This window comes from Dermacentor silvarum, chromosome 5 (assembly GCF_013339745.2).
Source record: "Dermacentor silvarum isolate Dsil-2018 chromosome 5, BIME_Dsil_1.4, whole genome shotgun sequence".
Taxonomy (NCBI): Eukaryota; Metazoa; Arthropoda; class Arachnida; order Ixodida; family Ixodidae; genus Dermacentor; species Dermacentor silvarum.
Genome location: NC_051158.1, coordinates 26,729,950 through 26,780,914, shown reverse-complemented (window position 1 = coordinate 26,780,914; position 50,965 = coordinate 26,729,950). Strand labels below are relative to the sequence as shown.

The 50,965-nt window shown below is 48.5% G+C and overlaps 2 protein-coding genes across 2 annotated transcripts; one reads left to right on the top strand and one right to left on the bottom strand.

Annotated features, from left to right (window-relative positions):
• Positions 1-10,491: 10,491 nt before the first annotated feature.
• On the bottom strand, positions 10,492-31,004 carry LOC119453134 (FAD-dependent oxidoreductase domain-containing protein 2). The gene is made up of 11 exons (XM_037715137.2): positions 30,918-31,004; positions 26,309-26,405; positions 25,247-25,442; positions 23,136-23,302; positions 21,794-22,206; positions 20,244-20,462; positions 18,939-19,105; positions 16,759-16,924; positions 13,164-13,414; positions 12,056-12,191; positions 10,492-11,178 (listed from the first exon to the last, which is right to left on the bottom strand). Exons 2-11 carry the CDS (start codon positions 26,333-26,335, stop codon positions 10,992-10,994), a joined length of 1,929 nt encoding a protein of 642 aa, XP_037571065.1. The 5' UTR covers positions 26,336-26,405; positions 30,918-31,004; the 3' UTR covers positions 10,492-10,991.
• Positions 31,005-41,689: 10,685 nt separating this feature from the next.
• Positions 41,690-45,528, top strand: LOC119453132 (BAG family molecular chaperone regulator 3). Its single transcript, XM_037715135.2, has 2 exons — positions 41,690-41,932; positions 43,642-45,528. Exons 1-2 carry the CDS (start codon positions 41,765-41,767, stop codon positions 45,253-45,255), a joined length of 1,782 nt encoding a protein of 593 aa, XP_037571063.1. The 5' UTR covers positions 41,690-41,764; the 3' UTR covers positions 45,256-45,528.
• Positions 45,529-50,965: the final 5,437 nt, after the last annotated feature.

The following is a 50,965-nucleotide window of genomic DNA, read 5'->3' as shown; positions in this document are numbered from 1 at the left end:
AGACGCGTTAAGCGCGCTGCATACAGAAAGGGAATCTGTGACGATAACAACTTTTGTGACATATTTAGCGGTAACTTTCGCAACGCAAGAACTATTGCCAGAAGTTCGGCCTGAAAAACTGATGTGTAATCTGACCAGGGGCGGATCCAGGTTTTTTCTTAGGAGAGGTCAGCTTCTGTCAATGATGATGATGATGATGATAGTAGCTATTCTTATTTACCGAAATTCACCGTTTCTGCTCACGATAAACCCGCGTTTTATACGGCTAGAGCAACACCTGTAGCCCGCCGTGGTGGCTCAGACAGCGTTGCGCTGCTGAGCACGAGATCGCGGTATAGTGCCTAGAATATAGTATATTCTAGACACTATAATATCGGGATTCGCGGCGGCCGCATTTCGACGGAGGCGAAATGCAAAAACGCCCACGTGCTTGTGTTGTAGTGCACGTTAAAGAACCCCAGGTGGTTAAAATTAATCCGGAGCCTTCCACTACGGCGTGCCTCATAATCAGAACTGGTTTTGGCACGGAAAACCCCAGAAAGAGGAAGAAGACCTGTAGCGAAACCAGATATCGGTTTCTCCGAGCTTATAGGAAAAGGACGTTACCCAATACAACCATGTACTTGGCGGCTGTGCCTGATAATACCGGGTGTTCCAAACTAAGCTTTATGCTTTTCTTAAAATTAGGCACACACGAAAACCACCTGTGCAAATAAGTTATGTGGCCAGGGGGCATAAAGTGAGATGATAATTGTCGCTGTGAGCAGCCCAATTAACTAAAATTGAACAATTATTTTTTGTCGACTGCAGTAAGTGGGTATGTTTGTGTTGAAAACTTAGAAGCAGTCGTGTTTATTACTGCAGTCAATAAAAATTTAATTATTCAATTTTAGTCAATTCGGCTGCTGACAGCGATATAATTGTGATCTCACTTTGTGCCCCCCTGGCCACATGACTTATTTGCGCAGGTGGTCTTCACGTGCCTCCCAGTGCCTAAATTTAAGAAAACCATAAAGCTTAATTTTGAACACCTGATATATCTAGCCTGTATTGTTTCTTGAAATAAAATTTGGGATGATCTGTTGCAGATTCGTTATAAATGCGTAAGCACGGGTCCGTCTTTGGAGTTCTGTTGAAACACCTTGTTTTCTTTAAGGAGATTCTATGTGTTCGGCTGAGACACCTTCGTTTGCTTTGGAGCTCCAACGCGGCAACCACTACGCTGGTTGTTTACGATATGCGAATCACCGCGTAAGAAGACTCACGACGCCACCTACAAGAAGAACGATGTGGCGTAGTAGCCGAGAGCGCGAGCCAGCGTCTTCATGTTTTGTTTCCCACGCGACGCCATCCTTTTGCACAATGCGCGCATCTGCTCCCGTTTCTCTAACCACGCGACGCCATCCTTGGCCCGCGCGCTGGCGTTGGCCGCTGACGTCACGCTCCCCCACTTCGCAGCCGCTGCTCGAGGCTTCGCCCCGCTCTCCGAGAACGGCCACTCAGATAAACGGATCCGGCGGCTTTGAGCCTCCTATGCTTAATGTACGACAATAAAACTGCGAAGTTACAATGAAAAAGTTGTAGCGTACGAACGGTACTGTGCTCGTGCTGGATATTGTCAACGTGTAACTGTGATGACAATGAGTGTTACAGTTAAAAATAGTTGCCCATGCGTAGTTCTTAGTTTAGCTGTTAGTTGTTATTATTTATACAGGGTTTGTCCGAAAAGTAATGTCAGTGAGTCGATTAAAAAGAAACTATTGATCAGATCGGTACAACACAATAAAATGTTTCAAAATAGGCTCCTCCTGCGTCGTTACATTGCTTCTAGCGAGATTTCCAACCATCGAAGGCGTCACTGACGGTAGGCCTCCTTAGGAATGTGCTTTATATTTATAGCCTTGGTGCAAGCCTCTTCGACTTTGCCAACTGTCGCGAAATGTTGTCCTTTCATGGGAATTTTCAAGCGCAGAAAGAAGAAGAAGCCTGGGAGAGCCACGTCAGGACTGTAGAGGCGGCTGGGGAACCAGTTGGCATCTTTCAATCGGCCAGGAAGCGGGTCACGAGGAAGGCGGTGCCGGCTGCATGGTGCGTTGTCATGGTGAAGTTTCCAATCGCCCCTGATATCAGGACCGGGTGCGATGAATCCTTCGTTTGAGTCGCTTGAGCACTTTCGCGTAGAATTTGGCGTTCACGGTTGTGCCATGGGGTACAAACTCATGGTGGACAAGGCCACTGATGTCAAAGAACACAATCAGCATGGTCTTGACCTTTGACTTGCTAATTCTGGCCTTCTTGGGGCAAGGGGACGCCGAGCTGTGCCACTTGGCACTTAGCCTTTTTGTTTCGGGGTCGTATTCAAACACCCAAGTCTTGTCACCTGTGATGACATTGTGCAAAACGTGGGGGTCACTTTCGCACAAGTTCCAAACCTCCTGGCACGTTTCAACTCGGTTCGATTGTTGGTCGTCCATTAACATGTTGCGCAAGATCTTCGCGCACACTTTTCGCATCTGAAAATTATTCGTCAAAATCTTGTGAACGGTACTTTTTGGAATGTTTACTGTCTGTGCCACTAAACGGACACTCAAACGAGGGTCTGAGTACAAAAGATATCTCGCGCGCGTCACATTTTCGTCGGTGATGGTCGTTGATGGCGGTACAGCGCGGGCTTCATCGCTGACCTCTTCACAACCTTCTAAAAAGACCTTGTGCCCCCGGTAAACTTGACGTTGTGACAAACAATTATCACCAAAAGCTGTCTTTATAATAGGAAAAGTTTCCTCTGCAGACTTGCCGAGTTTCACACAAAACTCGATGGTGGTCCTTTGTTCCAACGAGCGCTGCATTACAGCTTGCACGGTAAATGAAAATGAGTTGACGAAAAAATGCCAGGCCTGCGCGGCACACGCAGCACAGACACAGCGTAAGCTAGAGGAGCGTTTCGACAGTACTACCCAGTAATTTGAGTGAATGCGTCAGGAACGCGCTTGGGACGCCGTCGCGCGTGCAAGCCGATGCGTTCCATCACCGATGGCTAGCGCCGTTCGGCCCAGCCAAGCGGCGGACAATGCAACTACGGCTGTCACATTCGCTCCCACTGCAACGCGCCCGACGCGGCCTGCTTGGGACTCCGTCGCGCGTGCAAGCCAACGCGTTCCATCGCCGGCGGCATCATCGCGACCCGAAACGGCTATTGGAATGAGCCCATAACAGCTTACGCTGTAAAACCGTGTCCTTACTCTCCAGATGGTCGCAGACGACTGAGCGACCGCGCGTGCGTATAGCTAACTTCCCCCTACACCTGGTCTTAGCGCGCTGCGACGTATAGTCGCTTCACTATATAATCACTGACATTACTTTTCGGACAAACCCTGTATATGAACACTTCAGCAAGTGATCTCTTTCACCAAGCAGGTTGGTCGCGGAACCGATGACAGCCAATGAGGCAACCGATGACACCCCAAGGGGCAACTAAGTTGATCAGGCGCGAAGGCACTCGCGCGGACATCGGCGTGCTTGGCAAAAGGGACGTCCCCTCGTTCATTCGATGCCACCGACGGGACGAGTAAGGCACCGCCGGCGCCAGGAGGTCGAGGTGTTCATGAGAAAAAATAACTACGGCAACTTCGCAACACCACACCCCAACGGAATACAACTAAGCTTGTGAGCGAGCTAGCTTTACTTCCACATGGCTGATATCACTGGTACTCGCGAAAAATACTTTTCAAGAATGCTGGTGGCCATATTTTTTTTTTTTTTTGCGACAGGGCCGTCCCCCTGTCAGCGAGGGGGCGATGCGGAAATCTGAGGGGGGGGGGGTCAGGACATTCGGACATCCCCCCTGGATCCGCGCCTGCTTGTCGTACTGGCGCCCCAGGAAGCGTCAACTTCCAGAATTCGTTCGGGATCAGCGCGGACAACTTTATAGGGTTGACGGTGTGCTACCTGCAGTCCACTGTGATCACTTTCAACGATGAAGTGCTTGTGCAGAAAAAAAGGGGGCATTTCCATCCGTTCTTGTCTGGCGCCTGCGCTTATAGTGGCTTCCAGTTGGCAATTCTGGACAGGCGCCTTGAAGCTGAACTGTCCGGTTCCAACGTTTGTGTTGTTTTCCGGTGCGTAGACGACTTTTTAATAGTGTTGAGTAAGACAGCTGTGTGACCTCACTTCCCAGGTCCTGACCATTGTCGCCGTGTTTCACCCAAGTGCGGTCCGATTTTACCCTCTCAAACAATGAGAAGCTCAAGGAGGAGTTCGTCAAATGTGCGGAATCGGTCGTGTATATAGTATATATATATAACGATTTCTTGTGGTAAGACTTATATAGGCCAAAGCGGGAGGTGTGTAAATGATCGCCTCCGTGAACACCGTAGAAATGCGAGGGACAAGGGCGGAGGGTTTCTTGATCTGCACTGTATATAGGAAGTGTGAATCTAGGGATGATACTAGTGCCGTTTCCAGTTCTGGCCAAAGCGTAAACTCCAGTGTAAAAAAAAAAAAAAAAAAAAAAAAACCGAGCTGCGTGCCAACCTATCAAGATTGCACCATCGTCACGAGAAGCAGCTGCCAACTGACGCGTGAAACGATCGAGGCAAAGATAATTGATAGCTGAAGGGATAAATGTGTGTCCAAGCCGTCGATTGCTTTAACTTCGAAGGAATTACGATATTTATTGCGTCGTCACTGATTGTTTTGCTAGCTGCGCTCGCGTGATCTTCGGCCACAAAATGCCTTTATATGTTTATACTGGGGGAGGTGCTTGTTCTATATATTGTCATGTTGCAAAGACAACGTTGTTAGTCAGCGCATGTGTTGTCGACCTTTCTTATAGTCCTCGTCTTATGCGCTGTTTCCCCTTCCAAATGGAACAGCAACAATCCCACCGCCGATCCCTTATGACAGATAGGTGACCATTGGCAATCTGAACACAGCAATCTGCCTTCAGCGCTGCCTTGCCCAGGTTGTGCCAAGTTAGTTTTCAGCAGTCACATATGCAGCTGTCACCATATATGCACCGCTGACGGTTTATTATAATGCTGTGTCGGTCGTGGTCTGTTGCAGTTCTTAGACGTAATAAATGACAAGGCAAATATATAGTGCACGGGATGCTGACACACACGACCCTGTTCCCCGCGAGATCGAACTATAGGTGGCAGCACTGTAGCCGCGTTAGTGTGAATAGGTATTTATGGATACGTGGTCGACGGCGCCCATTGAAACGTACGTGGCGGCGTAGCCCTGTGAACGATTTGGCCCGGTTTTCTGGTGATGAAACGCGTTGACTGCAGTGATCTTATCTTAACTGACCTTCAATGTCACATTTTTTGCGCAAAATGCGCACAACGTTTCTATTTACTTGAAAAGAAGCGCAGACTGTCATTCAACGGGGAACTTGCACTCAGCCGCGCAGCCTTCTGCTCCTGCACTTTCTCGGAGCTTCCTTTGGGTATGTTTCGCTTTCGTTCCGCCTACTTTATTAATATTGTTGAGCTAGTTTTTAAAACCGCATTCTCTGCCAATCATGCACTGGTTTAACAAAGTATGTGTTCCTGTACAGCGAAGGTATAAAGTAGCAGGTTAATGCGCACTCTACGTCGCCACTTGATGCGCACTCTACACCTCCTTTTTATTTTATTCGCTGGGAAATAGAAACAGTGAGTTCAAATAGGCAAGCCAGGCCACTGTGAGCGACAGTATGTTAGTAGGATCATCAGGTTGCTTCAGACGAGATTTTATTTTATCGCCCTTGCATGCACGGTTACGCGCGCACGACAGTGGTGTGGCAAAGTTGTAATTATTTCAGGAGCGAAAATCATTAGGCACTTTTATTTCAGCTAATAGTCACCACTGTCTTGCATCAAGCTAACAACGCTACATTGAAGAGCGGAATGAAATTATAATAGCCGCCTTTCAACTCAGTGTTATGATGTTCTTTGTCAAGAGACTGCCGTGTCACAAGTGATGTTCGTATAATACCCTATTTTAGCTTTTCTTTTGTAGCAGAGAATCAAAGTTCAAAAGCGCACGATTTATTTGTGCGGCAAAAGTAATTAACCGTAGGGTCGTCAAAGCCATATACTAAAGGAACATCTGCGGTCGCGTAACCACTAAGCGCGAGTCGTCCAATTATCGCAATTATCACAATGCAGTTATCGTGATATAAATTGTATGACGCAACATGATATTAGTGCACGCTTACGACTCTTTTTTTTATTTTTTTACTGCCGAGTGATGTTCACACCACCCCGTTCATGTTTCGTGGTATACCACAGAGAGTGCGGAGGGATCAACACATCGTGACAAGTCACTAAAGCGCGGTATTCACGTCTCACTGTTTCCACTCCACTTATTTAAAACCAGATAAAGCGCTTTTTTTGTGATGTTCTCGAAAGACGATGCGATAAAAAAAAATTACGTGATTGGGTCGAGCGGGGGGTGTGACAATCGCACATCGCGTATTCGGCACGGGCGTTCACTGATCTTATACTACAGCGTAAATCACTAATCTTACACTACAGCGTAAAAACGACAGCGCAACGCTAAATTCTTTTTGTACACCGGCAAAAAAATGTAGACCAGCATTTATGACGGTGCCGAAGCCGCGGGAGAAATGGCCTTTTAAAGATATTCACGCCGTTCACACACATGTTAACACGTAGTGCCTAGCAGACGACGCGGGGCGCAATCCCCACTATCCGTGGTTCAGCCACTGCCCGCCAGGCGGCGACTCTGCTCGATTTGGCGGACAATACGGTCTCTATAGACCTTTTCACAAACCGACGTTTGAGCAGCGCCATTGGCCGACACGAGCGACGTCTAGCGTCGCCGCCATTTTGGACTGTGCGCCTTGCGAGAGCAGGCCGGCCGCACTTCGGTTGTGTGATCTTCGCCGCGCGTTACTTCGATTGTTTTCTTCCGCTTCGCTTGTCTTGTGCCGCTTGACTTGTTACATGTTTCACGTGCTCGCGTGATCGCTCAGTGTAGTGTGCCATGGCAACAGCAAGCCCAGCCAGTGGATGTAGTGTTTCTTCGTCGGTAGCGGCGGCAGCCGCGTCTGCTTCGTCGAGACCTGGCGTGCTAATCAGCGGTATATTTCATTGTTATTGCTGGGCACATGTGACCGTATCGTCGATTGAATCTGATAACCATTACGTTTCGCGATTGAGGGTTGCCTCATTTAGCGAAAGCAGGCGCGTACGTAGCTGTCGGGCAATGCTTAGAACCAGGCGCCGGCGGCCCGATGACGCGTGTCAGTGGTTGGTAGATATGCGGTGGTTACTCCATACGCTTCCGACGCAACTGAACAGCTCAATCATGCAAAATTTATTGGATCTGGTGCGGTGCAGGGTGCTTATAACCAAATGTCAAAGCATAAAGCGTGGCGATCGAGCAGCGCGGTACCTGCAGCGAACCGACGCGCGACAGTGATCACAGATGCCAGCGCAACTGATACAGCCCAGGTGCTAGATTTTTATTTTTAGTATTTAGTAGTTATTTATTTATACATACTGTCAATCCCAATAGGGATTATAACATGACTTGTTATAAAGATATATTTGTTTACCTATTTTTTACGTTTGTTTACCTGGAATGGCTTTTCATTCGAATGTCTGAATTTGGAACAAGCTTCGCTCACAGGTGAACCTTAATGTAGATCGTGCGCGAAGTTTGTATTGAAGATAGCGCGTACGGCAAGAATTGCTCGTGTGCGCTATCTCTGAAGCGAAATAAGCCAATAATATTGCAGCGTTAGGGCCATCTCTGCTCTTTTACTTGTTTCCCTTACACCGTCTCACTGTGCTATGTTCATAATACAGTAATGTCGAGTCTTAACAATTGTCGAATAAATACATATGCATATGACTGTAAACCACTACTGACCGTGAGTGAAAAGCGCTTAGTGGTCAGCGAAGCAGTCTCTGCACGCACGTAAGTATTTCACTTGATCGACTGTGCGAATTAATTTTTTAGTTATTGTTATTCTTGCAAGCATGATGCTATTGTCCGCGTACCCATGCGAATACCGTTTTTTTTTTTTTTACGTTCTTACTTGCCCGGGCTCATTTAGCGCGTTTCTACGCCACGCACAGTTAGCGCATTACGGTTCCCGAACTCTAGCACTGGCGCTAGGCCACGCTGATGAGGTTGACACGTTCGTTTTTGCATTCTATTGCTGCCCAAGCACATAGACAACGCTCAAAGATGGGTGAGCTCGATGCAGCATCACACTGTTGAAGTTAATTACCTTTATGGGCAGGGCCGCGTAGTGTGCGTGTGAACGCAGAGACAATGTTTTGGTGGACACAGGGTCTGCATACATCTTCCATGGGACACGATTTTTCCAGATCGTTGCGAAGTGTATTTACCGACTAGTTCTCTCGCAGAGTGCTCCAGTTTGTCTTATACCGGTGTCACACGGCCACTTTTGATAGCGATCGAGACCGATCTGGATCGGAATGTTCGACCGCGATTGGCTCCCTTCCGCAGATTGAGCAAAGAAGCCAATCGCGACCAAGAAATTCGACCCATATCGGGCTCGATCACGATCAAAAGTGCGCCGTGTGACCCCCGTATTAGGCACTGGAATGAAGTCGTGTTTGAAAGAATAACAAATGTAGCCTCTGCCACTACATACGAGAAAATATTGCATCGAAGAGCTGACAATTCTCGCAACCTGTTCGGAAATGTGCCGAAAAGAGTTTACCAAAATGCGTTATTTTACTGATGTGTGCATTGGTTCACATTAGACTGAAATGCCAAGTCCTCAGGTGATGCAGGAAACCGGCGAAGCGTGAACATACCACATCGCGGCAGTGGTCTCGCGGAGTGCTGTGTTGTGGACACACTTAGTCACCCAAAATCGTTATTTTCCGCTGGTTGTTTGTGTACTCATAAACTGCACAGTGCTGGCCTGTAGCCTTTTGATGAGTATATATGCCATTATTTACGAGCGTAAGTCATTCGGGACAAAAATAAACGGAAACATCGAAGGAAAGCTACCACTCCGCAATGCAAGCGCAAGGTTAGCTCACAGTCCAGACCGAACAGGCAACACTGACACATACTCTCCACGCCAGACCGTCGGAAGCGCCCTCGTGAAAACGTCTATACGGTACAGGTGTTGCAAAGCGTAGGAGCCCGGAATGTGACATACAAGAACATATCGAAGAGGTTCTACTGGACTTCATATTGCTGTGTACTGTGCATATTGCTGAGTCATAGCCTCCTATATACTTATAGGAGGCCATGGCTGAGCTGTTTAGAGCATGCCAACTTAGTTCGGTTGTCTGTACTCCCAGCTGAAGCAAGTACAGTCGAGCACCTGTACAACGAAAGCCTCTACAATAAAATGACCTGTATAACGAAGGAATAATTCTCTCCCGGTTCTTTTGCCAGGTGTGCGGTGCGCGAACAAATAATTTTGGAGGCCCCAAGCACTTTGTTATAAAGGCGTTCAGCTTTATTGTGCTCGTCACAGGCTAGTGACGAACTCTTTCATGTGCCACACTATGCGTGAACTGTTGCTAAGTGCACTTACGCAATGGCCTAATCAGCAGAAAGCTACAGCCGGCAAACCTAGGTTCAATCTTCGGCCCCACAGCTTCTGCTTGGGAGCTGAGTGTAATTGCTTTTGCTTTATGATGGATGGATGGATGGTTTGTTTTAGATTGTGTTGGCGCTTCATTGGATTCCGTCAACTTACGCATGATTCACACTGGCTTTCATGGGTCTGCAGGTTCCTTCTCCAGAACCACTCACAGTGAGATGAACAAACGTATTTCACACTTGAATGTGCGAGTGAGATAGGACAATGGTACAGCTTCGTTTTGAGCAGTTGTTGTGTCTTCACGCGGCTTCTTCGTTGTTAAGATTCGATCGATGCACTGCAGTAGCACAGCGGCCACGGCATTCGGCTCCTGGACGCTGGATCGTAGGTTCGGTTCGTTGCCTCTACAGCCAAGTTCCAAAGAGGGTGGCCGTGGGAGACAGAAATACTCGTGTACCATGCTTTGGGTGAACGTTGTTGAACACCAGGTGGTCCAACCTAATATGAACCCTTCACTGTGGCTTCTCTAAAAGCCCTTGTATTACGTTAAACCACGAGCTTCGACGCAAAGCCAACAGCAATGAAATTTTGGACCGAATAAAAATCCTATAGATTAAGATAATGTATAAATGGAGAGATACCTCCGTGCGAAATTTGGCGTTTGAAATACGAGCGCAAGCGTCACGAAAAGCTTGCAAGAAATAGCCGTTTTTGATACCGAAAACTGAAAAAAAAAAAAAAAAGGCGCAGCCGTTAACCCTCACCGGAAGTGACGCATGACCTCCAAGGTAAGATACGACTACCAGCCCTGTGATTTTGCCGAGATTGCTTCAGTCGTATATGCTACTCTTTTATAACAAATTTATCCAAAGTAAAATTGCATTGCAGTTGGCCTTAGAAGCTCTGATCTGAAGCCGACAAAGACACAAAACCTGTAGCGATGCCGGCGAAATAATGCACACAAATACGGCATTACAACACTGATTTATACAGAAAAGCAACTTGTTCACATGGAATATGCACTGATTTACATCATGCGTATCTCTGGTGGGCGCGTGAATGAGGAACTTAAATAATAGGATAACCCTCTCCCCTCTTTACATATTTCGGCCAATGCCGAGCGATGTATACCCGACAAACATGGGCGTGGGAATGTGAAACATGCTTGCTGGGTCCAAGGTTAGGGAAATGGAATTGCGGGTAAAACATTCATACGCATACAGAGCTGGGGTGGCATTCTGTAAGTGTCCATCCAGTGGACATGTCTATTTCGTCTGGTGCTGAAGTTCCGGTTGGCTGGGCTGGGGTGAAAGGATCCAGACGCCGCCAGCCAATCAGCACTTCAGCAGCAGACTAAATAGACGTATCCACTGGATGGACACTTACAGAATTCTCCCCTGCTCTGGGCTTCCTACTGTGGTCCTGCAGCAGCCTGGTCGACCTAGTTCTGTGCAAAGGTGTCGCCATGCTCGGGGTGCAGGAAGTGGCTGGTCTCGAACTCGGGCCGCTGCACGCAACTGAGTGGCAGGGGTGACGTCACATCCGCCGCTGCCCCCTCCAGTAGCTTGGCGAAGCACTCTGTGCTTCGGTAGCGACGCAGATCTACGCCCAGGCACGACTCCAGGAACCTGCGCGAGGATTTCGCAGCATGTGCATTTCTGCGCGTGCGTGTCTGTCAGGTTATGGAAGCGTCCCCTCATTGTATAGTGGAGGGGTTACTGCTGCTACGGCGGCTGCATTTCGATGGGGGAGAAATGCGAGAACACCCGTGCACTTAGATTTAGGTGCACGTTAAAGAACCCCAGGTGGTCCAGATTATTCCGGAGTCCCCCACTACGGCGCGCCTCATAATCAGATCGTGGTTTTGGCACGTAAAATCCCATAATTTAATTGGGTCACTCCTGCTGGTTAACCCTTCTCTAATATAGTAAGTTAGGCCTGGGTTTCACAATTGCAAAAGAAAGTATGTGAGAGCGAGGGATTCCCGGCACACACCCCCCTCCCCTCCATACATTTCCCGGGAAACAAAATCGAAACTGGCTCGCATAAAATCGCTTATAGAATGATACTTTGTGCGTGCTGAAATTTGTCAGCACTTATTATATCTTCTGGAGGTCTGGGTTGTTCATTTACGGCAGGAAATGAAGAGCGGGAAATTTAATGGCAACTAAACTGCTCGTGGTTCTTTAGCAACATTATATCAGTTCAGCCTGGTAAAGTATATTCCTTGGGAACTCCACTTATACTCATTCGAGACAAAGAATTATTGTTTAAGCTTTCTTCTACCTTTTCAATTTCCATGTCATCTCCTAGAATTTACGTGAATGCGTCAGCCAATGACTCATTTCCGGGACGTCATGGCAGAGGTGAACTTCGATATTGGCGCAACTTCGGGAACTATGTTTTGGAATGCGGATGCATAGCGAGTAATGCGGTTTTGTGGGCGCAGCTCGCACCGAATGCTTGAGTTGACATCGCGCAAAGGCGTAAACTGCATAGACGTACTTTCGTAGTGGCTCGACGTGCAGGTGCGGTGACGTCCAGCGCGTCAGGAAGTCTTCGAGCATGTGGTGAATCCTGTCGGGTACCGGAGCGCTAGGGTTGCCATGGCGGTTCTCGATCTCTTCTATACGTTCACCCGCTGCACATCGAAAGCAAAACACAGTTTGAACGGACACTATAAAAAAAACTTGTTAAGCTCCACGGGTAGACTACACTATAAAAACATTTACGCCCTAAGGGTGTTGGCTTGTCCCATGGGTGACATACGTACCGTTAGGACTTTAAAATGCTTATAGTGCACTCTGGACGTGCGATGAGAAAAGGCGTAGTTGAAAACTAATAATTATGGCAGCCTAGGGAGCACAGAAATATCTACAAGAGAATTTGGCAGTCATAGCTTAGAAAGTTCATTTCATGCACTTTTCGTGTCATTCCACGCAGCTATCATCTTAATTTACTTAATTGCCGCAAAAATTTGGCAAGCAAGATACTTTCATTGGTCCCCAGCAACGATTCGATCTTAGCCCTTAAATGTGAGGGTACCTGTTCGCAATGGGGCGATCAAACACCATTTATACACCCATAAAAGGGGCACCTAAAGGAAGCCCAGGTGGTCAAAAGTAATCCGGAGTCTCCCACTACGGCGCGCTACATATAGGTGGGCCTATATTTGTCAAAGGCAAAGATACAGTTGGACCTCGTTATAACGAAGACGTATCTGGCACGAAAATACATTCGTTATATCGTTGTATCCGATATTCGTTATAAGCATATATTCGCTACACAATAATACTGGCGATAAATTTTTATTTTTACTTCGTTATATCCGTGTTCGTTATATCGAGGTTTGACTGTAGATCTACCTATCGGAACACGGCCCAGTATTTCTGAAGCACTTTATCCTTGTTTATGTAGCTTCTATACCGCAGAATGTATGTACATAGGTTGGCAGGTATGCATACGACAGCACTGTCACGTGCGTCACCTTTCCGTACGTCCCGTTGTTTAAGCGCTCTTCCGAAGATGCTGGATGACGTTCACAGGCTATAAAACTCATTCTCGTCTCATTATACTCCGCGTGTGCCTGAAAACGCGTCATCGCGTGGCTCACCGGGTGCTTGGGCGAGGCGGTTGTAGTAGTAGATGACCGGGTGCAGGAAGTTTGACAGGTGCGCCTTCTCCACGTCGTCGGTCGAACGCTGAGAGTGGAAGGTGTCCAGCCGGGGTCCCGAGAAGTCCGGGTGATAGCGAAGCGCCACCACGATCACCTCCTTCCCATCCACATTGCGACCCGTCTTCTCTTCGAACTGCGGCAGCAGCGTCAACGGGAACTCCTGAAGGTACTCGAACTCCAGCTTGTTCCTGGACACGGTCAGAGAGGAGGCCGGATCGACTATAGTTTGCGGGAGTTGACTAGACTCGCGGACAAACGTTCTGTGGCTATGAAGAGTACGGAGCCGTGGGTGCTGCAACATGTGTTACCGCGCCAAGTAGTTCGGCAGCGTTTGACAGTAGTGCTTTTGGTTGCTCGGAACGTACGCTGAATCGACGCTGCTTGCCACGTGCGACGGTGTCTTTGTTTGCCCTGAGGCGGAAGGGAAAAGCCGCAAAATAAGTAACTTTTGCGCTCACTGGTGTGTTCTGTCTTATTTAACTATTGCTGCTAATAAGGTGTTTATGTTCTCTCTTCCCCAGCCTAAACCAACGTGGATTAAGACGCGGCACTCGATCTTTTCAGAAGCGCATCTCACTTGTGCGCGCTTTGCCTCCGTAGCTTTTCCTTCATAGCCACAGAAAGCTGCCCGCGAGTGTAGTGGGCTTTGGTCCAGTGCAAAACTTCGAGGATGAGAGAGAAACTTTAAAAGCTCTATAAGGCGCCCTGAAACACTTTTCTAACTGATCATAGAATAGTCTCACTAATAAAGTACGTCGTACCACGAATCTAGTGTCACAAAAAAAAATGCCACAGTTTCGCCCGATTGGCGAAGCATCAATGGCGATAGCAAATTAGTAGAGAGCTATTCGGAGTAGGGATAGTAGTTCTATCGGCTGCATAAACTTGGACACATTCGCTTACTAACTAAATTAACAAGCGTGGTGTGAGCGCGCACAAGCAAACATGAATATATCACACTCAATGACCGCAGACAACCACTGTCAAAACGCTGGCAGCAAGCGCAGCCGCCGCAGCGAGCGAAGGTTTGTGCGGTCTATCGTTTCAACGGAAGCTGAGCGGCGAAAATGCACAGCGCATACAAAGGTCAGATACGTGTGGAGATCGCTTTTAAGATACGGTGCGGGCGACCGCCGCAGCCGGGCAAAGTACAAGCACAGTTGTTGGCAGAGTAGAAGCTGCCCCCCTCCCTCCCCCGCTGCCTTCCCGCAGTGGTCTAGCCAGGGATGTGGGGAGGGGGAAGGGACCACGTGACAGGTGCCCCCTCTGGAAATAGGTGAGGCGTAAACTCGTAAAGGCTCATGGGAAACGTCGTCTGCTCGGCGCTTCCGGCTCAACCGCTGACGGTTCCGGCGCGCAATTTTCCGTTCGCGGGGCCGGTCGCGTTTGCTCTCTGTGCACTTTCATCATAAAGTATCGCCCACGCTGCAAATATCTAGAGCCCGTGACGTACGCATCGATGACTGACCATTATATCTGAGCTTAGGCAGTCATTTAAAATATTTTTTTTCTAGCCGAATTGACAGAACACGTGAATTAGGTATGCGTGCTGTCACAGTCGCGGGTTTATCTTGAATGACGAATCACACTTCCTTGTTCTTAAGTGAATTATGTTCGGATCAACAATGGGAGTGATCTTGTAACATTTCAATGGTGAATATCAGATTTGGGCTAGAGCCCGTCGTATACACTAACGTGTTTGCCTTTGATCGTAGTCCTTGATAAATCGCGTTGAGCAAGCGCGCACAGCTAAGAAACTTGGCTTTACTTTAAAAAAAAAAAAAGATACCCACACACGTGTAGCTTTTCGAACTTTTATGCCACTGATAACGTAGATGCTTGGACCAGTTGGTATGACACACAAGGAATTTTATATCATTTTACAGCGAACCTTTATAGGTTTTGCGACGTTTATCATGCATGTGTTGTTTTCTACGATAACTTGCTGTCCACGTTACTGATAATATTTCATGGAACATGTTTAATAACCAAACGTTAACGACGCGATCAGCATGGTTTAACGATATTTTAACGTAGTATCTCTTTCTGCAACTTCACCAAAACATTCGTTATAAAAGTGTACAGAAATTTATCACACATTTTAACGCGATCCAAGCTGCAGTATAACCCTTGTGTTTGGGACACTTTGTGATAGTTGTGTAAGATATGAAACGCAAGGTATGCTAGAAGCGTTTGTCGACTGCAGTTGACTTCCGCGCACGCTTGAGTCTGTCTTAATATGCTTTCGACGTCTCTTTATAAGTAATATTGCAGCTTTGTGATCGTTAGGCTAATGTTTCTCGTCTTGTGCACCTTTCACAAAACATACGAGCAAAATTACGGTCTACGCTTTTTAAATCATTCCACTACACCTTGCTCATCTTGCATGCATCTAGCACTAAATTAAGGTCGCTATACTATGCAAGTTATTCGCTTAAATGTTGTTCCAAGACATTCGTGCCAAGAAAAAGCTATTGATTGGAACCGCCTGCCCGCCTCTAACGCCTCCACTACTAAACCATGCATGTTTGATCAAATCAGCCTATTGAAACTTAGATGTAACAAGTAAAAAAAAATCAGATCCCTATTACACTACCGTGCAGATGGAATCCAGTGAAGCTGTGGTGGGTTCTGTCGTTGGCACGAACAGAATTCACTTTAGAACAAAAAAGTGCGATTCGTCATTCAAGATAAACCCGCGACTGTGACAGCACGCATACCTAATTCACGTGTTCGGTCAATTCGGGTAGAAAAAAATATTTTAAATGACTGCCTATGCTCAGATATAATGGTCAGTCATCGATGCGTACGTCACGGGCTCTAGATATTTGCAGCGTGGGTGATACTTTGTGATGAAAGTGCACAGAGAGCAAGCGCGACCGGCCCCGCGAACGGAGAATCGTGTGCCGGAACCGTCAGCGGTTGAACCGGAAGCGCTGAGCAGACGACGTTTCCCGTGAGCCTTTACGAGTTTACGCCTCACCTATTTTTGCGTATACAAGATGTCCGGCATTAAACGACGCGCGACAACACTCCATTGGCCCTTTCCCTCAGTCAAGTGCGTGCTCTTTAGCTGTCTTTTTGTTGTTGTTATTTCGACGTAAATCAATCTAAAATTAATACTCTTCTTTCAGCCCACCGACAGTTGCGATTCCTATGTACGGGTCCTTTATACAAAATTAAGATCTCAAGGCTTAGGTGTCACGGGAAGTTTACATAAGCCGAACTTGTAGAGCGGTTTCGTGTTTCGCGAAAGAGGCTAGATATACCCGTTACAGAAAACTGGGTTGAACTCGCCGAGAATGTTTCGCATTATAATAACATCTCTTGGTGGCATCGTCCACTACGTCATTCCCAAAGGAGACGTTCAGAATATCCATCTGTCCTCCTGGACTTCGGAGCCCGAGACCTTAATTTGTCCCAGGTTGCCTCCCTGCAGTACGGAGCAAAGAAGATCTATAGCTAACGCTGGTATACTGACAGTGGATCTGCGATCTGTATTGCGGAAAGTCTATTCGCGCGTCGTGTATACCGATCGATGATGACGACGTCGCCGAGGAAATGGTGCATCTGGTAGATGCCCGATGCCTCGTTGACCCGCGTCAAGATGGCGTCCACCAGCTGCGCCAGGGGTCGTCGCTCGCTGGGCCAGGGCACGCCGTGGTTCTTCCATTCCAGCAGCTGGTGGAGGGCGCGCGCTGCGCATATAGATTCGCGGTGACGTCATCTCTCTGCGATGCTGTACGCAACTACAGATCGTAGAGATAAGCTCGAAGAAAGTAAGACGATTAGTAGGAGAGTAGTGACGGAAGAAACCTGTCAGGGCATGAATCAGATTGACAAATATCACTGTGATGGCAAGGGTGGCCTGTGTGACCACCCGGTAGAAAGGGCCAACCTTTAAGAGGGCACTAAAGATAAACACTAAACTAGGTTTAGACTGATAAACTATTATTTCAAAACTCTATTTGCTTTAATTTCAAGGTAATAGGCTGATTATTAGAAGTGACAATGAAGACGAAATTTTAATTTTTTTTTAAATTTCGCGCTGAAACCCCAGCGCCTGCATGTCAGTGTGACGGCACAGATTTCAAGGCATTTTTTGTGTGTTTGGACCGTTGTCACCCAGTAAAATTTCATCGTACTTGCCAATTAAGTTCACTCTTTCGGCTCTTTTAGAATACAGTGTGCTCCATCTTTACTGTTAAAAAGTGAACTATGCCCGAGCGGCACATGACGTCACGGCGAGCTGGATGCAGGAACTTTGAGGCGACGTCATCGCCCATCCTTCATTCTTGCGTCTTTTCTAACTTTTACCAAGCCTACTATGAATGCAAGAATTACCTTTTTAGGTATTGTAGGAAGGTTATTTATGAATGGAGTTTATGAATGAGAATGGATTTTTTTTCTCTTTAGTGTTTCTTATTAGCCTTCCTAACACTTCACACGTTGATGAGTCTATCGTCAATGACACCCTAAGAATGCAGTGACCGGTACACAGCTGTACAATTCAAAAAAATAATAATAATAATTTGTAGATCTGCCAGCCTACATTTCCTCGCTCATTCGCTCATTTCCGTGACGTCATAGTACGGACGAACTTTCACTTCGGCGTCTACGTTTTGGAGCATCACCGATATGTGCAGGGGGCAGCTTCAAATAGGTTTTATGGGCGCAGCTTGTACTCATTGCTTAGGTTGCCACCGCGGAAGGCTCAAGCCTGCTTGGGTTTAAACTGCCTGCAATTCACGCCAGATGTCACCTCTGTTCAACTTGTGACTTAAAGCGGATGGAAGCATTTACCGGTCAGCAGTTGAGATAAGCAAGAGAAGTTTAGGGTACTGGTGGAAAAGGAAGCAGGGAAGATATTGATAGGTCCGGATCCGGTACAGACATCGATAACTATACAAGGTAGATATAGACGTTTTAAGGAAGAGAGAAAAGATTAGGGACACATGGACACAATTTTAGACTTATAGATGCTTAACAGATTACTTGATTAGTTCAACTAAGCTATGTGACTGTTTGTCACCACCCCGTTCCGAAAGGGATGCCGATAAATCATCATCATTAGCGGTATCGTCGCAACGTATAGGTAACTTTACGAGATAAGGCAGAGCGCTTAATTACGATATTGTAACACGTAAGTAGATCATACAGGATAGGCGAGTATTTGCCGCCACTACGGCACAAAGGGGATGCCGTTAGAAACCACTAGTGACAACATATATGGCAGTGCACAGCGGATTGAAGCCACTGACCTCTACTAAGATCAATGATTGAAGCAACTGGTCTGTGCTATTAGCGATTGAAACGATACTCGGAGCGCGTGGCTGCCGTCACTTTTGGCGCCAGCGGTAGGCGCTGGGGACACGGAGCTGTCGCATTTTCACTATGACGTCATAATGCCCCTTAGCGATCACTCAGCACTCACCAGGCGGCGCAAAAAAAAAAAAAAGACCAGCGGCCGCCATGCGGTTTGAGTGTCGCGTTTCATTTGTCGAGCACTGTGCATGTGTCAAAGTTCCAGTTCGCCGCCGCTGCCTCGCGACGGCTGCTTTTAGAGATTTAAGGTTTCGCTAATAAGCCAACGTCGCGATGACAAAATGCGAGGTGAGGCTCTTTAGCTGTCTAAAAGACACTCGTATGCAGCTCAAAATGCTCGCACAGGATCTGAAAGTTTAGTTCTTGATTTGTTTCTCGGAACCGTACATGTGTATCTGAAGCCGTGGATGAATCCCCCGGCGGTCTCCCTGAAGTCCAGGGAGTGCGCCGTGGAGCCGACGAAGTACAGGTCCGGTACGTTGGCGGACTCGTAGTCGCGGTTGATGAGAGGGAACTTGGCCTTCCGTCCCGTAGCGCGCTCAGGCTTCGTGCACCTGCGCACGCAAGTAAGTCGTGTGAGGCGCTTTTCGGGCTTCGAGCTTACAAAAATTGCGAGGCTGTTCCCAAACAGCACCGGCACCCTTGAATCTACCAACATGAATCCCTATACCAACATCAACTTGCTCAGTCGTTCTGTGTAAGCCCCGATAGACTTTTGGCCTCACGCTCTCGAACATGCCATTAGCTATAGCTGCTTCTTTGGCGAGTTCGTAATTCATACTGTGCTGTGGTGCGCTTGGGAAGATAATTACAGAGTGAGGCGCACAAAAACACGTCACTCTGTCCTTACCTTCTAAGCGCACCTCTTCACAATACGCTAAGCTGAGCCTTTGCTGCTCAGTTAATCGAAGATAATCTAGCGCAGTTTCGAAGCTATTCTAGAAGTTTTCCGGGGGCGGGGGGGGGGGGGGGGGCGAGAAAGCTAGGTGGCAATTTTCGCAGCCGGTCGAGGCATGGATACGGCAGTTCAGACTTGCGGCCTGCACATAGCTGATGCGACCAACATAGTGCGTGGCGTTCCACTTGAGCGTGGACAGCTTCAAGCTATAGTCTTTCAAGAGTTCGTCATGGAAAGACATCGTCTTTACAAGCCGACCATCCTACGGTCTAGGTTAGCATGTTGCAGAAGCGGATCCTTTAGCTTTATTGCAATACATATAGCCTACAGAGCGTTCTCTTATTGACGAACCGGCTAGCATAGAAAAAAAAAAAAGCTTGGGAGACGCTTAAGCTTCGCCTTTTAGATTAAAACGCGATATCATCAAAGGGTCCCTGACTGCTTCTCAGACATTCCAGACAACTGCAGCTTATGCAACCGTAATCTTTACCGGGAAACACTTAAGGCGAACGTTATGCTCGAAGGCGAGCTTTCTGGTTCTTTTTTTTTTCTTTCCCCCGCACGGCCAGCACCGCCACTGTCGCGGATGCGCAGAGGCCAGCGCCATCTGGTGCTGCTGCAAGGAACCGAGGCACGGTCAACGCCAGCAACATCGTGCTCACTGCGCAACGGGGGCCCTTCAAGCTATCGCTTTAAAATATCGTTCTGTGTTACGTCTGCGCAGAAACATATTTGTTCTGAACGCGTTGTGCTGCTGTGTCGGCTTCGTGGTCGTCGCCGTCCGGTGCACTCACGGCGAGAACATGTCGTCGTTGTACGTGAAGCCAAGGCAGCGTATGACCACGTCGTACTCGTCCTCAGGCGGCACGTAGTTGAAGGCGCTGTCATTGCGCAGCTGCAGCGCCATCCGGCCGGACTGCGTTCGCACCAGCTGCAGGATGTTCAGGTTGGCCTCGAGCAAGCCGTCCAGCGACTTGAGCTGGTAGTGGTCCAGCAGCTCGTTGTTCACGGCCCTGCGTGCGTGCGTAGCACGGTATAGAAAACATTTCAAGGGCACTTAGGTATCCCTACGTGGATGAATGCAAGATCACTGCGACGTCCTCGTTCGCGTACTCGCGTGGACGTCCAAAGGAGCCGGGCGCAGCTACTGACTCAGAAGTCGAAGTCGAAGGATCGCCCATCGGAGCGCACGACAGAACTCACCGCACCGACTGGCAGCGCCTCGACTCGCGGTGCTATTATAGACCGAACACCGGCGCGGTCTGTCTCTGTGACCACGTGACTTGTTCGTCCGTCGGAGCCACTCCTCTCTCATTGGCGGAAGCGTAAATTTAAAAAAAAAGGTCAGGCGTAAGACTGAAGCAGAAAGAAGGCGTGTGACGCCAAAGAGACGTGTGTGACATGAACGGGACTTCCCGAGAGGAAACCAAACGCGTACGTGGCAACGTATTCCCCAGTCAGTGTCACTGTCTCCATACCAGTTGCGCTCACTGCGCGCGAAAGACGCGGGAAGGACACATCTTGGTCCTCGACCCTACATATAGTTCCGGATTGTCACCGACCACGTGTTTCAGCCAATATCTCGCGCGAGGACATCATATTGTCCGTCCACCTCAACCCTCATCCCCCATTTTTTTTCAGATTTCCTTCTGGCGTGTTCTCTTCCTTATTGTCCTTATCGCGCCGTGTTTTGCAAGTCTTCTTCGTGCTGCACCAAAGACTGATGACCGTGTTGTTGTGTGTTCGTACTTGTACCGTTCGCAACCGCACCTTCAGAAGGGCATGTAGTTGTATATGACATGTTAGCTAAAGCAATTTAGCACAAACATTTCGAGACAGGGACATGTTTGTCGTGATTTGTGTCTCTCTCTCGAGATTTTGGAGCTAAAGAGTTGTAAGTCACCTTAGCATACCGTAAAGAGGATAAAGGCGAAAGCATGCCCGCTCACGAGACATTCATTAAATAGCTTGACATTCTCATTCGAATGCGTTGTTACTTCCTATTGTTTTATCCCACTAAAGATCGTGAGTTCGAGTGCCTAATTAACTCGTTCTTCATAAGCGGTGCCATAATTAACTTCTCTTTAAGTAACACCAAAGGCCGTGGATTCGAGTGCCTTAATAGGCTGAATGAATTTTGGTGCCATTGAATTTTCCGGACGGTCAAGTTTTCGACCCACGAGCCATCTAAGGCTTAATGAGTGCCAGCTAACAGCTAGGTCCCACGTTCATCAATTTTCTGCGCTTCTCGTCGGCGTACATAGCTCGACAACGCACTGTCCTTGTGTATAGTCCCGTACGTGACCACATGTACGCCCTATCTGCCTCGAGGCCGACGTTATACCTCAGGTCTCCCACGTAGTGTGTGCTCCAGGCGAATCGCGGGGGCGAGCTGGCCAGCAGGTGGACGTAGTTGGCGACGCCGGCCACGTGATTCGCGGTCTCGAAGGCCGAGTTGCCGCGGCCCAGGATGAGCACCGTCTTGGCCTCGAAGTCGGCCAAGTCTGTGGACACCTCCTCGTAGCCCACGGTCATCTTGTGACCCTCGAAGTACGGCTGGTTCGGCTTGGACATGCCGTTGGCCATGAGCATATACTTGCACGAGTAGGTGTCCCCGCGCTGGTCTTCGAACTGGAACCTGTGGCCCGTCGGCGTCTCCTTGGGCAGCCGGCGAATGTTGCGAGCCTCGCTGTCGAACTGGACGCTGAGGCCGAGCTTGCGCCGGTACTCGTCGAGGTACTTGACCATGGTGTCCGCCTGAGAGATACAGCGCGAGAGGGAATTGATGCATGCGCCCTTATTGAAGAAAGACACCTTATTGAAGAAAGGAGTGGATATTAATAAAGATGATGGAGGAGAGGTCGGCCTGGAGAGCGTTTCTCTAGCCTGCTACTCCTCACTGGTGTAAGGAGAAGTTGGAGATACAGGGAGAGGCACGTGGCAGGTGATTATGTTATGGTACAATGAGCTACTGTATGCACGTTGTCCAATACGCGGATGTGCGCTTTAGACACACTACACGCAGGAGTAGTCTTGTCCACACAAATCTTTATCAAGCAAACACATTTCGCACTGTATTCACTTCTCAAAAGACCTGTTTCCACAGGTCCTATAGAGACGACCGTCTACGACAGTCTCACATAGAATGTTCAAGAGTGATGTTATGGTACGTTTGGCATGGTTTCTCTCTTCTTCCACGCGCCTAAAATCGTTTCAAGGGTATCACAGGAAGGTAGAGGCGGGGAAGTGGCCAGACGAGGGAAACGGTCGTCACGCCTGGAACCACCGTTTCCACTGGGAGACTTGTCGGACGTCAGGGGGTGGTGCAAGGGCCCTGCAGCCCAGAATAACTCTGTGTACTTTTCCGACTGCGAGGTTCGCTATACCAGCATATAACGTGCGGTTGGCGTGATTTAGATTTTTATACCCTCCGGCTGGGGTTTTCGTTACATCTAATGCCGACATCTCTGCAATCTATAGCAGAACTGTTCATAGCAGCTATGACTGTAAAATAAAGCACACGCAGAAGCACGAACACATACACACACATACACAACACAGACACGCGCACACCGCTCACACAAGGACACGGAAACACACATGTACAGACATCCGAATTTGCCCTTCCAGTAGAGGGTTATTATACCTAGATACGAAATAAAATTGTTCAATTCACGCAGACTCACGTGCGGGAAGTAGTCCCTCGAGAAGTGTTTGAAGAGCAGTGAGGGGTCGTCGCTGAGCAGGGAGTTCCAGTCGTGCCTTAGGTTGTACTCCGGGTTCTGCTGACCTGTGTAGAGCTTGTTGATGCTGATCAGCCTGCGGTGCTTCGGATACATGCCGAAGAAGTAACCTGCACGAAGAAAAAAAAATACAACTACAGTTTTGCCCGTAACGCGAAGCATTGAAGTGATAACTGGCGAGATAAAATGTGCAGGAAGTGCTTGTTTCCTGCGGCGTTTGTCGAAGTAAACATTCGCAGATGCGAGCGAGCAATCTCCTTTCGAAGAATTAAAAAAAAAGTGTATGCCGTATTGTTTGTGGAAGTTGCGCCTCCCGGAGGAGGTGACGTGAAAAGACTGCTTCTTCGATCCTCGTTTACCTGTCCGCGGACTTGGCCACTTGTCTCTGCTAAAACAGTATTCGTTCGGCCTCACGCTGTCCTTGCAGAAATCAAGACAACGTCTGCGCCATTGCTGTAAAACATGAGACGGAGCCGAACGCTGGAAGAAGGCTAATGATGACAGGCAGAAAAAAACATGCGGAAGAGGAAAAGATGTTTTAGGATCGCCTCCGCAACTGTGAAGGCAGCGTGCTAAGACACTGAGAAGGCGCGGACGGTCATTTATATCTAATACGCGAATGTTGAGTGGGCGTTAGCCAATCACGGGAGCTGCCGGAGCGATCGCGCTCTCCAGGATCAGTATATTCCTGGAGGTACGTCCTGGTAAGTCTCGATTTGTCGGTCGTTGCCTCCCGTTTAGAGGCAAGTATGCTCGCTTTCTTTGACTGTTACTCTTATACAAATCGTGCTTTTTGAATCTAAGCAGGGATGTATTGGGGCTTTTGCCTGTGTAGTGCTTGCATATGCGATATGTTAACTCAATGTAATAAATATCATGCAAAAAAAGAAATACTTGTGGCCCTCCCTCTGACATGTTCATAGTATTGGGTCTATACATCCTCGGGAGACTGTGTGATCGCCATTCCGACAGCCCGCGATCTGCAACATCCTTCTATCGTGAAAGTGTAGCTCATGTGAGAAGCGTGTACGCAGCGCACACTGTAAAATAATTTACGCCCTAGAAGTGAAAAAGGGTGTAAATGTATATAGATCACACCCTCACATCCAAAAAGGTGTAAATGTGTGAGTCTCATTTACATCATGTTCATCATGATCATGATCATCATGTTTATTTTACATTGACTACAGCATAGGAGTTTCGTGCAAAATTGCTAGAGGCACCACATTTACACCCTTTTTCATTTTTAAGGGTGCAAATTATTTTACAGTGCAGGAACTTCCCGCCCGACTAGATGCACTTGTTGAACACATGTGCGTGTTTGCCTGAGTTTTGAACGTGTGGCGATGTTTGCTCTGTAATATTTTCAGTTTTGTTTCCCATCTGATAATAATAAAAAGAAGAGTAGCTGAGAAGTAGGGTCGTGGACTGGCAATCTGTTGGTCGTAAAATCCCTGGGGTACAATGCGAATTGTCCTTTCCTTTTTCTAACTTTCCCGCAAATCATTTTAGAATTCCAGCGACGACACCGGCGGACATTAAAACGATCGACCAGAGAATTGAGTGAAGCCCATAACAGCTCTCGCTGTAAAAGTGACACTACCCGCCGCGCGCTCTACAAGGAACCTCGCCGCGTATGTATGTATATACATAGAAAAAATATAGTGAGTGATAAACAGGAGCTAAATCATGATGGAGGGGAGATAATATAAAATAAAGCGGGAAGAACAACACAGATTCATTCATGTGCATCACAGGCTCGCCGGGCGGCACTCCGAGAACAATGCAGAAGCGAGCCCAGGGAAGAAGCGCCATGGAAGATCTACAGTCGAGCACTTCTACAATGAACGCCTCTACAACGAAATTGCCCGTATAACGAAGTAATAATTCTGCCCCGGTTTCATTGTGAGCTGTGCGGCGCGCGACCTTTACAACGAAGTGACCTGTATAACGAATGATTTCGGAATCGCCCAAGCACTTGGCTATAAAGGCGTTCGACTGTATCCAGTTGTGGGTCGAATTCTCACCTATACGCGCCTCGCATCTTTAAATACCTGTCATGTTGCTCTTCTCGAAGACCATGTAGTCCCTTCCGGCCTTCTTGAGGTAATAGGCCATCTGCAGGCCAGCCGGCCCGGCTCCGATGACGCAATAGTCGAACTTTTTCTTCTCCTGAGACCCTCGCTGTTCTTCGGAGGTGGCCAGCGCAAGCGACAGGACTGTCGCGACCAGCACAGCCAGGCGGCAGTGCTGTTGGACATAATCATAATCATCATCATGTTTATTTTACATTGACTACAGCATAGGAGTTTCGTACAAAATTGCTAAAGGCAACTTCAGCGCCGAGATCGTTCATCCACCGCACACTGTAAAATAATACCCTTAAAAATGAATTAGAGCGTAAATCTGTCCATAACTCGCACCCTTACACCCTTTTAGGATGCAAGGGTGTGAGTTACACAGATTTAAGCCCTATTCACCTTTAAGGGTGTCAATTATTGTACAGTTTATATGGGAATGATGGGTGCAGTACGTGGATTTGCTTAATATTCGTCGCTTTGTGCCTTCAGAAGTTATTGTAGCATTATTTATTACGCTTTATGTCGAAGGATCCGCTTACCTAAAGGTCGACGCTGTCCAGACTGTAGCGCTTGCAGTTAGTAGCGGATTATTTTCAAAGTGGAGTGGCGCCAGACTCCGCTTAGTACTAAGTGCAGAACGGGGAATCCACGGACGCTTCAGCTCGGAGTAGCATATGCGAAAGGTGCCAGGACAGTGTTTTGTTTCGAAGTATCCGCTTATAACGAACTCTATTCCATATCCCGATGATTTCGTTCTATAACGCGGGTTTGCTGTATTTACTACTACTACTGCGTCCACCTTATACAAGTACGTCCCAGAAAGGGGACTCGCGTACACTGGCACGATCGAATACTGAGGATAGGGTAGGTTCGGAAATTGATGATCGTGTGTCTTCTGAACAAACGTGGATGTCTTTCCCGTATTTCTCTGTGTGGCGTCAGTCCCTTAACGAGAGTGATGGGACGGCTTGCACGACGTTTCTGACCCAAAAACAGAGAATCAAGGATCGCGAAAGGCGGTGCTGTTTCACTTACCCGTGATGTCAACACGGCGTTTGTCATCTTGATGTCTCCTCAACAAAACACTCGGTGGTTTTGTCTTCGATCACGAATGGACGCGATGTTTGCAGGCCTGCGTCAGGCGAAGAACATTGACAGGGTAAAAGGACCGACACTTGCTAACATTACGATGAGAAGCTCGTCAGAGGCTTGTCATTCTACAAAACTAACAAATTTGTAGAGTGAGAACAACTTCAATAAAGCATTGTCGAGGTTAGCAAAACTTTCCTGCTCGTCCTCCATAAACCTTCACCTTTGTAGAAAGCGTTCCCAATAATGAAGGAACTACTTCACAACTCTCACCAGTAAACGTCATGGGATATCAGTGTCAAATGACGTCAGCACGGCTGAGCCAGTAGGAACACGCATGTCGGAGTTCTGTCATTACGGTTTCTCAAGAACGAGAGAATTACTTCGAAACTCCATGTTCACAGGACGCACATAACCACCAAAACATTCGGGTCATGTGACGTCAGCAGACGGCCGCGCCAATAGGAACACGCATATCGGAATTCGACCGTTACGGCATTTGTAACTATACATTGCTCTTACTTCCGCAGCACCTTCAATATAACTTCTCTAAAAATAAAAAATGAGCTATCCCACTTATGAGGTTGAGAGCTTAAGGTTAAGGTGAAGTGCAGTCGGTGTATGGTAGTAAGCGTACAACACCTTCGTGGCAGGCCTCGATGTCGTCTGCTTCGCCTCCGAGCAGACGGCTTGTGGTGGCTGCGGCGGCCGATCCAGAAGTCCGGAAAGTGGCTCCGCCCAATGCTCTTTAACTTAAAGATGAGGTTCGCGCCGCGGTTCGTGCATAGTTTACACGCGGTTTAGGCACTGCGCGGACACGTGATCCGACTTCTCGCGCCTGATTGGTGCCCCCACATTCGCACATCGAGACTGTATCCGCAAAGCCCTCCATCCGGTCGATCTGCTTCCGCGTTCCGGAAAGTCTGATCGTAGTGCGAACCGTCTGTATTTGGTTGCGGCGGGTCTTATGGCGGATAGAGATTGACTGACGTAATCCTAACGCGTAAATGTATAATCAGTCTCGCAAATCCTCCTTAAGCCGCCTCTTCGGTGCCCGTCGGTTGGGAGCTAAGCCAGCGTTGTTCTTCGAACGAGGCTTAGGGCTCAGCTCTGCGTAACTGAGCGTCGCACTTACGTTGCCTATTCGGGGTTCTCCCAAAGTCTGTTGCTTGTGTTCGTCGCGCGACAGATATGAGAGAAGCGAAGACGGGGTGTAAAAGCAACAGGCTTATCGCTCGTGCGTTCATCGAAGAGTAGAAACGTTGCTCTATATGCACTATTATTACGCCCTGTTGAATGCGACTTCGCTTTTTTTTAGCTGCATTCTTTATCAGTGGTTTAGCTATGATAAGTTGCGGGCCTAATCAATGCCGGGCATTTTATTTTTAGATGACACACGGGGCCTATATGTGTCTAGCTGTGACAGATAGCGCAGTTGTAGTCCTTGAGCTGGATTACTAAGAAGGGCGGACATTGACATGCGCGAGAAATCGAAATGCATAATCGATTAATTAACAAAGTTTCACTAAATACAGTGCGGTATATATTGCAATCTACGAATTGTAGCCGGTGAATTTGAAAGGCGATTATCTGCTCGGAACAAGTTCTCAGAATGACACCACTCCGAGATATTCTTTGCAAACGGTGTGCGACGAACTACAATGTCGTTCCAGTCCCAAAAGTAACTGGAACAGCAGTTACATTTTTCTGCAAGTTTGACGGCGTATATCTCGAAACCGATACCACGCTCAAAATTCGTTCGAAATTGGCAAGCCTTGCAAACTCACTGGCTACAATTTGTTCATTGCAATATATACCATAAAATAACTGGTTAAAAACTTAACTTCTTAATTTTTGATAATTAATGTATTACGCATTTCGGTTTATTATCCAAGCAATGTCTGACTCTTCGAGCAACCTAGTCCAAGGAATAAAATTGTGCTGTCAGGCACAAACAGTCTTTAAAAGTTCTGTATATAGTCTAACAAAAAAAAGACACGTACAAGATACGGAAGCGGTCCGTCACCACAACTTCAATTTTGTCAGTGCTTTCCGCGTACGAGCTCATGCGTCAAATCACTCCGTAACCAAACCCCCGGCGCAGCCCGACGTCTATGACGTGTTACCGGCTTCCAAAAATCGCTTCCGTCGCATCCAACCGGCAAAAACATGGCCTTTAAGATCCGCATTTGAAATCCAGAGGGCGCCACCCTACGGGGCGTGGATTTGTACACCACCTATTGTGACGCACAGTTTAACCACAGAGCACACAAACGCTAATACTCCAGTGACCTCCCCTTATTTTTCTTAGCTGTTGGTGTGAAGCGTCGGCATATATTTGGTAACTTGTATTTATTTTATGATTTTCCTTTGACGAGAACATCCACGGGACACACAACAAATTTGTCAAGCGCTTTGTAGTCGGCCAAAGCGTCCCAATCTATGGTATGTCGCTACCAGTTTTGCTACTGCCACACAGCACCTGCCTGGGTGCATACATGAACGAAGGAAAGGTTATTATTGTTATTTGGTCCGCACGCATCAAAATATTCACAGAAAAGAGGAAGAGAGGTACAGTGTAAAGTAATATACGCCCTTAAAAGTGAAAAAGGGTGTACATCTGTCTGTAACTCACACCCTTCACACACAAAACAAAAGTATATACAGTACACCCTTTAAATTGACAAGGAATGCAGTATGCTTATAACTCACTCCCTCACATCCAAACACCCATGTTATTGGCGTAAGGGTGTGAGTCACAGACAAGTTTGCACCCTTTTTCACTTTTAAGGCTGTATATTATTTTGTTTTGGGTGTAACGGTGCGAGTTATACACAGATTTACACCATTTCTCACTTTTAAGGGTGTATATTAATTTACAGTGCCGCTGGCAACTTCCACCAGAGGGTCATAACGCCTGCCTGAACTGGAAGAGAAAATGTACGCAGAAAAAAAAATAGTGAATGAAGAACAGGATATATATCAAGAGAGAACGAAAATACCCCCCCCCCCCCCTACCCCCACAAAAAAAAAATGCCATGGAGATTTGCAAAAACGGCAAGAAATAAATCAGGAGGGAAAATATACATGGTAACACAAAGGGCAGTGCCTCGCTATTTGAGGCCCGATATGATTGCCTATAAGGACAAGAACATGCCGGAGCAAGTATTCCCAACACATGAGGCATGTGTATGCTGCAGCGAAAAATCTGGAGACTGACTCGGCACATCTTTATGGAATATGCGAAGGTATTCACCTAGCGAAACCCGTAGGTAACGCCCACCGTCCTTCCAGAAGCCGTGCGATTCAAATCGGCAGAAGTATTAATCGGTCAGCAGTCGAGATAAGCAAGCATGGTTTAGAGTATTGGTCGATGAAAAAAAAAAAGCAGGGAATAAACTGGCAGGACCGGGTCCGTTACAGGCATAGGTAACTGCACAATATAGAGATAAAGGTTTTAATGGAGAATAAAAATATCAATGGAGAGATAGGCAAAATGCTGGGCTGCGATATAGGTGTAGTAAAGCCTGATTAGATCAAGTAGGCTAGGTGACTAAATATTTGTCACCGCCCCCGTTTCAAAGAGTATGCCAGTAAAGATCACCGCCATCTGCAGTACACGGCTCCGGTAACTTTCGGTAATGCTTAAACGGTAATTAGTTTGAGGACAAGCGAAAACTCTCTAAAACGATAACTATAGCCGAACAGTACAGTTTTAGACGAAACACAGGGACGACGTCCGGCTTTGAATACTTCCGATAACAGCGTATACCACCTGCCGTGGAGTAGTGGCTTGCGCTGCCGAGCCCGAGGTCGCGGGAACGAATCTCGGCCACGGTGGCCCCATTTCCATGGAGGCGAAATACCAGAGACGCCCGTGTACCATGCATGGGGTGCACGTTACGGAACCCCGGATGGTCACAATCAGTCCGGAGTCCCCCACTACGGCGTGCCTCATAATCGTATTTTGGTTTCGGCACGTAAAACCCCAGAATGAAGTGTTTTTTTTTCTTTTTTAATGCGAAAGCATTATATATGCCCCATTACGCGAAAATCCGGCGTCGTCGACGGCGTGACCGAGCGATGGTACCAGAAATGGCCGACGGCGCAAAGGGTAAAATAAACGTCGAACAATGCTCGGACTGACGTCGAATTTGTCAGGGAGTTTCCTGTAGACGAAGTAACTTAATGGCTTCGCAAAGAAAATTTGCTACATTTCGGTCTGCGTGGGAATCGAACCCGGGCCACCCGGGTGCGAGACGATCACGCCTCCCCGACGCCACGGCGGCTCCACGGTTCCGGCTGATTAAAAGTGTACCCAGTGCGTGTGTCATTGCACACGTCACGTCGCAGCCATCTGGCTGAGTAAAGGTTTCACCGAAGGGACTATATTGCTTTCGAATTCCCACACGTAAGCAATCTTAAGTGTATCTGCCCAATTTTTTTTTCAGCTTTTCTTAAAGGTAGTATATTCTGAGCAACATTGAGTGCAGTATGCAACTATAATGTGGCTAGGTTCTCACGCGCGTACACGGCAAGAGGCAGCGTAACTCACCTTGAAAGGCCAACGGTGACTATAGCCCCCCGCGAGCCGTCGAAGGCAGTAATCAAATCCTACTTGTGTTGGCGCTCTGCTGTAACATTGCGATTCGTGGCGTTTGTTATAAAGCTCACCGCGGACAGCGTTGTATATCTCTCTTTCGCTTCATAAAGCTCGCGAGGGAGGTGTCGGTGATATCTCGCGCTTCGTATTTTGTTTTTGTCTTTAACCTATTGTATTTGCGAGCAATATCTCTCAAACCCTATACATGTCCCACAAGGACGGCACGTGTAAGAAAGTGCAGAGACCGCACACAACGCCGATCATCGCGGGCTCTTATGATACGGCGATGATTTCGTTAATTGGGGCGTGCGAGTCGTATACTTATCGGACGTTGGCGCCGTGTAATTCCTGGGACACTGAGCTCGGCTGATTTGCCACATCGAAATGGCCGCCTTTGTCAGTAACCTTCAACGTTGAACAGAGCTTTTATGGAACGATTGCGGTGAGAATACATGCAGTATAATTGATGCCATAGCGCTGAATTGACACAGACAAGAAAGTCGACAGGACGTGCCCTGTCTTTCGTACTTCGTCTTTCTTGCACGTTTCAAGTCAGCGCTATGACTTCAATTACTGCAACGAACCAACTAGTCAAAAAATCTGTACTCCTCGAACACATGCGCGTGCAACATGGATTGCCCTGACCACAGGAGCGACCAGCGCACCAGTAGTATTGCACTGACTCCAGCAATTGGCATCTCGGAAAAGGAACGTCTTAAAAAAAAAAGTCGCAGTTTCGCCCGAAAGGCGAAGCATCGATTACGATAGCAAATTATTATAAGCTATATGAAGTAAAGGTGGACGTTTTATCGGCCGTATAAACTTGCAAACATTCGCTTCTTAACTAAATTAACAAGCATGGTGTCACGCGCACACGGGCATGCAAACATGAACGCATCTCACTGATAAACGCGGACACTCGCTGTCAAAACGCTGGCGTGAGGAAGGGCGGCGGCAGCAGCAGCGAGCGAATTGACCTTCGTGATGCTTCTCGCTTCAAAGCGAACCAAGCGGCGCACACGAAGCTACCCCGCCTTCCTCCCTTGCGCGCGTGAGGTCGAGTCACCATCCTCGGCTAACCATCACACGCCTTCACTCGCACTCACAGCATACGGCGCGCGACCACGATGTTATCGCACTTGGAATTTATACGGAACGTCACGGCGACGCCGACGACGGCGGAAATGCGCCGTCCATATAATTGATATCGCAATGAAAGGAAAATGTATCTGTCAGCGCAAGTACATTCGTGAGAGCGGTGCTGTCCTTGTCGTTATTTACTTGTGTTCGCGTTATTTTGCTTGACAGTTGCAGCGATGGGTGGCGGTTAGAAGCTAAAGCTTGCTACGCTTTCATTGCATCACACTTCGGGCGAAACTGTCCGATTTTATTTTCTGACAGTGTTCAATGAGAGGTAATTGCAATCAGTTATCTAACTCGCGCATTACTGTCCTAATTATCAGGACGTCGATTAAGAAGTTCTGAACAGTTATATTAACTAACCATTGAAATTGGAAGTTTTAGGCAGGGTACAATTAGCGAGCTTAATTTTTCCTGCAGGAAAAACTCGCGATACATGAAATATACTGCGTGATTACGCACCAACCCACACCATAGAGCAACGCCTTTCAAACAGGCTCGCTGGGTACGAATTATTGCGGCCCGAAACATCTATCGCCTATCGTTCCTTATCAAAACAATGGCGACGCGCTGTCTCGGGAAAGGCGCGACAGATAAAGCGGTATCCCTACCACTTATATTTTATTTTTGGTAAGAGCGAGAGATAAACCCGTACTTTATATAATATCAATGATGTAGTCGGTGGAGGCCATCTGTCCAAGGCCTCGCTGGTACAGTTCAACAGGTGCTGCAGTTCACAAACTTCACCAGGTGCTCCTGTGCCGGCAAGGCTTGTGTCAGCCACGGGCACGCAGCCGATGGGGTAGTAGGGTGGAAGGACAGGAGTAGAAATGGGAAAGAAACAGCTGCGTGGGGGGAGGGGGGGGGGGGGCAACGGCCACATAATGTGCTGGGGTCTTGGGCTAACCCACACAACAAGGACTGAGAGGTCTGGGTTCATCCGAGAAATGTGTTCATCCAGCGCACGCGGGGGAGGGGGGGGACTCTGCAGGGGGAAGGGGGGGGGGGGGGGACGCGCTTGAGAAGACAATAGGGTTGTACAGTTGGTAGTGTCACTAGTATGGGAGTTGGTTCGGGAATGTCGGGAGCCTGGCCGTTAAAGCTTCACTCGCGAGCTTGTTTTAGCCCGTTCATTCCCCGACATTCCCTCGATCGTCACGCGGTGTGCTTAAATGTTTGCGTTACGAGATAGCAAATGGTGGCAGGAAGCGCACTCTGCAAACGGTTACGACAAGCGTCCATGGAGTCAGCAAAATGTGATCGGAGGCTGTTAGGAATTCTGTGGTATAGATTACGGGAGGCTGGCAGCCAGGGAACGCAGCTATACGTGAGCGTAGGATCAGCAGTATATAAGCGGTTCGCACTGAACTACATATTTTGAGACTGTGAAAGTACGGTGAGTCCAGAACCGCGGTGTGAAAGAACAAGGGTGCGAGGAATGAGTGCGGAGGATGCGTTGGTAATATTGAACGCTGGCTTCACGCGGTGAAACGTCCCGGCGGGGGTGCATGCGATGTGGATGAGGGGCGACATTCAGAGGCTTCGCGTATAGCAGCAGGGAGTATATACTGTAAGAGGTGGAGTAGGGACCGTGTAGACCCTTTTTCCGGTGATCCCGCGGGCGCTGCCATATTTGATCACGTGGTAACGCGTCCAGTGCTTGCCTAAGCCGCCTTCGTTGCCTCCGTGTTTCCAATGTATGCGTACGGCGCCGGTGCGGTGCAGCAAACCTCTGATTCAACACATATTATATAGACGGCGCCTGTGTGCATGGCACGAAGCTTTGACCACAGCTTTAGAGGACATGTAAGTGCTTTCGGAGCTCATCACGCCTTGTACAAATGGTGCGAGGAGTGTCGGTGCTTGTACTAAAAGCGGGGCTGTAGAAGTGTATTCCAGGCTGTCCAAACTTCCCGCTTAAGAACTAAATCAGGATCAGTGTGTTTTACTCTTCGTTATTTATTTGGCAAACATGTTGAAGTAGCGGCCTTGTCACGTTTCCGATTCAGTAAATTTCCTCGGTGCAGTCACTATCTGATTGTTTATTGTCAGCCTAAGTGCTCGCGATCGTGCTCAGTTGCGATATATTTGTTATTGCTGCGCTCGGGGCTTGGAACGTAAATGTTCTGTACTTTGTGATAACTTGTAGCAAAGACGTATTATTGCGAGTCACTCGATTACTCTGTGGTCAATCTCGAAACGTCAGCTTCGAACATTCGTTTGCTGCCGGTGTAGACGCTGCATAACCCATGCTTCGGCGCATTGATTCCAGTGTGCGCCCATTCACTTATCCTTGACACGTTGGCGATAGAGGGGGCGTAGTTTGCGTGTGAGTAGAGGTTTATGCGTGTAAATAACGTGCCGGAGACTTAAACCACGGAGCGGCGCTACTCCATTTGTCACTGTATAACGAGCGGCACTCACTCTTAATTGCCGACGTTCTGGGTTCGAAGTCCTTTCTTTGGAGGTTAGCGATACAGCTCTGGCGGATGAGTGAATCTCTTCTTATCCTCGAGGAAAGCCGTGCATCGCCAAGGGCCGGCAACACATGCAGTCCTTATATGTAGCAGCGGCGCCACACAGATTCATTCCATTCCTTAATATGCGAGTCACTATTTTTGAAGCCAACTGCATGCAGCACACGCCTTGTCTCTCTCGTTCCACATTTCGTAGTATGTATGGAGTGCGTTAGCATTCATGGAGCACAGTGTGCGTTATAGCGAACACCCAGTTACATTTCCGACAGCTGATGATACAGTAGCAAGGCAAAAGCAGTAGTGGTTTCGTTTTCGTACGCTTCCGCTGAGGCAACGTGCGCCGCGCCGCCGAAAGCGCCATCTCGCTGCTCTAGAGCAAACTGCTCCGCGAACAGTGCGAATAGGATGGAGTTGCTACACGCGATCGAGGATAATGCGGCCCTCTTGTTGATTGCCTTTACGAACGGAGAGAATCTCGTCAGTCGTGTCGTGAAGGCCCGTCTGGAGCAGAAGGGGGGTACTGGCACTGACAGGGAGACCTTTCGATATTTCGCGGGCCTTCTTTTATTATTGTTGGTATTATTGCGATAGTAACCATATGGACAATACAGGCAAATATTCGCCGTCGGCGTCGCCGTGAGGTTCCGCATAAAGCCCAATTGCGATAAGATCGCGCCCCGCGCGCTGTGAGTGCGAGAAGAAGGATGGTGGCTTATTCGTAAAGGCCTGACCACACGGAGCGCGGGATACGCTTCTCACTTAGCCTATACGTGAACGTACGCTCCTCCGAGTCCGTACGCGTGTGGACAATGGCGGCGAGCAGCCACTCCGCTGTGGAGAGGAAACCAGCGGAGCCAGCAGTCCACTCCGCAAATACGCTGGCCGCCCCAGCGTACCGCACATGCGCAGTGGGGTCCCCGCTCGCCCGCTGGCACGTAAACCCGCTGAGCTAACTCTCTAATCACGGGAACGAAATATATGCGTCGACTAGGCAGTTTCCAGAGCGAGCGCTGTTGAGACCGAGGAACGGGCGATAGCGTTAGCCATCACGACGAGACCGCACTGGGAATGCGTCATACTTCTGACGGACTCTCAGTCGGCATGCAGAAATTTTTCCAGGGCCAAAATTTCCAGGGCAGCACATCACATTCTGAGTGGCGCGCACCAGCTCCCACCATACATACAAATCGTGTGGACTCCGGGGCATGAGTCCTTACGCGGCAATCAGCAGGCTCACGCCTACGCCCGAGCGCATGCACACCGGGAGTCGCGAGGGGGCCACGCCGAGCAGTTCCATCTCGAACCCATACCGTTAACCTACACGCACATGCAACACTATCGCCTTTCACGCGTGAGGAAGCCGTAGTGTGGCGAAAACTGCAGTCACATATCCACATTTGAGTCTCTACCACGCCATACACCCTGCGCTGTATTCCAATAAATGCCCACACTGCTATCAATGCGCCACGCTTTACCACGGTTACGTCTCAACCTGGACCAGCGTAAACCTTGGACGTTTCCCACGAGGCAGCTCCTTTCATCAGCGTCGCCCAGACGGCGACAGTGCCCGACACCGACGGTGACGGGCAGACAAGGGTCCCAAATCGGCAGTGCGCATCCTTTGGGAGTTGCCCCGAGGCAGCCCCCTTTCATCAGCGCCGGCCAGACGGCGACAGCGCCCGACACCGACCATCACAAGCTGACGTGTCCTGAGGCGAACTCAGACTTTTAATATGCTCCTTATGGAGTGGGCTTCCGTACCAGGGGCTAGTGTACATAATGTAAATTAAACCATTTTTCCTTTTCCTACTATTAAAAAAGTATGGGGTTTTACGTGCCAAAGCCACGATCTGATTATGAGGCACGCCGTAGTTTTTGGACCACCTGGCGTTCTTTAACGTGCACCTAAATCTAAGCACATGGGTGTTTTCGCATTTCGCCCCCGTCGAAATGCGCCCGCCGTGGCCGCCTTTTCCTACTATACCGGATGTATTCATCGATGGGCTTGGTGGATTCTTGACCCAAACGTCACCTCGAGCCGCACCACCACATGGTATGGGCTTGCCCGAGCACACCACAGCCCACACCCATAGCACACCCTACCACACGGCAGTGGGGGGCAGCGTTGTCCAGCTCCGACTCGACGGACCAGCTCAACCTGGTCAACCGAGCGAGAAGGGCAGCTAAGGCCGGCCGGACTGAGGGCACCACCCACTGCAGAGCGGAGGGTGGTGCGCTCGTGTGCTCGTGCATGAAGTTTATTCTCTCTCTCTCTCTCTCGTCGCAGACGCGTGACGCGGAGCTAGGCGCGTACGATAGCCACATGTGGTTGGGCCTGCATGTGCACTGTCCTCACGCGCGACCAATGGTGGAGGTCGCGTGATGAAGTGCGCGCAAAAGGGGGTGCCCCCCCCCCTTTTAAACCGGATGTAGCTGCGCGTGGTGTACACGCGCCGGAGCGCATACGCGGCGCGTGCGACCTATCGTTAAGGTAATGTGCGGCGGGCGCAAAGTTTGGGCGAGCTTAGATGGCTGGTGGTTTCGCGCGCGCTGTCTTCCCACGCGCGTATAGCGTTGGATGTCGTCTAATCTCAAGTTTCCTAGACCAGGTGAAGCGAGAATCAGCCCGAAGCGTTCGCGGCCCGAGGCCGGCGCTCTACGTCAGCATTGTGACGTACAGCGATTGTTCGCGATCACCTCTTCATTTTTGCCTGTGCGCGTATGAATGAATGCTTGTTGGTTCATTTAGTGAGAGAATACCTACTGCAGTTTATTATGAACGCTAAATTTATCTTGCTGAAAACAGGCCTGTTCGATGTTTGTTAGAACTGCACACAAAGACAATAATTAACGAGTTTGATAATTAATTGGAATTAGTTTATTGAAGTGCGCCAACAAAATTATTAGCGGCTTCTTAACTGAACTGCACACATAGACAGTTTTAGCAGAGCGTTACCGTATACCGGCTGCCACGACTGCGCATGCGCGAAGTTTAACGGGCTCTGGTGAAGTTTACCGAAGTGCTTCGCCATGTACCGTTGTGCAACGACATGGCAGCACCAAGGCTTCTCGCTTCGACCCTAAATTCGCCCGTTACATTTGCTGTCCGTCGTGAGAGCAAGGAATAATAGCTAAAATCCGCTTAGTTACATCTCACGCCGAGGGCAAATTATAAGTGCTATATTGTATTTATTATTTAGATCGGTTAGTTGTTTCGAGAGACGCCATCGATGCAGAAAAGTGTGCCGATTTTTATTCAATACGGGTGTCACGCGGTGCACTTCTGATCGCGATCAAGCCCGATCCGGATCGAATTTCTCGGTCGTGATTGGCTCCTTTGCTGAAGCTGCCCGAGGGAACCAGTCGCAGTCGAGAATTTCGATCCGGATCGGGCCTGATCGCGATCAGAAGTGGTCGTGTGACACCGGCATAACAGGTGGAGCAGCTAGCTGCCTTTGGTAGCATACACAGTTACTCTAATACAGCGTTGATTGACGCTGAAAGTTGTGGCGCCATCTCTTAGGTGAAAGTCGACACACGTTCCAGCTCCCATGGTCTCCGATACCCGCGCGCGCCGGCAGGTGCACGCCAATCTCGAAGGCTATGTTCTAGCACACGCGCAGTCATGCTAGCCGGTATCGATATACGGTAACGTTTTGCTAAAGCAGTCTAGTATGTACTTGATTTTGTTCGCGTACAATTATCCATGTTTTTTTTTAAATAATCGCCCCACGTTAGCTGGGACTCTTTGTAATTGCGTAGCGAGATCGACCGGTTCCGCCAATGCAAGTCCTTTAGTAGTACCGTGAAACAGTACAGGCTGTTTTCTGTTTTTCTAGGCTAATGCATTTCTCGACAGTTATACCAGCTGAATTCTAAAAAAAATTTTTTTAGATCGACCGCACAAGTTGTAATCTCTGTGAATCGAAGCTTTCATGGAAGCGGTTACTTAAATGCAATATGCAGATAACTAAACGCGATGCGTTCAGTTGCCTTTATTGTCATCTGCGCAACATATAATCTCATGCGATGTTTATGCGCCGTGTCAGTCACAACTTCAGTGCGGTGCCATGTTAATGCGCTCACAATTTATGATCTTAAATGCGTACAGCACGACGCAGTGAAGACGCGAGGATCGACAAAGCGGTGAATTGAATTCTGGACTTATACGTGCCAAAAACGCGATTTGACTACGAGGCACGCTGCAGTTTAATTTTGACCACCTGGGCTTCTATAGCTTGCCCCCAATGCGTCGCGGGACACGGGCGTTCTTGCATTTCGGCCCCATCGAAATGCGGCCGCCGCGGCCGGGTTTCGATCCCGCGACCTCGTGCTTAGCAGCGCAACACCATATAGCCGCTAATCCGTCGCGGCAGGTTAAGGTTGGAGGTGATGTTTGTAGAGGGAAGAATGGTGAGTGTAAATGTACGCCGATGAGAGGCGTATACGACGCGAAGGACAGGGTGACTATTACTTTTCCCGTTTCATTCGTATACGTTTGGCCTAATGGAAAGTGGCGCGCGCGTGCATGCATGCATGCTCTCTCGCGAACGTTGTCTCGCGAGCACGTGACGTATACGGGTGACGCGAGTCACGTGCATATTCGAATGCAAGACAGCAGAACCAGCCATGGTCAGAAAAATCTTTGAGATTTCGCTAAACAAGTTACGGTTAAAAAAAGAAAACAAAAAAAAAGGGGGGGGAGGAGGGGTTCTGTGGTGTAATTGCTTGCCCCCCATCCAAGTTTGTGACTCGATTTATGTGGAGCTCTCTGGCATTCATGTAATGGGGTGCGAGAACGGCACCGCTGCGACCTCGAAACTGGATTTGGTCGATTATTTGCAAACATTTCCAGCTGAAGCGACCGCATTTTTTTTTTTTTTTTTGTCTGTTTGACGCATTAGCTTGGCAAATGATTGGTGGTCGCAACTATAGATCATTTTTTTCACATAAGTTACGGCCTTACAAAACCTGGCGCCAAGTTTTCAGGTATAATTACGCCGTTCATTTCATCTTTCACCAAACATCGAGACATTTTCAATATAGTCGTCGTAGCCTGAAATCATATGGCTCATATACCTTCGAGCGGGATTGGTCACACAGAGGTAACGAAATGTACACACGAAAAAGCAAATGAAAAAAAAAGAAATAAAAAAAAAACAATTGCAAATGGAACATTGCATAACACATGGGACAACAAAATTTTTATTTTTATAAATTGAAGTACACCATTGAGTCGGCAACCTTGGCAACTTAACTTTCCGGCCGCTTCAATGAAGCAATCATGTTATTAGATTGTTACAAGAAGAGATGTTAATAATAGAGAAACCAGATTTATGAAGGTAAAAATTCAGACGCCCAGCTCTAGAACGGAAGCTTGATACATTGTGTGTCGCCTCGCATTGTCGTGAAATGCATTCGTTTGTGTTCCACCTGAATTGTAGGCGCTATGAATTACTCATTGAAGTCGGCTTCCATCTCCTTTTCTCTTTCTTGCAAGCGCCCCGAAGCATCGGGAATGTTCTGGAACAGATCGATGCGACGGCGGTGCCTCGATGTCCTCCTCCCCCGCCGCACCAGACTGGTAGCGCCACCTTGTGTCAGGCGCGCTCAACGACTACGGCGGTATGCCATCAGTTACCGGAGGTGGCGCCGTGGGATGCCAGTGATCAGAGTAACTGTATATGCTCCCTTGGTAGCATATACCGTAACTCTACCAGTGATGTTATGGAGAGAAAAACCCGGTAGTCAATCAGAAGGCGGTGACCCCGGGGGTTAACTGTTTCCGTCTTCTGCCTGTGAGAGCGTAAAGAAGTGCAAATAGATGGTTAATATGCCTATAGACTCTAATGTCATCCGTACGCATGTGTCCATATGTCATTGTCCCTATAAAGCCGTCTTAATAATGTGTTCGCTGCAAATCTCTTGCCTGTAAAATGCGTGCAACTACCCACGCCGTCGTCTCTCTGTCTGCGCAGACCCCGAACACCAATAGTGTACCAAAAATTAAAATACTTGCAGCAGGTAAACATCATCATTCATCATCATCAGCCTATATTTCTGCGGGACGAAGGCCTCTCCCTGCGATCTCCAGTTACCCCTGTCTTGCGCTAGCTTATTCAAACTCAGGCCTGAAAATTTCCTAACTTCATCACCCCACCTATATTTTCAGGTAAACATAGGAAGGAACAATTAAGAAATGATGCGATGGAGCTAGGTATGCACCACGCCCAGCGCAACGTACGCATAAAAGCGTTGAAACAGGGACCTGAACCTGGCATTTGCTTCAGCGCACCAACCACACCGTCAAACGATACACTTTCATATCCGACTCCCACCTTTTACGAGATGACGCATGACATGCGTGGCACAAGATGGCAAGGTGGGATAGTTGGTTAGGATAGTTGGTTAGGTAAGCAACACTGACTAAACACGGCAACGCGGCACATCGCGATGTTTTCAATTAGAGCACTGAAATCAAACTACTGGCCCCGTTTCTGCAATAATGTCCTGAATTCATGACGTCTTCATGAAGTCATCAGATTCTTTTACGGAATTTAGGGAATACGTTTTATTCAACGTCATCGCCAGCAGAATCAAAGCTGTCAGTAACCGGAACATAAGGAGGTAACGGGGTTGCACAGCTGTCAGCCAGCTGCAGTATTTTTCACATCTAAGTTTTTTTTTTTTTTTGTTTTGTTTATCGACGTCAAAACTTGACGTCGAAACATAGCGCTCGGTCGTCGTCAAGGACCCCGAATATTATTTGCCCCCTTCAGCGAGCTCAAAACAACGCTGCGAGCGCGTCGGACGTGACACGCGTCAAAAGAGTTTTGAAATTGGCGCGCCGCGTCTCGAATGTTCGCGACGCCTCGAGAAGCTTGGCGCCGGCGGTCGCGAGGCACGCGAAACAGCGCGACATTTCGAGAACGTCAGACGAGTTTCGAGAAGCTTCTCGTTCTCATTTCCGCGTCGCGGTGGCGCTAGGTTCCACCCAGCTTCCTCTGATTCGTCGGCTAAAATCGTGACGTTTCGCCGCTCTCGTTCTCGATTGGCTCTGGCGACCGGTGACGCCCCGGTTACGTCACGCACGTTGTCCCTCTTTTTCTCGTCTCTGCCTTGCTGCGTGTAGGTGGACGAACGCGTTGCGAGTTTTTTGCGCTGTGGGGGTAGCCGATAAATATGAGCTACAGACGAGTGCCGTTTCAGTTTAATCCCGACCGAAGCTCGGACGAGAGACGATCGGAGATACTGCGAAGATTCGGGTTTCAGCCCGAAGAGGATAACAACATGTTCTACGAGACAAATTCGCCCTCATGGTCGACGGACTGGGCCGGCCGTTTCCACAGGGTAAGTAGCAGCATCTCTCTCGACATCCCGTTCGTCGTGCGATTGCGCAAGCAGCTGACAACGCATTTCGCGCCCAGCGGCTGCATTAACGCGCCTTCCTCGCCGCGTTTGTAGGGGACAAGTCTAAGCGTAGTCGTACTTTCGCGTGTCAAGCAGCATCGATTCTGCGAACGCATCAAGCATTCTATAAATGGGCCAATAGTAACGGGAAACTGCTGTGGCAGCGCACGGGTGTTGGCCTGGCTGCGTGATTGGCTTGGCTATGATAGCCCCGCATTGATTTGGCCGCGCATCGGCCGTCGATCGTCTGTTTGAAGTGCTCCTCGCAGTCGTCTGCTTCACTAATCCGGTTTCTCTCTAGGGCTGGCTAGCAAGTAAGCGTAATCGTTGCGTGGCGTGCGAAGTCCAGTCCAGAACCAGTCGAGCGAAGTCCGAGCAGCGAAGGCTCTTCGTGCAATCATCGTCTCGCGCGCCGCGTAACCTTCAAGCGGCGCTGTGGCCGGAGACCTTGAACGCTCGCTATGTGAGCTGCAGTACGGGACTGGCCGGCGTAGGCAAAGCAAATACAGAAAGACCAGCCGAACGATCCCGCTTGCTGGAAAAAAAGGCGAGGTGGAAAAGACGCCGAGGCAGGGGGAGAAAATTGCAGTTCATAACGGATTGCCGAGCATGTGTGGGGGGTTCGTTGTTGGCGGCTTGGTTTTTTCGGCAGCGCGTTCGACTTTCTTGTTTTCGTTGGTTCTTTAGGGCTGCCGCGCCGACCGTTCTTTTTTTTTTTTTTTTTCGGAATATTTTTAGACGGTCAGCGAAGTTGCTATTTTGCGTGGTCGCTTGCCTCCCGCAGCGTTTGGGCGGTGCGACGTCATGAGAGCGCTACGCCATTTGACAGGCGGAAACGTCGCGAAAAAAAAATAAAAAATAAAAAAAAAGTGGAACGGAGTGCGGGCGAGGTTAGAGGAGGGCGCCGAAAAAGAATTTTTTTTTTTTCCTCTCTTCTGTTCGTCACTTCCGTTTCGACGGTCTTCTGGTGCGCGCTGTGTGTGCTTTTTAAGCCGTCGTGCTGCGGATCATCTGACTAGGCGTTTGATCGTCAGCCTGCTTTCTTTTTTGACCGGATTTGGAAGCGTGCGCATCGCGGGATATGGCTGGACGGAAGCGAAAATCTCAGGTGCATAGACTTTAGACCATCTGCAATGCAGCGAGCTTGTACCTTCTTGTGCGATCGAATTGTACCCTCAATAGAGTTATCAGAAGAAGCAGACGACAGTGTGTGCTGTCACGTTCAGGCTGTAATCTCTAGTACAGTTCTGGGTTTGTGTGAGCGTCGCATCAAATGCTGCAAACTGACCTGTTATTGCTTTGCTTACGGCAGGTAATTTGCTATCGGAGAACTTCTTCGATTAATCTGCTGCGACTTTTTGCCAACTCAGAGACCGATTAGTCAGAAGCAGACGGCACTACGCGCTCTCCATCTTTGCCTTCTGCTCGGCGATTTGTTGCGTGAAGGTCACCTCTCCTGATTAACCTTAACTACCTTGTTTTGTTCTTGTAGTCCCCGCGGAGTGACTCATGTACGAGCCGATATATATACACGGTTGTTCGTTGTTGAAACGAGTAAATTCCATATCGTTTGGTAATCCGTGCCTCGTCTCGTGGTTGCCGCGACGTTTATTTTTGCCTGACCTTTCCTTTTCGTTTCTCTGACGCAGCCCGCCTTCTACGACGACCCGGAATGGCGCAACACCAGCTCCGTGTTCGGCAACTCCGGTTCCATGCCCGGCTCGCCGCAGTCTTCGCGGGTGCGCCGGGGTTGGACCACCGAGTTCGACGAAGGCGGCGTGCCCATCAAGGTGGTCCACGAGACATCCGGGGGCGGCGCCAGCAGCCACGACGATGCCAACGATGCCGCCTCGGAGACGTCGTCCCAGGGCAGCCGCTCCAGCTGCTCGAGCGCTCGCAGCGGTGGCGGCGGAGCTAACGGGGCGTCGTGCTCCAAGTCGCGCCACGAACCGCGCGTCCACCACATCCCCATCATGGTGGAGCCACGCACTGGTGCCTCGAGCAGCAGCACGGGCTACGCTTCCGACGGTGAGATCAAGCCTCAGAGCCAGGCCAGGAGGACGTTCGCTGCAGGCCCCAGCCCCAAGGAAAGCCAGCAACAACAGCAGCCTGCTTCCGGAGAACCCAGGAATGTCCACACTATACCAATCGAGGTGGATGGGTACCCCATGCAGGGACAAGCCAGGAGCCCGTCGTCTCACAACCACCACCACAACGAAGAAATGGCTGGAGAGGCGCAGAACGTGCGTACGGTCCCCATTGAAATGGACTGTGGTGACGAGGCTATGGCCAGGTGTCGGGTCGACGATCCAATGGACGAGCAGGACGCTGGCGAAAAAAGTTGGCCGCACACGTTCCCTAGGCAAAAGTGCCAGCAGTCGGCCAGGCGCGGCCCGTCGACGTCCAAGTCGTCGTCAGGCGGCAGGCTAGGACCGCAGGCTGCGCCAGCAAAGCAGGGCTCGGAGCCGCCGCAGCAGCAGGAGACAAAGAAACAGTCTCCAGCCGAAGAGCAGATCCGAAGGATCAGCCTGGAGCTCGCGGACCTGCGGCAGCAGGTCTTGAATTTCAATGGCAGGCCCGGTGACAAGCAGTATAAGTTTCTCGATGAGATGCTGACGCGACTCATGATCAAGCTTGATGCTGTGGACCCAGCGGGCAGGGACGACGTCCGCCAGTTGCGCAAGTCGATGATCAGGGAGGTGCAGTCTGTCATCAACTTGCTCGAGGGCAGGCCGTCAGCGGGTGCACTTGTCGAGGTTGCATCTCAGGATGTCGAAGAGCTTGGCAGTGAAGTCAGTCAATGCAACGAAGATGGAGACAGCGACAGTCCCAGCGATGCTACTGGTGCTGCTGCGGTAGCTGCATCTGCAGCCCCCGAGGTGTCGCCTGAAGTGCCACCGCCACCTGCTGTCCAGAGGGTTGGCAGTAAGGACGAAAAAGGAGACACACCTATGGAAGTCGAGGCACCGGCGACTTCTGAAGCCCAGCCACCACCAAGCGTCGAGATGGTCCCAGCCACGTCCGGCGGCAGCGCAAGTGCAGAAGAGCTACCACCTGCACCCGAACTCCCGACAATTCCGATGCCTGTCGACATTGACGCTTCCCTAGCTGGTTCCTCTGGTAACTCGGCAGAGGGGCCCACTGCGGGATCAGCAAGCCCCTTCAATGAACAAAACCTGTCGTCTCTAAACAACAGTGAAGTGGAGAGTACGCATATCGAAGGCACCATCCCCACTGAGCACTCCGGCTCGACAGAACTCTGAAGAGGGTTTCTGACAGGTTGTCGTGTCACAGTATTGCAGTTAGGTTCTGTTAAAGCGCGGGACAGAATCGGAGTTGGCCAGAACGCTTGCACGTTGCTGTACGGCGCAGCAGGTGGCCTTGCTGGAACCAAAGTTTCTTGCAATGACTGACTGTACATACTGTTGTATCTAAGTCAAAACGATGCGTGTATATAAATTGTTTTTGCCACATGTATTTAAAAAGTGTGTTATGTTGCAAGTTGTTATAATAAATGTCTAGCATGTCTTGATGCACTCCATGCCTGCTTTCTTGTTTTTTTTTTTTTTAAGACGCGCATATATATTCCCATCTCTGCGAGTATTCAGTGCAGAGGAGGGCAGAATAGTCTGCAGATCTTGAAGGGGCTATATAACCCAGTAGCACCTCGTGATTGTCCAATTCAAGCACCTTTTTTCTCCTCAGGTTGGTTCTGTGGGCAGTCAGAACCTCTCTGTGGCCCAAAGGGGGAAGCATGGCATAAATAAGCAGCAAGTCTGCTTGCACCTTGTTCTAAGAAAGGTCAGCTGATCTCGTGTTCCTCGTGAGCAATTTCATTGCAACATTGCGCGCGTCCTGCAGGACCCCAAAAAAGTTTGTCCAGTCCATTGATTTAAATGAGCATCCAACTTGTGAAGTCTTAGAGCAAGCACTACCTGCACGTTGCGTAGCGACAAACAAATGAGAGAGGGTTAAGTGAAAACCCTAAATTCTACTGGACTAATTTCCTGTGGATCGCCAATACCCTTTCACTAGCACGTAATGATTTCATTTCCGTAGGTTAAGCCGTACCTTCAACGTCAAAGCAGACCTAGGTCCATATAATATCACAGACCATTGAGACATCTGGCGTTGCTTCTAGTCAATATCCTTTTGTTGACAAACGTTTTTAAAAGGGGGCTCTTGTCAAAGTGTTGGCTCAAGGCTGCTCCTGGTTCGCCTACTGCTGATCATTACACAAACGAAGAACGCTTATTCCCTTAGAGGACGCTCGAGTCCCATATCTAGCCAACCAGCGAGTACAGTGTATACAGTGCATTTACTGTATACGTATGCTATGACACCACTCGGCTTTCCGGCATGCGGTCCCGTGTCACCTCCACCCCCCCCCCCCCCCCCCCCCATTTCCTAACGTACATTTTGTATAGTGAACGTGAAATAAATGGCCAATCTATTTTTGCCTGGGATTCGGCATTTATTTCTGTAAAAGAGAGGCAATAGGGTGGCAGTTTGAGATGTCACATTTTTCAAGCGTTCTAGAAACTGTGCCGCTATAGACACTGCAAACTCTGGGCCCACAGTTAGCAGCTCCAGTATTATACATTAAAATGATACACAGTAACGGCCATCGGCCTGCACCCCCTGAATGGGCTGCACCCGGGGCGGTCCACACTCCCGCCTATCCCTCTAGGGACGCCTGCTGTGATGGTACGTACAGCCGAGCGCCTCCGCAAAGAACGCCTCTATACAACGAAATGCCCAGTATAAAGAAGGAACGATTCTGCGCCTCTTCTGTAGTGAGATGTGCCTTGCGTGACCCTTTATAACGAAATGACCTGTATAACGAATAATTTCGGAGGCCCCCGAGAGCTTCGTTATAACGGCGTTCGACCGCACACGGTGCTTATGCGTAGCGTCAGAACGAGGCGGCGGAAGTCTCGGCCATGATCTGCACTCTCGTTGGAATGCATTCCACCACGGCACGTACCCTACTCCACGCTGCCGCCGCTACATCGATATCCGGGCAGCCGGCCCATTGTCCTATAAGCGCCGCTTGCATACGCTTCCTGGTTTGATGTTTCCCGGTCACGGTTGGTGGGGCAGGTGTTCCCGTTTGCTTGGCGGGGCAAGTGAGAGAGAGAGACGTTCGTCCTTGAGGCCACGTCGCATCCTCTGTTCGCGCCTGCGATCTGTCACGTCTGTTTCACTTTGGTTACATTCTGCTATAAACGCGCGGGCGCAGAACGGCGACAGACAAGATGCTGGTGTGCGGTAAACCTCTCAAAAGATCAAGCGCGAATAGCGAATCAATCTGACCTCCCCGATTAATCATAATTGCGGCGCCGAGCTAACCGAACACGAAAGAGCAAAAATAAACTTAGTTGTTATAGTAAAAATTGCCCTTCCATAATTTACGCACGCACAAAATAAAAAAAAAAGCTATCTTGCCGTGAGATGAGGATTGGTGCGCCATAAAAAACGTAATACGGGTGGCGCCCTCGCCGTGAAGTTCTCGCACTAGCACGACGTGACGTCATGTATCTTTACTGCCCCTACTTGTACCTAGTATACTTCTTTATCGGTGAGGATGAACTACACGTTGCAGTCTAATGAAGGACCTGGAGACTGGAGATTAGCTAGCTTCAAGAACTTATACTCAGCCGTAACGGCCCGAATGCAAGAAAGACGTACTTTGAAAGCTGTGACGTCACAATGACGCCTCCATTTTTCTCTTCTAGGGATCAACCTCTTGCCGTGAAATTAGAAAATAATGTTTAGAGAGATAAACTTACCAGTGTAAACTATTTAAGAGGAAGCTATAGCTCGCGGGCTCCTATAGATGGGAAAGGAGAAATTGTTTTTCTCGGCAACCGCTACACCATATTTCACGAGGTTTGTTGCATTTAAAAGAAGACGTTAAAATCTAGTGACTGTTGGTAGCGAAGTTTCGATTTAGGCCGTCCATCTTTTATTAAAAAAATGTTGAAATTCCCAAATTTTCAGTAAAACAAGCTATCAAGGTTAAAATCGTATAACTTATCAATGAAACCGATATCATAATTCTGTAAATTGCATTTATTAGTACATCTAAAGCGTACAAAATTGATGCAATATATATACATGGCTCTCGAAGAGACCACTAATATGTGAGTAGGACTTTTGCAAAATCCCTGTAAACATGTAACAAATTCACGTAATATTTAAATTTATATACTAGATTTGTCCGCTTTGGATGCTCGAACGGATACAATTTACAGAAATCAGAGATCTGTTCTTGGTGCACATCTGCGATTTTGTAAGCTTCGTGCTTCCATTTTTTTTTTCTCTAAGTTTTTGAAAATTCCTTTTTAACACGTATCAGGCCTTAAATAGAGAGCGCTTATGTACCCTCCGTGTCCGTTTCTTTGTGCGCGCACTACAACAATTCGAAGATGTATTACCGACAAGCCCTCAGCAACTTGTTACAGGCTGTTACATCACTTTCGCGAGCAATGCATGAAGGCAGTTTTAAGTAGCTTGAGGAAAGTGTTCATTTGCCTAGACTATAGTTGCCTAGTCACGGGCATACAAAGGCTTGTGCGGACTGGATATTAAAATGCATGTTTTTCTGACAATAAATCTACGTTCATATACCTATCTAACGTGTACTGTCACATCCATCGCAACCATGACCAATGGCCCCTTTAAACCCAGTCCGTCTGTTTTATTGCCTCCTTATCGCTGCCAGAGGTGTCGCACTCGTATGCTGTATGTTTGTCGCGTAAAAAAATAATCGTAACCCATAAGGAAAGCCTTCCTGTATACCACTATGCCTAGTTCCACCCTGTCATGAACGTGCAGAGTTGCTGAAAATCCATAGTTTCCTAGGAAAACTTTATCCCGAAGACATTACATTGCCTCCGAGATTGGAAACCGCGTCCAAAGTGAAACGTTTGCGGCGCACATCGTTAGTGAACGGAAACGGGCGCCGCCCAAAACCCGAAGTGTATGACGTGTTTTCGGCTGCCGAATTCGCTTCCACCGTATGCGACCAACAAAAGCATAGCCTTCAAGATATGCGTAAGTTTAGCCAGAGGGCGCCACCACTGGGGCGTGGATTTGGACACCACCTATGACCGAAATAATTATGATTATGTACATAGTTGCGAGGCAACAATGCACTCTACTCGTAGAAGGGGCTAAATGATGAGCGATATTTCGGTACAAATGTTACACTTTGAAGAAGGTGTGATAAGCCTTCGAGAGTAAGAGCATGGTACGTAGTTCTGTGTATCCCTGAGCGATATTTCGGTACAAATGTTACACTTTGAAGAAGGCATGATACGTATTTGAGAGTGAGAGCATGGTACGTAGTTCTGTGTATCCCTTCTCTTCTACACAGTTCTTTTTTTTCCCCGCATGCTTATATACAGGCGACTGCTGTTGGCTTACGTAATATAGTGGGTCAATTTGAATGCTCGAACGTCTTTTTCATACCAATGTAGCAGCGCAGGAAAATACCAATGACACAATAAGCGAATAATTAACTGACGTCAGAAGCGGCACCAGCGCTCTTTGCGTCAGTTTCTCGTTTCTGGTGTCCTTTGTCCTTTTTTGGCTTCTACCACGGTATGTCGAGTCAACCTTGCCCAATCAACTCGTGTCCTTTCATAACGAATTATTTTCTTCTTGACAGCAAAGAAACACTCGCCAAAATTTGAACAAAAAACAGTTTTTATGGAGTTTCGAGTCCCCTACGGGTCTCTCTAGCTTGTTCACATAAAAGCGAGACAAGTTGGGCTGTGCCTTGTATACGTCTATAAATATATACCCCTCACCAGACGGTGAACCCTGGGCTATAATGAATTAAGTAACACACGATAAGCTAATTAACGCCCTAACTAACTAATTAACACCCTAACTAAGCTAATTAACACCCTAATTAATGAGTGTGTAAATTGGTCCATAACGCACGCTATCTCATGTCATAACCCTATAACGTTATAACCTATCTATATAACACGCGTTATCCGCGCTATAACCCAAACGCTACCACCCGTGAAGGGTGTAAGGGCGTGAGTTATAGACATATTTACACCTTATGCACCCTTAAGGGTGTAAATGAGTGTTTACAGCGCACATTCATCGTTCAATTATATTTTTTTATCTAACTGATGCTGCGCATTCTTTCATCGTTAATTCCTTTCAAGATCAGAAATATACATCAATTAAGTCACTCCTGCGTTTACTTTTTTTTTTTTTAACTTGCGCACCTGAGCATGCGCCTGCAAGTACTCACGCTGCACAGAACTATAGCTGAAGACGGAGTTCGTGCTTCAATCGAGTGCGATGTATGCACTACACGGATTTACAAGCACGCCCAGCTGCTGGGTAACTTGTAGCGATGCCGGAGACATCCACTGTTGCCTGCAGAAATGATGGAAACATCCTTTGTCTGTCAGTCATCGTTGCGGGAGCATCGAGCTTGCCGAGAAATGATAACGGGAGGCAAAAGACAAACGGGGCATTCTATCTTGGAATAGAGAGATAAAACAGCCCACGACGAAGCTGTCAATTTATTCTTTCCATAAACGTCAGAGGGCTAACATTCGGGTGGCGATGCGGGCTTGGTGGTTGATCATCGTGGAACGGCATGAAGCGTAGCGAAGCAAAAAAAAAAAAAAAAAAAATGCGCAAGAAGGAGCGAAACGCGGACACAATTAAGCTCTAACTTTCAACAGAAAGTTACCCACTTGGAACAAATTTTCAGTATGACACCAGTTTCGAGATATCTATTCCCAAAGTGCGCGACGACAAAATGCATAGGCGTTCTAGTTACTTTTGCGCTTCAATGCCAAAATGGCGGTTTGTTAAAAAAATCAAGTGGAGCAATAGTGCATTTTTACCGCAAGTTTCATGGCGATTATCTCTAAAACACGTGTGATCCTTAGAAGTCGTTCCAAGTGGATATGCCTTGCAAACTCACCGGCTACA

Bases quoted from the DNA above. Each gene is read 5' to 3' on its own strand.
- LOC119453134 (XM_037715137.2), bottom strand. From the start codon at position 26,335: ATGACAAACGCCGTGTTGACATCACGG. The intron at 23,303-25,246 runs GTATTTAAAGAT...TTCTTCGTGCAG, and splicing joins CGAGAAGAGCAACATGACAG to GTTACTTCTTCGGCATGTAT. The intron at 11,179-12,055 runs GTACGTCTATGC...ATCCTCGCGCAG, and splicing joins CACGTCGAGCCACTACGAAA to GTTCCTGGAGTCGTGCCTGG.
- LOC119453132 (XM_037715135.2), top strand. From the start codon at position 41,765: ATGAGCTACAGACGAGTGCCGTTTCAGTTTAATCCCGACCGAAGCTCG. The intron at 41,933-43,641 runs GTAAGTAGCAGC...TCTCTGACGCAG, and splicing joins GGGCCGGCCGTTTCCACAGG to CCCGCCTTCTACGACGACCC.